Source organism: Hypanus sabinus, chromosome 20, assembly GCF_030144855.1.
Source record: "Hypanus sabinus isolate sHypSab1 chromosome 20, sHypSab1.hap1, whole genome shotgun sequence".
Taxonomy (NCBI): domain Eukaryota; kingdom Metazoa; phylum Chordata; class Chondrichthyes; order Myliobatiformes; family Dasyatidae; genus Hypanus; species Hypanus sabinus.
In genome coordinates, this window is record NC_082725.1 from 25023437 (window position 1) to 25095525 (window position 72089).

Here is a 72089-nt window from a genome sequence, read left to right on the forward strand (position 1 = left end):
CCCTTCGGCCCACAATGTTATGCCAACCATAGAAACCACCTAGAATTTCCCTACTGCATAGCATTTTTATTTTTCTAAGCTGCATGTAACTATCTAATAGTCTCTAAAAAGACCCTATTGCATCTGGCTCTAATATCATCATTGGCAGTGCACCCACCACTCTGTGTGTGAAAAACTGACGTTCCCATTGTACCTACTTCCAAGCACCTTAAAACTATGCCCCCTCGCGATAGCCATTTCAGCCCTGGGAAAAAGCCTTTAGCTATCCACACAATCAATGCCTAAAACATCTTATATACTTCTATCAGATCACCTCTCATCCTCCGTCGCTCCAAGGAGAAAAGGCAAAGTTCATTCAACCTATTCTCATAAGGCTTGCTCTCCAATCCAGGTAACATCCTTGTAAGTGTCCTCTGCACTCTCTTTAGAGTATCACATTCTTCCTGCAGTAAGGTGACCAGAACTGAACACAGTACTCCAAGTGGAGTCTAACTAAGGTCTTATATATAGCCATATATAACAATTACAGCATGGAAACAAGCCATCTCGGCCCTTCTAGTCTGTGCTGACTCTTACAGTCACCTAGTCCCACTGGCCCACACTCAGCCCATAACCCTCCATTCCTTTCCTGTCCATATACCTATCCAATTTTACTTTCCAATTTTTTATCTGAACCTGCCTCTACCATTTCAACTGGAAGCTCATTCCACACACCTATCACTCTCTGATTAAAGAAATTCCCCCTCGTTTTACCCTTAAACTTTTGCCCCCTAACTCTCAAATCATGTCCTCTTGTTTCAATCTTCAGTAATCTCAATGGAGACAGCCTATCCACATCAACTCGATCTATCCCCCTCATTATTTTAAATGCCTCTATCAAGTCCCCCCTCAACCTTCTATGCTCCAAAGAATAAAGACCTAACTTGTTCACCCTTTCCCTGTAACTTAGGTGCTGAAACCCAGGTAACATTCTAGTAAATCTTCTCTGTACTCTCTCTATTTTGTTGATATCTTTTCTATAATTCGGTGACTAGAAATGTACACAATACTCTAAATTCGGCCTTTCCAATGCCTTGTATAATTTTAGTATTACATACCAACTCCTATACTCAATGCTTTGATTTATAAAGGCCAGCATACCAAAAGCTTTCTTCACCACCCTTGAGTATATAGCTTTAGCATTACCTCACTTACATAGATTTCAAGCCTATTTTCTCCCCACACTGTGCTTGTGTATGCTGTATCAATAACAGAAGATCCTAGATACTCTGTCTTCAAAATGTCTGCCTCAGATGTCTCTCCATTAGTATGTGATTCTTTCTCAAACAATGTGATAGGGTACGCATCTACATCTTCAGATTTGTTATTTTCTTTAGTTAGGCTAATTTGTTCAGTTCTGTGCGGACAGTTGTTTGCCTAATGGTAAATACTTAGACATACTGCACATTTCAGTCTCCTACTGTACCTGTTTATTGGACTTTGCCATGTAATAGTGTCCTTGTCTGATCCCTCCAGGCCCTACACTTGCTATACTCTTGCTTCTGCTCAGTGAAGAATGCTGTTTCCTGACTTAAACTAATTCCAACTGTTGTCTTAGCAGCCTTTTCTCCAAATATCCTCTTCAGTATTAATTTCTTAGATGCAAAAATAAGTTCTGTGAATGCAGTTAATGCTAGCTGTCTATGTCTGGACACACAGTATCCAGCAATTTAAAAGCTAATAATGCAGCTGAAAATTCCATTTTGTATTTACGCATCTAACTGTACTTTTGCTCAAAATCAATAATATCAGCCATATTTTTAGAATTGTCTCTATAAATATTGTCAAAGTTTATATGCCTCATAAATTCAATCCTTTGCTTTCTTCAAAAAAAGTCAAGTGTATTTATTAGCGTATTCATACTGTCAACTTTGTTCAAGTCTTCCACCAAAATTCCCATCGCAGTTCAAGTTCAAACTGCTTTTATTGACATTTCAACAATAAACTGCTGGTACAATACACAGTAAAGATGAAACAATGTTCCTCCAGGACCCTGGTGCTACATGAAACAACACAAAACTGCAATAGACTATATGAGGCAGCACAAGGCTACACCAGACTATGAAAAACAACATGAAAACTGCACTAGACTACAGACCTGCATAGGACTGCAAAAAGTGCATAAAACAGTGCAGGGCAGTACAATAATTAATAAACAAGACAATAGGCACAGTACAGGACAAATTACAATGTCAGTCTAGACTTTGAGTATTGAGGAGTCTGATGGCTTGGGGGAAGAAACTGTTGCACTGTCTGGTCGTGAGAGCCCAAATGCTTCATTACCTTTTGCCAGATGGCAGGAGGGAGAAGAGTTTGTGTGAGGGGTGCGTGGGGTCCTTCAGAATGCTGTTAGATTTGAGGGTGCCGCATGTGGTGTAAATGTCTGTAATGGCAGGAAGTGAGACCCCGATGATCTTCTCAGCTGACCTCACTATCCGCTGCAGAGTCTTGCAATCTGAGACGGTGCAATTCCCGAACCAGGCAGTGATGCAGCTGCTCAGGATGCTCTCGATATATCCTCTGTAGAACGTGGCGAGGATGTATCGAGAGCATCCCCAAAGTGACTACGCAACAGTCAAGGCTTGTTTCATCTTCTCCAGTTCCGTAACACGAGTCCATATTCCAATTTTATTTTTCCAGCTTTTGTAAGGCTTGCTGTCATCAAATGTTGGTGGGATCCTATGAATTGGAAACCATCTTCTGCTACTGGTGTTAACACCCCAACAACAAGGATAAGTTTTCCTTTTGTTTAACCAATCTTACTTCAAAAACCTCCATTCAATACCTGAGAGCCACTACCTTTACATCCCAAGATCTCCCTTCACCTTCCAGCATGCACACGCATAACAGGGAGACTGTGCATATGTACTAAGTAATTACATAGTCCAAATGAACAGAACTCAACACGACAGTGCAACTCACCTCCTTCACATCTGCAGACAGTGCATTCCAGCTTCCAAACAAAAGGTTTACTCTCCTCTTTTTTTCTAAATTTTATTTCTCTGATATTTAGTCTTTGACCCTTCCACCAGCTGGAACAGTCCTAAAATTCTCTCTGTTCAGCCCTTCATCAATTTATATCCTTCCATTAAAATCTTGTCTCAGCCTTTTCTTTTCTGAAGAAAACAGTCCTAACCTCCTTAACTGTAGTCACAAATCACAAGAACTATTCTTATCAATCTTTTATGGGCTCTGATCAAGAATACTCACATCATTCTGATAATGAGGTGACCAGAATCAAACACATACTCCATTTGAGGCCAATGTTTTGCAAAGATTCTGCATGGCTTCCCTACTTTTAAATCTCATGTCTCTATTAATAAACTTCAGAAAAATGTGTGCCTTATTAACTGTTATCTCAACCTATCCTGCCACATTCAATGACTTGTGAACCCTTAGCCCCAGATCCTTCTGCTCATGAACCCCTTTTTAGAACAGTTCTGTAGCACCTTTCCTCATTCTTCCTGCCAAAATTCATCACCTCATTTCTCTCCATGTTAAGCTTCATCTGTCATGCATTTGCCTATTCCCTGCAGCCTGTTTATATCCTGCTGCAATTTATCATAATCCTCTTTGCAGTTTGCTGTGTTGCCAAGTTCTGTGTCATCCATATTTATAAATTGTGGTTTGCATCCCCAAGTCTAGGTCATTAATATAGATCAATGGCTGTAACATCATTTGCTGGGGAATGCCAATTTTCACCTCCTCTCAGTCCAACAGTAACCATTTATCATGACCTTAGCCAACCTCATATTCATGCTGTTGATCTTTTTACTTCATGTGTTTTAACTTCGATGATATATTTGTTATGTGACACCTTATCAAAAACAACCTTCTGAAAGTATATGTACATTACATTAGCCTTATCAACTCCAATTGTTACCTCATCAAAGTAGTCAATCAAGTTGCTTAGTTATGTTTTTGCCTTTAACAAGTATATGTAGGCTTTTGTTCACTAATCCATATTCTACCAGGTGACTAATAATGCTACAGTATGTTAGATTATTATTTCTGAAAGGTATCCCACTTCTGAGATTACACTGGCTGACCTGTGGTTAATGCATTGTTTGAATCACTTTCAAGGACTCCGCAACTCATGTTCTCATTTGCTCATTTGCTCATTATTATTTTTTAAATTTATTATTGGTACAATTTGTCCTCTTTTGCACAATGGATGTTTGTCAGTCTTTGTCACATAGAGTTTTTTATTCCTAACCTCTATTGTACTTCTTTATTTTCCTGTAACTGCAAGAAAATGAATCTCGAGGTAGTATATGGTGACATATATGCACTCAGATAATAAGTTTATTTTGATCTTTGAAATTTGAATTAAGGAGTAACATTTACTAATGCTCAGTCCTCTGGTACCAACCTGTATCCAAGATTATGGTCAGTATTCCATGGTTTCAGTACTTCCTCAAAATCTTAGGAGGCATCCCAGCTGGTTCTCTTGACTAAATTCAAGCAACTTTTCTAATACCTCCATTTTATCAACTTTTTAAATAGGTAATGACTTATTGCTTGTAGATGAAGATTTCCTAGTAGCAATCGCTTAGTCAACTCCGCTATGTGAACCATTAAACAGGTCATGAACATACTTTTAGAGGATGACTAGCCTGGACAAGCATCCAAATGAGCCCTTGCTGCAATTAATTAAACACAGGTTTGAATTATCATCTGACAAAATACGTTTCACATTGGTTCACTGAGTAAGTATTCAGCGTTCTCATCAAGAAGACAGCTGGTATGCGATACTGCAAAGGTCATTATTAAGGTCATCACCAAGAGTTTTGTTGACTGGCTAATAGAACCATGAGCCCCTAAATCCACGAACACTACATTGAGATACATCTTTTGTACTATTTATTTATTTATCATAGCTTATAGTAATTTTTATTTCTTATACTGGACTGCTGCAGCCGCAAAACAAATCATTTCACGACATGTCAGTGGTAATAAACCTGATTCTGATTATGATGCTGAACAAATAACATACAGTACTGGGCTAGACATTTGATCTGCAGTGTTGTGCTGATATTCTTTCTAATGTATGCTAAATGACCTCTTCATATGTATCATCTATGATGCACCATTCCAGGATTTCGCAACCTGAGATCCATGGATCCAATGGTTAACGGTAAGGATCCATGGCATAAAAATGGTTAGAAACTCCTGCTTCATTTCCTTCATATTTACGCATCTATCTAAAACTCTCTTAAACGTCATCAAGCTGCCTGCTCCTACTACTACCCCTGGTAACTCATTCCAGGGACGTAGCATTATCAACGTAAAGAACTTGCCCTGATGTCAACTTTAAACTTCTCATCCTCATCCCCTCTAATCTGAAAAACATGTACTCTGGTGTTTGGCATTTCTACTCTAAGGAAAAGATATCTGGAAAAAACATTCATAAATAGTTAGGGGAAACTGTGTTTGTACAATTTGTCAGAAATGCAGTGTAATCTCACAATGTTACATTCATGGATATAGGAAGCACAGCTCCTTTGGATTGATGTCAATTGTTGTCAAACAGGAACAATCAAGTCCTTGTGCTCATCAATGTGTGCTGATTGAGGTTAGATAAAGAAGCTTGTCGAGTATATAGTTGAAGATTTAAGATGGATCTCTATTTTGTAAGGAATACTGGAAGAATTATTGTCCATCAGCAGGCCACATTATGCTTTACATTTATTTGAGAGATTTTATGCATTATAACAGGATCAAATATCTATTGATTTTTCCATAAGATCCTTTTTCCAAAGGGGTAGCAGAGAAAATCTGTACTTGTGTTGAAGGAAGTCTTGGAGAAGCAAATCCTTCACAGCTCCCTTGCTCTCAAAAGGAATCACTGATTGGCAAACAGATTGTTTAAATGCCACACAGCTCCGCACTTCAGCAGTGTTGTTAATGCATCATCATTCTCACACACAATTGAGCTTTGTACACACTAACTTAGAAAAGACAGCGGAGAAGCAGTAACTGAAACAGAATGTTATATTTCAAAAAAAAGCAGTTTTGCTCAAAGTAGAGAGTTGAGGCGGCACCACAAGTGCAGTGTGCATGGTCGCAATGGCCTCTCCAGCTCCAATCAAAGGTGAAATTTCATGTCCTAATCATCTTTTCTACAATTGAAGAACACTGTTGATCAAAAAGAGCACTAAAGTCTGCCAGACTAGCAAGGAAGATAATGGAGATGCTGTGCAGTGTCGCACTAACACGTGGAGCATGCCCTCTCTCTGCACCACGGTCTGCTACAGCTACTTGGGGAAGCAGTCTTCAGAAGCGAGGATGCAGAAGCATGCTAAGCATTCTGGTATTTGAGTGAGGCTTAAAGCAGATCCCTACAGGCTTGCACTCCCAACAATTCTGCTATCTAATGACTGATCACTAGAGAATAAGATGGATTACACACGTCTGTGTCTGAGCCAAAGGGAGATGAGGAACTGCTGCACACTCATCATTGTTCCAGGATACCACTCCAAACTCGGCCATCTGGCTAGAAGGCCTAATTTCCTTTTGGGCTGACAGAAATGCTGCGACTTCCGGCAAGACCTGCAGAGGAAGTCTGTGTGTCCACATCATTAAGAACTGGTGTGTAAGCTCCTTGGTAGTAATGGCCCACTGCTCACCACAGCGATACTTGTTAATGGTGAAGTGCAGACCCTTCTACTAACTGATGGAGTTCACAGCCATTGTGATTGTTGCTGTTTACCTCCCTCCGTTGCTAGTGCTGAAGAAGTAATCTGCAGCTTTGAAGTAACTCAACCCACTGGTGTCTTCTGTCATGTATTTATTATTTCTCTTTCGAATTACTTTCATTGCTGTGTGTATCATATAATTTCCCAATAATCAATGTAATTGTAAATCAAGTTAATGGTCTACAGATCTCGGTATCATCCGAAAAACTCGGCGGACCGGACAGGTACGGCACTTTTATGTGGATGAAGTTTCATCACAATGGCCGGAAACATGGCAGGAGTAGGGGCCTACAAGCTAGGCTGAAGCACAGAGGGATGAGGCTTCCTCTACCCAGGCAAATGTGCAGTTTCTAGAGAACAAAACTGAAGACCTGAGGCCAAGATTGCTGTATCAAAGAGAAATGAGAGCCTGGTGTATTCTAAGGTAGGCTGAGGGGTAACATGCTCTGCTGGTAAAGAATGGCATCAAATCATTAGAATGATGTGACATAGAATCAGAAGATGTTGAATCCTTGTGGTTGAGGTAAGAATCAGCAAGGATAAAAGGACCCTGATGGCAGTTATATTCAGGCCTCCGAACAGTAGCTGGGATATGGACTACAGATTACAATGGGAAATAGAAAAGTTGTATCAACAGGGTAACGTTATGATTGTCATGGAAAATTTTAAATGCAGGTTGATTGGGAAAATCAGGTTGGTAATGGATCTAAAGAGAGTTAATTTGTAGAACACCTATAAGATGGGTTTTTACGGCAGTCTGACATTGAGCTTACACTGGATTGGGTGTGTTACGTATCCCGTAACTGGATAACTTATCAGCAAAGATAGAGAGGTCCGTTGAAGTCTGATGTCACTATTTTCAAATGTTTTTATTTATAAAGGGGCACAAAAGTAAGGTTAATACAAACATTCAGATAATGCACGTCGTCAATACTCAAACTAAAACGTGGGTATAGTAATGTTCATCATTAAGAAGTAATCTCGACTGTTGTCTAGGGGATAATATATTGTCCGTTGGAATTATAAAAGTCACTCAGAAGCCTGCAGACTTTAGCCTTTCGGGGAATCGCTGGGTTTCACGTGTTTTAGAGGGATCGACAGGTGTTATGTAACAAACCAGAGGCAATTAGGGAGCTTAAGGTAAAGGAACACTTAGGAAGTAGTAATCACAATATGATTGAGTTCAACTTGAAATTTGATAGAGAGAAAGTAAAGTCTGACACAGCAGTATTTCAGTAGAGTAAGGGAAATTACAATGGTATGAGAGAAGAGTTGGCCAAAGTAGTTTGGAAGGAGATGCTGGCAGGGAAACAGCAGAGCAGCAATGGCTTGAGTTTCTAGGAAAAATGAGAAAGGGGTAGGATAGATATCTTCCAAAAATAAAGAAATACTCAAATGGCAAAGAAGTGCAACCATGACTGACAAGTGAAGTCAAAGCTAAAGTAAAAACTAAAGAAAGCGCATACAACAAAGCAAAAATTAGCATTAAAATATAGGATTGAGAGGCCTTTAAAACCCTACAGAGAAGAACAAAAAGAATCATTAGAATCATTAGCAACTAAAAGATAAAATATGAAAGCAAGCTAACAAACAATATCAAGGTGAACAGAAAAAGCTGTTTCAAGTATATAAAAAGTTAAAGAGAGATGAAAGTGGATATAGGACTATTAGAAAATGAGGCCAGAGAAATAATAATCGAGTATGAGGCAATGGCAGATGAACTGAATGTGTATTTTCATCAGTTTTGGCTGTGAATACACCAGCAGTGTGCCAGGTGTTGAAGAGTTTGAGGGAAGAGGTGAGTGCAGTCATTATTATAAGGGAGAAAGTGCTCAAAAAGCTGGAAGAAATAAAGGTAGAAAAGTCACCCAGACCAGATGAACTGCACTCTAAGGTTCTGAAGGAGATAGTGGTAGAGATTGTGGAAGCATTAGTAAAGAACCATTGGACTCTGTCATGGTTTCTGAGGACTGGAAAATTGCAAATGTCAGTCCACTCTTTAAGAAGAAAGGATGGAAGAAGCAGAAAGGTAACTATAGACCAGTTAGCCTGTCTTCAGTGCTTGGGAAGATGTTGGAGTCAATTGTTAAGGATGAGATTAGGGAGTACTTGGTGACACAGGATAAGATAGGGCAAAGTCAGCATGGTTTTCTTAAGGGAAAATCCTGCCTGATGAACCTTTTGGAATTCTTAGAGGATATTACAAGTCGGATAGAAAAAGTGGATGCAGTGGATGTTGTATACTTGGGTTTTTAGACAAGGTGCCACAAATGAGGCTGCTTAATAATCTAAGAGCCCATGGTATTACAGGAAAGTTACTAGCATGGTTAGAGCATTGGCTGATCAGTAGGAGGCCGAGAGTGGGAATAAAAGAATCCTTTCCTGGTTGGCTGCCAGTGACTAGTGGTGTTCCACAAGGGTCGAATGTTGGGACTGCTTCTTTTTATTCTGTATATCAATGAATAGATGGCTTTGTTGCCAAGTTTGTAGATAATACAAAGATTGGTGGAGTGGCAGGAAGCATTGAGAAAACAGGAAAGCTGCCAAAGGACTTAGATAGATTAGGAGAATGTGAAAGAAAGTGGAAAATGAAACACAATGTTGGAAAATGCATGGACACACTGGTAGCAGAAATAAATGTGCAGGCTATTTTCTAAACAGGGAGAAAGTCCAAAAATTTGAGATGCAAATAAACTTGGGAGCCCTTGTGCAGAACACCCTGAAGGTTAACTTGCAGATTGAATTGGTGGTGAGAAAGGCAAATGCAGTGTTATCACTCGTTTCAAGAGGTCTAGAATATAAGAGCAGGGATGTGATGCTGAGGTTTTATAAGGCATTAGTGAGGCCTCACCTTGAGCAACAATTTTGAACTCCTTATCTAAGAAAAGATGTGCTAGCATTGGAGAGGGCTTTGAGGTTCACAGGGATGATTCCAGGAGTGAAAGAGTTCCATATGAGGAACGTTTAATGGGTCTGGGTCTGTACTCACTAGACGTTAGAAGGACGAGTGGGAATCGTATTGAAACCTTTCAAATGTTGAAAGGCCTAGACAGAGTAGATGTGGAAAGGATGTTTCGCATGGTGGCGGGGTCTAGCACAGGAAGGCACAGCTTCAGGATAGAGGGGCATCCATTTAAAACAAAGATGTAGGGAAATTTATTTCAAAGGTTATGGGGAGAAGGCAGGGGAGTGGGGCTGAGGAGGGGGTAAGGATCAGCCATGATTGAATGGTGGAGCAGACTCGGGCCAAATGGCTTAATTCTGCTTCTGTGTCCTATGGTCTATGGTCTCATGGTTTCAGTCCCTCTTTGTGCAATTGGATTCTGGATTTCCTCACTTGCAGACCCCAGTCATTTGGATTGGCAACAAAATCCTCTCCATGATCTCTATCAGCACAGGTGCATCACAAGGCTGAGTGCTTAGCACCCTCCTCTACTCAGTTTACGCTGATGACTGTATGGCAAAGCACAGCTGTAGTGCCATATTCAAATCTGCTGATGACACCACTGTAGTGGGCCAAATCAAAGGTGGTGATGAATCACAATTTTGGGGAAAGGTTGAAAACCTGGCTGACTGGAGTCATAACAACCTCTTACTCAATGTCAGCAAGACCAAAGAACTGATTCTAGACTTCAGAAGAAGGAAACCAGAGGTCCAAGAGCCAGTCCTCATCAAAGGATCAGAGGTGGAGAAGGTTAGCAACTTTAAGTTGTTTCAATGTAATTGTTTTGGAGAATCTGTTGTGGGCCAGCATGTAATTGCAATTATGAAAAAAGCAATGCAGTTCCTCTACTTCCTCAGGAGTTTATGGAGATTCAGTATGACATCTAAAACTTTAACAAACTTCTATAGATGTGTAATAGAGGGTATATTAACTGGCTGTGTCCAGCCTGGTATGGAAACATTATTGTCCTTGAATGAAAAATCCAATAAAAAGTAATAGATACAGCTTAGAACATCATGGATAAAGCTCTCCTAACTACTGAGCACATCTACATGAAACATTACCATAGGAAAGCAGCATCCATCATAGAGGATTCCCACCAACCAGACAATGCTACTATCACCACGAAGAAGGTACAAGTGCTTCAGCACTTACACTGCAGGGTAACATAATGGGGAGAAATGTGCACAATTCACAACTATCGACATTGAGTTAGGCTTTCAATTTAAGAGGCTAGCCTGATGAGATGATGTAATTACGTAAAGCGGTTTAGTGTGCTTTTGTGTTTAGGTTTTGGAGTTCAAAAAATGTGCTGCAGGTTTCATCAGGCATAAAATGCCTCACGTCATTTCATTTACTGAAGCCTACAACACCACCAGGTTCAGGAACAGTTACTAGCCCTCAACCATTAGGCTCTTGAACCAAAGGAGATAACGTCACACAACTTCACTTTCCCCATCATTGAACTGTTCCCCCAACCAATGAATTCACTCTCAAGGACTCTTCATTGCATGTTCTCAATATTTATTGTTTACTTATTTTTATTATTATTTATTATTTTTGTATTTGTATAGTTTGTTGGCTACTGCACCCTGGTGGAACACCATAGTTGGGTGGTTTTACAATAATTCTGTTATGGTTATTATTCTATTGAGTATGCCCACAAGAATATGAATCTCAGTTGTGACATATATGTATTTTGATTATAAATCTAATTTGAACTTTGAACTTTAATATTTCAGTAATATATTTGCAGTATATATTCTTTGCTTACATAATTAAGGATTATAAGTAAGAAGTACGTAAATAGCATACATCATTACTCCACCACATTGTAGGTGACTGCCTCACTAAAGAAAAATTAAGTAGACAAATTATTCTGGGCTCCTGTTTTTTTGTTTGATTACTTTCTGGAGTTCCAAAACATAACTATGATGATGAGGAAGTTTTAAAATGAACCCGAGATGACTATCTACCTGGTTAAATGCAGTGAGTTTTTTTCAACACAGAATACTTTAGGTTTCATAAGTGGAATCAAAAGAAGGGATGCCGTTTTCAGGTTATGTGGCTGAACTGAAGAAATTTTCTGAACATTGTCATATCAGTAATGGCTGTAATAATGCATTAGAGATTGTTTATTTTCTGGAATTTTACAAGAAAGTATTCAAAAATGACCCCCAACTGAAGCACAACTTACATTTAGAAAAAGCAGTAGAATTCAGTGCATCAATAAAAACAGCAGCCAGAGACACAAGTCAGTTGCAATCAGGAATGAAAATGAGCATTCACAAAAATTGAAATGTCTAAACAGAAAACTGCCTGGCCAAACAAAATCATCTTAGCATTGTGACAAGGGCTCACATAAACCAGATCAATACAGGTTTAAAGGCAAAACTTACAGAAAATGCAACGAAGTAGGACACATATAAAGAGCATGCAAGGCAGACAAAAAATAAATGAACTGGACAGGGAAGAGAAACAGATATAAATTAAAGTTGCAGTTTCAAAAAGGGCACTAATGTACATACTATTGATGCAAAATCTGATACTGATGAGAATAACACAGAATTGTATGAAGGGTGATTGACAAGTTCATAGCCTAAGGTAGAAGGATTCAGTTTTAGAAAACCTAGCACATTTATTTTTCAACATAGTCCCCTCCTACATTTACACACTTAGTCCAGCGGTCATGGAGCATACGGATCTTGGACCTTGGATCTTGGAAAGTGTTCACAGATGGGTGATTGATAAGTTTGTGGCCTAACGTAGGAGATGAATTATACAGCTCTTGTTACATGCACATGCAAGTCAACTCTTTGATTATGAAAAAAAGTTTGAAGTTAATAACTCATCTCCTTCTACCTTAGACCACAAACTTATCAATCACCCCGATGAGTTATTAACTCCATGAACACGGGACTAAGTGTGTAAATGTAGGAGGGGAATATGTTGAAGAATAAATGTGCTAGGTTTTCTAAAATTGACTCCTTCTACCTTAGGCCACAAACTTATCAATCACTTCTCATACAACTTTGACATTTACAATGTGATAACTAACAACAGAGTTGCAATATGGCTTACATCAGAAGTGAACAGTAAATTAACTAAACTGGAATTGGACATTGGCTTCACTGTTTCAGGCATTCCACAAAATGAGATTGAACAGCATTTCAGAGTTACTAACTGATGCCTGCAGATATCCAATTAAAAACTTGTATGGGAGTAAAGATAACCCCTAATAATCATAACAGTGAAACACAACAACCAACAAGCCAGCTTGTTTGTGGTAAAAACATGAAGACCAGCAAGTGGGGCCATGATTGGCTGAGACAACTACAGCTTGATTGGAGATTCTCCACCATTTGCAAGCCACATCTCCTGCAGTAGAGTCAACTGAATGCAAATTGGGAAAGTACTGGATAATGTTCAAGGATACATTGGAAAACGCAAGCATAGCAAAAGCATAAAATAGAGTTAAATGAAAACACCACATCCAAGTTTTATAAAAAGTGCAGTTCCTTATACCATCTGTGTCAAAGTGGCCAGTAAGCTAGATAATCTATAGGTTGAAGGAATTCTTTCTAAGGTTGAGTGGAGCCCATGGGCAACACCAGTGGTCCTGGTAACCAAGAGGGATATGTCTGACAGAATATGTAGTGATATTAAGGTCAATATCAACCAAGTACTGAAAGAAGATCAATACCCTTTGCGCAAGATAGAGGGTATCTTTGCAACAATTTCTTGAAGGAAGTACTTAGGCAGAGTGGACATAACTGGGGCTTACTTACAGATAGAGATGGAAGAAGAGTCTAAAGTGCTTCTCACCATAACTATACACAAAAGCTTTATTGGTGTAATAGTCTTATTTTTGGAATCGCTTTTGTGCCTGCATTCTGGCAGTCAACTATCAACCAGGTGCTGTAAGGCTGCCCAGGCAGTCTATGCTACCTGGATGACATCATTGTTACTGATGAGGATGACAAGGAGCATCTCCAAAATCTCAAGACAAGCTAAGTTTGGAAGATTATGGGCTCAGAGTGCATCACAATAAGTGTGAATTCTTTAAACCAAGCCTCATTTACTGTGATCACACCATTGGTACACAAGAACTACACAGGTTTGCTGAGAAAATTCAAGCAAGCACCCAAGGGCAAAGGGTGTGTTACAGTGCAGCGGTTTTTATGATTTTGTCAAATACTATATCAGATTTCTACCAAAGAATGCTACTATGCTCCAGCCCTTGAACTCTTTACTACAGATTTGGAAGAAATATCAATGGACAAGGCAGCATCAAATGGCTCACCAAAAGACAAAGGAAATGGTAACACAAGACACTGTATGCACACATTATAATCCACATCATCCAGTGATGTTTGCCTGTGTTACCTCACCTTATTGTACAAATGCCACCATGTCCAATGTTATGAGTGATGGAAGTCAATACCCCATAGCTTTTAACTGCTGCAGAGAAAGATTCTGCATAGATTGGTAGAAAGTCCTTGAGCCTGATTTGGGATGTAAAATGTTTCAACCAGCCCTTGTATGGGAGAGAGTTTATCCTCATTACAGCTCATCAACCACTAGTGTCCATTTTCATACCATAGAAGGCTGTTTCACTAACGGCAACAGCATGATTGCAGAGATGGGCTGTTTCTTGGAGGACACAATTACAAGATCAAATTCAGGAAGACAGCCAAACATGGAAATTCTGACACATTTCCCTGTTTACCCTTTAAAAAGAAAGTAACTAAAAATTTGATAAAAGAGGACACTCCTCTTGATGTATCCTCCTTAATACTAATCAATATCTGCTATTAAGGCAGAGATTATCCAAAGGGAAACCAGAAAAAGACCCTAGACTGTCTTGGGTCTATGTGGCAACAAAAATGGCTGGAATATGTAGCTGGAATTCCAGTTCCTGTATCTTTAACAGCACTGGGATAAGCTTACCATTGACCTGAGTTGCCCTGCTTGGGGATGGAGAGTTGTTATACCATCCAAGCTGAGAGCTAATGTGTTGGAGGAGCTACATGCTGGTTACCTAGACATGGTCAAAGCTTTGGCTTGAAGCTTTGTTTGGAGACCTGGGATAAATCAGTAGATTGAGCAGCTTGTCATGCACTGTGTGGGATGCTGATGTTGCAATGAGCGGCGGGAGCAAACTCAAGTGCAGGACACAGGCATGGATACGGACTTGGACATTGAACTAGGAGATGGAGACAGACTTGGACATGAATTGGACTCAGAACCTGGACTTGGACATGAAGCCTGGACTGGACACAAAGCTTGGACTGGACACGGAGCCTAGACTGGGACTTGGAGCCTTGACTGGAACATAGAACCTGGAGTTGGACTTGGGAGCCTTGAACTGAAACACGGAGACAACAACACCAAACAAAGACAGATGATTCATATCTTGGCTTGGAGCAGTGGCAAAATGGCCAGCAACACTCAGCTGGACATAAGGGTCTAGACTCCACCCAGGAACTGCTGACATCAGGCTCTCAGCTCGACACAGGAACTGCGAAATGCAGGCTCTTGATTCGACCCAAGAACTGCAGACAACTGGCTCTTAGCTAGACACAGGAACTGCGAATGGCAGGCTCCTGACTCGACCCAAGCACTGCGGAGAACAGACTCTTGACTCGACCCAGGAACAACGGCTCGGAACAAGCATAGCCATACTGCTGAGGTGACAAAACAGCAGCGAGTAGAAGTAAGCTGGAGTTTTTATGCTGCCGGTTCGAATGAGGATCAGGTGCATCATTCAAGGAGCCCAGTGGAACACGGGGAAAGGAAATAAATTGAAATGAGTAGTTAACGGACCGAACCATGACAGCTGACAGGTCCAGAAGATGCCAAGAAAAGCATATCTCCGTCCCTGGGAATGTCCAGTATTGCCCTGGCAGTGGATTCATGTGGATTTTTCCTGATTATTCATGGGAACAAATTACTTGGTAGTAGTGGATGCTGCTACAAAGCGGCCAGAAGTGTTGCCAACAGCCTCTACTGATGCATCGCCCAGTGTTGACGTGTTGGGAAGCCTTTTATTATGACTGGTGTTCCAGGACACGTGGTCAGTGACAATGGACAACAATTTGTTATAGAACAGTTTCAGTCATTTAGAAACATAGAAACAGTGAAAAACTATAGCACAATATAAGCCCTTCAGCCCACAATGCCATGCTGAACATGTACTTACTTTAGAAATTATCTAGGGTTACACATAGCCCTCTATTTCTCTAAGCTCTATGTACCTGTCCTAGAGTCTCTTAAAAGACTCTATTGTATCCACCTACACCATCATCACTGGCAGCCCATTCCAGTCACTTACCACTCTCTGTATAAAAAAACTTACCCCTGACATCTCCTCTGTACCTACTTCCAAGCACCTTAAAACTGCACCCTGTCATGATAGACATTTCACCCCTGGGAAAAATCCTCTGACTATCCACACGATCAATGCCTCTCATCATCTTATACACCTCCATCAAGTCACCTCTCCTCCTCCGTTGCTCTAAGGAGAAAAGGCTGAGTTCACTCAATCTATTCTCATAAGGCATGCTCCTCAATCCTGGCAACATTCTTGCCAATCTCCTCTGCACCCTTTCTATAGTTTCCACATCCTTCCTGTAGTGAGGTGACCAGAACTGAGCACAGTACTCCAAGTGGGTTCTGACCAGGGACCTATATAGCTGTAACATTACCTCCTGGCTCTTAAACTCAACCCCATGGTTGATGAAGGCCAATGCACCATATGTCTTCTTAACCATAGTGTCAACCTGCTCAACAGCTTTGAATGTTCTATGGACTCAGACCACTCAATTTCTCTGACCCTCCACACTGCCAAGAACCTTACCATTAATACTATATTCTGCCATCATCTTTGACCTACCAAAATGAACTACCTCACACCTATCTGGGTTGGATTCCATCTGCCACTTCTCAGCCCAGTTTTGCATCCTATCAATGTCCCGCTGTAACATTTGACAGCCCACCACACTATCCACAACACCTCAAACCTTTGTGTCATCAGCAAATCCACTAACCCATCCCTCCACTTCCTCATCCAGGTCATTTATAAAAATCAGGAAGAGAAGGGGTCCCAGAACAGATCCCTGAGACGCACCACTGTTCACTGACCTCCATGCATTATATAATCCATCTACAATCACTCTTTGCCTTCTGTGGACCAGCCGATTCTGGATCCACAGAGCAAGGTCCCCTTGTATCCCATGCCTCCTTACTTTCTCAATAAGCCTTGCATGGGGTACGTTATCAAATGGCTTGCTGAAATCCATATACACTACATCTACTGCTTTATATTCATCATCGTGTTTAGCCACATCCTCAAAACATTCAGTCAGGCTCGTAAGGGATGATATGCCTTGGACAAACCATGATGACTATTCCTAATCATAATATGCCTCTCCAAATGTTCATAAGTCCTGCCTATCAAGTTCTTTTCCATCAACTTACAAACCACTGAAATAAGATTCACTGGTCTATAATTGCCTGGGCTACCTTTACTCCATCTCTTGAATAAGGGAACAACATCTGCAACCCTTCAATCCTCCAGAACCTCCCCCACCCCCATTGATGATGCAACGATCATTGCCAGAGGCTAAGCAATCTCCTCCCTTGCCTCCCACAGTAGCCTGGGGTACATCTCGTCCTGTCCCAGAGACTTATCTAACCTGATGCTTTCCAAAATCTCCAGCACATCCTCTTTCTTAATGTCTACATGCTCAAGCTTTTCAGTCTGCTGTAAGTCATCCCTACAATCACCAAGATCCATTTTAGTAGTGAATACTGAGGCAAAGTATTCATTAAGTTCCTCAGCTATCTCTTCTGGTTCCATACACACTTTTCCATTGTCACACTTGTTTGGTACTATTCTCTCACATCTTATTCTCCTGCTCTTCACATGCTTGTAGAATGCCTTGGGGATTTCTTCAATCTTGCTCACCAAGGCCTTCTCATGGTATGGCCTCTTCAGGCTCTCCTAATTTCATTCTTATGCTCCTTTCTGCTAGCTTTATAATTTTCCAGGTTCCTAACATTACCTAGTTTTTTGAACCTTTTGTAAGCTTTTCTTTCCTTCTTGACTAGATTTACAACAGCCTTCACACACCACGGATCTTGTACCTACCATCCTTTCCATGTCTCATTGGAACATACCTATGCAGAACAACACGCAATTTTTCCCTGGACATTTGCCACATTTCTTCCAAACATTTCCCTGAGAACATCTGTTTCCAATTTATGCTTCCAAGTTCCTGCCTGATAGCCTCATATTTCCCCTTACTCCAATTAAACGCTGTCTTAACTTGTCTGTTCCTATCCCTCTCCAATGCTACGGTAAAGGCGATAGAATTGTGATCACTATCTCCAAAATGGTCTCCTACTGAGAAACATGACACTTGACCAGGTACATTTCCCAATACCAGATCAAGTACAGCTTCTCCTCTTGCAGGCTTATCTACATATTGCATCAAGAAACCTTCCTGAACACATCTAACAAACGCTACCCCATCTAAACCCCTCACTTTAGGGAGATGCCAATCAATATTTGGGAAATTAAAATCTCCCACCACAACAACCCTTCTTTTTACTCCTTTCCAGAATCGGTCTCCCTATTTGCTCCTCGATGTCCCTGTTACTCATGTGTGGTCATTAAAACACCCAGTAGAGTTGTTTCTAGCTTCCACCCACAGAGACTCAGTGGACAATCCCTCCATGACTTTCTCCTTTTCTGAAGCCATGACACTATCTCTGATAAACAGAATCATATCCCCACCTCTTTTGCCTCCCTCCCTGTTATTTCTGAAACATCTGAAGACTGACACTCGAAGTAACCATTCCTGCCCCTGAGCCATCCAAGTCTCTGTAATGGCCACAACATCATAGCTCCCAGTACTGATCCATGCTCTATGCTCATCCACTTTGTTCATAATATTTCTTGCATTAAAATAGACACACCTCAAACCATTGGTCTAAGCGTATTCCTTCTCTATCAGCTGCCTATCCTTCCTCTTGCACTGTCTCCAAGCTGTCTCTATTTGTGAGCCAACTGCCCCTACCTCCTCCTCTTCAGTTCAGTTCCCATCCTCTAGCAATTCTAGCTTAAACTCTCCCAAATAGCCTTATCAAACCTCCCTGCCAGGATATTGGTCCCCTTCAGATTCAACCCAACCTTTTTTGTATAGGTCATGCCTACCCAAAAGAGGTCCCATTGATCCAGAAATCTGAATCCCTGCCCCCTGCTTCAATCTTTCACCTCCCTCTATTCCTATACTCACTAGCGCGTGGCACTGGCAGTAATCTCAAGATTACTATCTCTGAGGTCCTGCTTCTCAACTTCTTTCCTAACTCCCTGTAGTCTGTTTTCAGGACCTCCTCCCTTTTGCTACCTATGCCATTTGTACCAATATGTACCTCAACTTTTGGCTGTTCACCTTCTCACTTCAGGATATCATGGATGCAATCAGAAACATCCCAGACCCTGGCACTTGGGAGGCAAACCACCATCTGTCTTTCTTTCCTCCGTTCACAGAATGACCTGTCTGAACCCCTGAACTATAGAGTCCACTATTACTGCTGCCTTCTTCTTTTCCCTACACTTTTGAACCACACGGCCAGACTCTGTGCCAGAGGCACGGCCACCGTTGCTTCCCCCAGGTCGGCAGTCCGCCCTCAGTAGTACTCAAAAAGGAGTATTTGTTGTTAAGGGGGACAGCACAGGGTTACTCTCTAGTATCTGACTCCTGCCCTTCCCTCTCCTGACTGTTATCCACTCATCTGTCTCCCGAGGCCCCAGTGTGACTATTTACCTATAACTCCTCTCTATCACCTCCTCACTTTCCCTGACCAGATGAAAGTCATCGAGCTGCATCTCCAATTGCCTAACACGGTCCCTAAGGAGCTGCAGATCGACACACCTAGTGCAGTTGTGGCCATCCTGGAAGCTGGGAATCTCCTGGACTTCCCACATCTGACATGCAGTACAGAACACCAGCCTCACAGACATACTTCCTGTTTCTATTACTCACAGGTAACTTACCTCGCCTTGACCCATTATTGCTGAAGCCCGAATGAGCCAAAGCACCTACCACTCTGCCTTAGATCACTCCATCGATGACCGCTCCACTGGACAGTTTCTCCCTTTTATGCCTGAACCTTCACTGCTATTTAACTCACAACAGGTGCTCTGGTTATATCTGCTGATAGGCCACGTACAATGGAGTAATGCTCTTGAAGCTCCCTTTTTAAATAACCGCCTCTGACCTGTGAGAAACCCCTCTTGGCAAAGCTCTCTTGAAGCCCGTGATAGGCCACTTACTGAAAATGAATGGAATAAGATATATTACATCTTCACCATACCATCCAGCTACAAATGGCTCGGTGGAAAGATTTGTCTGGAGTCTAAAGGATTCACTTCAAGCAATGTTAGCAAAACACACTACACTAATACTGAATCAGAAGCTTACCAATTTGCTTCTTGCGTATCATAATACAGCAAACTCATCAGCTATGCTTTTCCTGGGTCATCACTTGCAGTCACACTTGCTTCTCCTCAAACCCAATCTCAGAAAGAACACGCAGGACTGACAGCTGAGGCAAACTAAGGGCTCATCAACAAGAAGGTTGGTTCAATGTTTCAATCCTGGACAAGCAGTCCTGGCGAGGGACTACAGAGCTGAGCTATAGTGGGCATTGGAAAAGTTTAAGGACAGAACTGGACCATTCTCCTACACAGTGGAGATTGTGAGAATGTGTCAGATGTCATCCGGGGACAACATGACTATCGGTCGAGGAGATAAAGTCAACTGTTGGAGAAGAAGCATTTCCAGAGCTGTTAGAATCACTTGCTGCAGCCCCAGAGTCAACTACCACAACCACGATGGAGGAGGCCGCCACCTGCCAAGCAGTGTGACTACACCCCACCCCCCACCCCGCCACCTTGTAAGGAAAGACATTATCATTTATTATCGGCATTGTCACTTAAAGTAAAATTGGATAGGTATATGGACAGGAAAGGAATGGAGGGTTATGAGCTGAGTGCGGGCCAGTGGGACTAGGTGCGGGCATGGACTAGAAGGGCCGAGATGGCCTGTTTCTGTGCAGTAATTGTTATATGGCTATATGGTTATCCCACAAGATTAATAACTTTTCCACAATGATTACATGTTTAGGCCTCATGGGTCAATTTAAAATTGACTATGCTGTGGATGTCTATATGGTAGTTGTATTATATACTATACCATGTATATATGACTAGAGAGTAATATGTTACATACTTGAGTTGAGATGCAACCTATATTGAGTTGCAGTTTATAGCTAAGCAGGGAGGTGAGTAGTGTATGTAATATTTCAGTAATATCTGAGTAATATTGTAAATATATCATTTGATTAAATATTATTTGTTTGTTTACATATTTTATTTCAGGTTATACATAAGAAGTACGAGAATGTCATTACGCCACTACATCATAAGCGAGCAGCTCACTAAAAGGAAACTAATTAGACAAGTTTTCCTGGCCTCCCGCATTTTCTTTTGATTAGGTTCTGGAGTTGCAAAACAAAACACCTTCATTGTTGCTGGTGACTTAAATCATGCCAACTTAAAAACAGTCCTGCCAAAGTTCTACCAGTAGGTCAACTTCAAAACCACAGAAGAGAATACATTAGTACTGGTTCATACCAACGTTTGTGGGGCCTACAAAGCCTCCCTCTGCCCTTACTTTGGATACTCAGACCACATATCCATTTTGCTAACTCCTGCCTACCGACCACTGATTAAACAAGTCAAATCAGGGAGCAGTAAGACCAGGACCTGGCCAGAAGGTACCTCCTCAGCACTGCAGAACTGCTTCGTAGTGCGGACTGGAAAATATTCAGGGATGTGGATGCCTATGATCATCGCATCAACATTGATGAATATGTGTGTTTGGTAACTGGCTACATAGGAAACTGCTTTGAGAACAGTATCGTGATTAAACACTTCACTGCCAAGGCAAACCTGAAACCATGGATACCTGCCGACGTAGGTGCACTCCTCAGAGATCGTGTTGCTTCCTTTAGATTGGGTGACAGGGTGACTCTAAGGTCAACAATAGACCTTCACTACTGTGCCATCTCCAGGAAGGAAAGTGTGATTACTCACAGAAAATTCACATTCGCCTTGGTGACACCAGGGACATGCAGCGTATATGGCAAGCTATACAAACCATAACAGATTAAGAGTCTACCCTGTGCATCTACGACGGCAACACCTTGCTGATATGTGCGATTTGGTGCTAATGAATGATGTGACCTCTCTCTATAACTGGATCTTAGACTTCTTGACCTCAGTCAGTCGGAGTTGGTAGCAACATCTTGAGCTCCTTCACACTGAGCACTGGTGTCCTCGGGGCTATGTGCTCAGTCCACTGGGATTCACGCTGCTGACTCACAACTGTACTGCCAGATCCAGCTCAAACCACATGAAGTTCACTCATGATACAACAGTGGTTGGGCTCATCAGCAACAATGATAAACCAGCATACACAGAGGAGGAAGAAAGGCTTTTCAAATGGTGCAAAAACAACAAGACAGAAGAGATGATTGTGAGCTTCAGGAAGGCACATGTAAACTTTTCTCCATTGCACAACACTGGCTCTGCCATAGAAAGGGTGAAGAGCACAAAGTTCCTCAGAGAGCATATAATGGATGATCTAACCTGGACCCACAAAACCTCCTCATTAGTCAAGAAAGCACAGCAGTGTCTAAACTTTCTGAGAAGATTGAGAGGTGTAAGACTCCCTGCCTCCATTCCAACAGCTTTGTATAGGAGCATCAAGGAGAGTGCACTGTTTGAGTTAGACTCACTTGATCACTTAATCACTACATTTCAAGAACAACTAATTGGTCAGGAATCAAGTCAAGTGATTGCCATTTACTCAGTGAGGAAGAACAAGAGAACTATGGAGAGTTGGGAAGGCTAAACAAAGGGGCAGGGATTTGGAGGGGAAGGATGTTGGAGAGGGAGGAAGGGAAAAAGAGGAAAGGAGAAGGCCAAGGAAGCTGGAAAGGGAAACGGAGAGTTGAGAATGTAGTCAAAGGGAAAGGATAAAAGAACAGGAGAGAACTGCAAAGAGAAAAGAAAGGAGGAGGTTTGGAGTGAGTAAGGGATAAAATAGTGTGGATGGAGTTGGAAGAAAATGAAGGGTGAATATAGTTTGTTGTGATTGGAATTGGCTAAAGAATAGACCATCGGAAGAAATGAGAATTATCTGTTTCTTCCTGATAGTGAAATTAAGCGTGGTGCATGTGAGAAATGGTTATGTGGCAATATGCCAACTATATGTTCCAATTATTTGTCAGTCACTTTTCAATTGGTTAAGATCTTGTTCTTTCAAGTTCATGGGGTAGCTGTTGTGCAACAGCCATTTATTGTATAAAGAAATCACAGAATGGCATTTTACACATACACTAACTTTGCAGGACCTTAATACCAACTTAATATCATAATTACCCATCTGACTTCCTCATCTCCAGATATCTTCTGGACTATCGTGGAGCTGGATCAGCACCAGTATCTCTGCCCTTTCTGGTTCTACGTTCTAGTTCAGTAACATCAAGTGCTGTCCACTTAAGGATCACTGCTTAGGCCATACTGTAATCCACATTCTTCTGAATGACTCCAGCCTGGTGCCTGCTGTGCTCAATACAACATTACTAAGTGACTTCAACAAAGTAGTCAGCCCTTATTTGTCCATACACATAATGAATAAAGTCTAGACTCTATATATTCCTATAACTGCCTTCAATAATGCATGTTGGTGCTCCACTGGCATTTTGTTCACTGTACTTAGATACCACCTTCACATTTTATGCTATTCACTTTAGAGCAATAGCTTTTAGACATAAAGGAACTGATTTTGGTCACAGTGCAAGTGTTTCTTTTGTTAATTTAGTGGGTGTGAGGGTGTGTGTGTGTGTTGAGTGGTAGGGTGGAGATATGTCCCTACTAAAGGAGGTGTAAGGTGCTCCTTCTGTCCGCTAGCCTGCAGGTCACCCTTGTACAAGGTGTAGAACCAGGTTAATTCTCTACTCAGAGTCACATGAAGACATGGCATTAGGTAGTGGATGGCTGTATGAGCAGCTGCTGTATATCTCAAGTCCTGGTTACGTGACCATTAGCACCAGGTGGACAATCTCTGAAGAGTATTGAATGATGGCTGGTGTGGTAAATTCTCCTTTACCAAAAGACCACTCGACAACTTGATGGCCAAAAGAGCATCTTTATCTGGGAGGGCAAATGATATTTACAATACAGAGGTTTCCAAGGACCTCGTGCGGCCTGGGTTTAGGAATGATATTCAATGCATACTGGGAGTAAAAAGAGCGGAAGTAAAGACCCCGCCAACCCCGGATCCCGCCTCTTGTTACCAACAGCTTCCCGACTAGTATTAACTTACTTTTAATAATACTCACATTACAACTCTTCTCCCCCTTTTAAAATCCAATCTTCCCCAAATATAGAAGAACTGGGAAATAAAAACAGTGGTATCATTAGCAACAGGTTACCAATACAAAAACACCTAAATAAAACAATGGCAAATTCAACATTCAATCTAACAACAAAAGAAGCTATTCAATCAAAGATTCAGTCTGTCAGGAGGTTTGCGAGGGCGCTGCGATCTATGCACTACCCCCGGTGACCCAGCAGGCACCGCTGGTGAGGATGTTTTGGGTGGATCTAGTGTTGGGGACATGAGAGGGGTCTGTGTGTCCGCGTGAGAATGTCCATCCTCTTCAGGGAACTCTGTCCCCTCTGCCGGTGTGTCTCCCTCTAGCAAAGTCACTGGTGGACATGCTTTCCTGGTATGCATTAAGTGGTCATTGCTCCTTAACTGTTTTGGACTCCTGAGCTTCTTTGAAATCGGTGGCAAGCTATTCTCAGTATTATTGAGATAAATGGCATCTGCAGGTTTGCCACTTAGCTTGGAACGCACTGAAAAAGGAACTTTGGTATTTGAACCATTGTCACGACCGTGAATCAGAATAGACCCAATTGCAAATTTTTTCATAGAGTTCCTTGTTATACCTTGGAACTATCTGGAGTTCAACAGCAGGATATCACAATGTGTTTCAGAAAACCTCTTGTGCTTGAACAAAGCTCTTGTCTGTTAAATTACAGTCATTGATTTTGATGATACATTCATTCCCCTGGAGCAGGTTCTCTTTTCTTGAACGGCTGTTCTCTTCAATACCATGAATACTCAGGCCAAGGAATCTTCCACTCAGCATAGAGTTAAAAGGTAGCACATGGATTCCCGGGGGGCCACCGCCTCCAGAAAATTATACTTTCTTTGTCAAATCACTTAGAGTGCTTTCTGAATGCTTGTCCGGTGGTCCTGGAGGCTCTGTTCTTACATCGTCCGCGGGTGCCCCGTTTGCTACAGTTACGATTGGCTTCACATGCAGGTTCCTGTTAGCAGGATCATCAGACTGAGATGCACCTTGCTGTAACTGGGCAGGTGGTACAAGTGCTGAGTCACTGCTTTGCCGTACTGGAAGTGGCTTGCTGGCTTTCAGTGCCGAGGGGGTAACTTCAATTGCTCCTGTAATAGGCTGAAGAGCCACAAGCTGCGCTGCGAGCTCACTCTCAAACGAGTCCGGACTATGTCTGTCACTCACATTGCCATCGGTGACTTCATCTGCACGCTGCACCTCATGCTCTTCCGTCATGTGTGCATATTTAAATTCATGCCAGTTGAGCCAGATTTTGCGAAGCCATTCACAGCCCAGAAGACTGGGCCCACTGCCCTTAGCCATCACCAGCCTGGCTTCAGCCTTCTAGCCCCTGGCCAAAATATCCACATATAACACCCCCAAAATAGGTCCTGAGCTGGAGCTCAGATGGTCTGATGGGAGGCAGGTTGGATCCCCATGTCCTCCTGTAGGTCTCCTCACTAATGACCGATGCAGTAGCCCCTGAACCAATCTCGAACTTAATGTCCTCTCCCTTGACAGTGACTGTGGCATAATATGGTTCAGGTGGTCCCTCATCCGTTTCCACCCCAAACATGTTGTAGGCACACGCTGCCTCCTCGTCTGCTTCTCCTAGGTGGTGTGTGGCTGCCTGAGCCTGTTGAGCTTTCCCCTGCCCAGGCTTAACCTTACCCTCTATGCTCCTACACTTTTTAACTAAATGTCCTTTCTTGCTACAAGCATGACAGACAGTATCTTTGAATTTACAAACATTTGCATAATGTGTTCCTCCAGACCGAAAACATTCCACCCGCTTTTCCTGTCTACCAGTCTCCCTCCTGACTTGGAGCACTTCCGTCGACCGCGACCCCCCATATCCTTTCTGTATATCCCTGGCATTATTAGCAGCCATCTCCATGCCTTGGGCAATCTCTAGGGCTGTCTTGAAAGTCAACAGTGGGGTTTTCCCCAACAAGTGGTGTTGTACTTGTCATTATTAATGCTGCATTCTAATCTATCACGAAGCATGTCATTCAACACGGCTCCGAAATAGCAATGCTCCGACAGCTGCCAGAGCTCTGCCACAAAATCGCCCACAGACTGACCTGACTTCCAGACATGGCTGTGAAACTTGAACCGTTGAACTATCACCAAAGGCTTAGGATTGTGGTGGTTCCCCACGAGCTTGACCAGTTTGTCGTATGGAATTTCTCCTGGTTTCCATGGCGTAGCTAAGTTCCATATCAGCTTGTACGTCCTTGCCCCACACACACTCAGGAGAACAGAGTGCTTCATAGCCTCCTCAGTAATTCCATTAGTACAGAAAAAGTGGCCCAACCTTTCCTCATACCCTGGCCACTCATTGATTTGCTTGTCGAACACACTGAGCGTTCCGATCACAGCCATCCGTACACAGGGCTCCTCGCCCGCTCATCGAAAATGGGACCGACCCGTCCACAAAACCAGTTTACCTCGTCGCCAAAAATATGTGGTAACTTCTACTTTACAAAAAGACCACTTGACAACTTGATGGCCAAAAGAGCATCTTTACCTGGGACGGCAAATGATATTTACAATACCAAGGCTTCCAGGTACCTCGTGCGGCATGGGTGGAGGAACTATATACAATGCATACTGGGAGTAAAAATAGCGGAAGTAAAGACCCCGCCAACCCTGGATCCTGCCTCCTGCTACCAACAGCTTCCCAATTAGTACTAACTTACTTTTAATAATACTCACATTACAACAGCTGGGGTCACCCATTTTGTAAAGACCTTGCTTAGAAGAAGACAACAGCAAACTTTTGTAGAAAAAAAAAATCACCAAGAACAATTACGGTCATGGAAAGACCACGGTCGCTCATATCATATGACATGGCACATTACAAACGAACGATGAGTATTTTACCAGTAAGGCCAGATCTTCTTGTCCTTAAATTGAGCTGCTTTCTTACTGATGTGAACCTATGGCGAAGATGCCTTCAAAATTCTGTTCAGTAAGAAATTCCAGGACATTCAGTAAACTCCATAACAACAGAACAATAGGAATCTATTTTCAAATCACAATGGTATGCGTTACTCAGAGGGGAATCTGCAGGTAGAGGTGCTTCCATCTGACTACTCCCCTTGTCTTCTTGAATGGCAGAGGTCATGGGTTTGTATGTTGCTGTTGAAATAGACAAGATGACTAAATGCTGTGTTTTTTTGTAGATAGTGGATAGATATTACAATTTAGAGGTGGAAACGTTCAATGATGTCTGTGAAAATATTATGGCCACATCGCTGATTAATCTCATTTAGCAACATTCCAGTTTCTTGGACGGGTGAGTTAGAATCTCTGCCATGTCACTGAACTCCCATTTCAAGAGGGAGCCACTGGTTTCTCACTACAGTGCAATTAACTGGTTTGAATGCTTCATTTTAGAACAAAGGATATGACATTTAGACTCAGGCTCTGCATTTTCTGGCACTTAATTTAAAAAATAATCCACTGATGAAAGCATCCACATCTGTGATGATGAAGCTGCCTGTTTCACACTTGATTAATGAAATAATTGCTGGCCATAAATGAAGACCTGATACAGAAATAGTAGACTGAGCATCCAAGATATTTCTGATGTAGAGCAGTAACTCTTTGAAGGATGAAATTGCTTAGTGGCTACAGGCTGACTTTCTTCCAATGTAATTTCCTTTGAACTGATTATATTATGTATCGTGTACCTAAACTATTATTCATGAAATTGCTATGAACCCAGGAAGATGAATCTGATTTAAAAAAAAATATAGCCCTCATTATAATGGCAATAATTTCAACTTCAAAGCATTAGTGAAACCTTTTGTGTGCTGTAAATCTCTTTGGACCACTTAGTACCATCCATCTAATTATAGCTGCAATTTAACAAAGGGCTCAAAAGCTTTCCAGTTTACAGCAAAGGATACTGAGGATGAACCCATCCATTTAACATGTCACTTTTAAGGGATTACCAATGTATTTTTCCATCTGGGATACTCATAGAACTCAAGACAGGAATGCTATGCTAACAGAGATTTTTACTCTACTCTGCCTATTGCCAACAGTAAAAAAAAACAATTTATAACTTAGCTTTCTCGAACTTAAAACTTTCAAACTGCTTCTCAGCCAATGAGGTATCACGATATTTGTAATTTAGGGAACCTGCTGGCTAATTTCTTTGCAGGAAGGATCAATAAGAGATCAATACCATAATGACAAAATTATCTGAAGGTAGCATATTAGTTTAGGAATAAATATTAGGAAAGAACGCTGGGGAAAGCTTGACTTATTTTATGACATATTTGCATGTGATCTTATGCATCCACCTGAGAACAGACTAGACTTTGGCACAATCATGATTTGAGATATTTCAAAAAAATAGTTGTCAAACAATCACGGTGGATTTGTTGAATGTTTCCATTGAATAAACGTTCCCTGTTTCCAACCTCTGTCTTTCCCCCAAACTATACACTTCCTATTCTACAGTGGGTTTTTTTGGGAAACTCATTGCATATGTACAAAATTTCTAGATGTTGCCAAAAAGTGCAATTTAGCACATTGAATAATGATCCTTTAAGAAATAAATTTCAGCAACAAAAAGGCAGACACAAAATTTTTAAAACATTCAGATAATCTTATTTTTGATAGTTCCCTGTGTAATAATTCAATTCTAAGGATATATAGAGAAAATGATGAGTCACTCTAGAGAACAATGTTCTTTTCTTGCTTTTGCCAGTGCTGGTTGGAAAACCATGTTTTTAATCCCCTAAAGTTGACATGTTAGATGGACAGTTTCATCTGCCATACCCTTCACTATAAACCAGAAAGCTTTTGAGTCCTTTGTTAAATTGCAACTATAATTAGATGAAAGTGCCTAAGTGGTCCGGGGAGATTTGCAGCTCACAAAAGGTTTTATTAATGCTTTGAAGTTAAAATGATTACCATTGTAACGAGGGGTTTTCTTTCTCAATCAAATATTCATCTTCCTGCTTTCATAGCAATTTCCTGAATAATACTTTATACTAAGTAGCTTGTACCCAATCAGTTCAAATGAAAATATGCTGGAAGGAAATGAGCGTGTAACTCCTTAGTAATTATATTCTTCAAAAAGAACTGATGGAGTTCATAAGTGACTTCCATGCTTAGTTTACTCTTTTGACGCTAAGTCTGTTTTATGGGAAGCAATTATTTAATTAATCTTTTGCATGAGAACAGATCCAGTCTGCACAGATGTGGAGACATAATCAGCACAATTTTTTTGATTGTGTGGCAGAAACCATAACTCAAATAAAAGTCTATAAACATCATCCTTGGTGTTGCACAGAACATTCAAATGACTTAACTAATCTGTAGCTTCTTAATTAATTCCTTTACTCATCATTGAGTTGGGTAAAATATATTTGCTTGAGAGCATTTTTAGTATGAAAAATAAAAGTGAATCCACACACCAGTTTACCTCCAACACTACAAAAGTTCAGTTAAAGAATAAAAATAATTTCTAAGGTAGGAACCCAAACGTCACAAGTGAAAAATGGAATTTTAGAGGCAATCTGGATTTTCATGCTTTGAGAATTTGGGGATAAATGATTGCCATTCCAATGGTTGCTAGGCCAATGTCATTCTGTTGGGCAGGAAGTTAGAAGTGAAAAGGGATGATTGAGAAGATTGTACTTCATGATATCATGCAGAGCAGACTCAATGGGCTGAATGGTCTAATTCTGGTCCAATGTCTTATGCTTCATGGATCAGAACAAGACTTTGATAGTCATAATGACATAATGAAAAAAATATGTCTTAATCATTCCTGAGCTCAGTGTAGGAGTGAATTGATGAAGATGTTATAAATCCGATAATGCTGTTATCTTTGATGGCGAAATCACATTAATCTAGAAGCTGAGAAACAGAAACAGTGAAGAGAGTTTCTGGCCTGCAAAGGCAGTTAGCAACTAACTCTGGTTTGCTGTGAGTGAACAGGATTGGAAATGCACTGTTCTGTGGCAATGCTCAGTAACTCTTACAGGTTAGGAGGGAAGCCCAGTCAATTTTTAAATAACTATCAAAATAACAAACGAGCACAGTCATATGCTTGTACCACAAAAGAAGCAAGATTTTTTTGGCCAACTGGCATGTGAACACTTCAGCACAAATCCAGATCTATGTCCTTAAATCTCTGATCAAATATATCAAAATTCTGTGATAAGTTGCATGTATCTAGGAAAAATGAAATTTAAAAAGCTCATTTAACACCTTGTGAAAGAATGGTGAGAGAATAAGTAACTTCCATGGTAGTAATTTATCAGTGTGAATTTTCTTAGGAAATCACAAGTAGAAATGAGCTACCAACAGAAAGTGGTGGAAAATGCAATGCAAGGCAGGCAGCATCTGTGGAGTGAGAAGCAAAGGAAATATCTCAGTTCGATTTTTGTTCCAGTATTTTGTGTAAAACTTAACCTTTAGACCATAAAACCATAAGATATAGGAGCATAAGTAGGGCATTCAGCCCATCGAGTCTGCTCCATCATTCAGCCCTGGGCGGATCCAATTATTCCAGTCATCCCCACTCCCCTGCCTTTGCCCAATACACCTTGATGTCCTGGCTAATCAAGAACCTATCTATCTCTGCCTTAAATGCACCCAATGACTTGGCCTCCACAGCTGCTCATGGCAACAAATTCCACAGATTTACCTCCCTCTGACTAAAGTAATTTCTCTGCATCTCTGTTCTAATGGATATCCTTCAATCTTAAGTCATGCCCTCTTGTCCTAGACTCCCCTACCATGGGAAATAATCTTGTCATATCTAATCTATTCAGGTCTTTTAACATTTGGAATGTTTCTATGAGATCCCCCCTCATTCTCCTGAACTCCAGGGAATACAGCACAAGACATTCCTCACTCGGTAACCCTTTCATTAAATTAATGTTCACTGCAGGTTGTCTTGTGCATTGGGATTTGTATTGGTATTGTTGTTGGATAATTATTGTTACGGTATCAAAAACAGTGAAAAGCTTGTCTTGCATACTGTTCATACAGATCAAATGATTATATGGTGCATTGAGCTAGGGTAAGGTAAAACAATAAAAATGCAGAATAGTGTGAAAGCTATCAAAAAGTGCTGTGCAGTAAACAATAAAGTGTATTATAACAAGACAGTTTGTGAGGTCAGGAGTCCATCTTATCGCACAAGAGGTCCATTCAAGAGTGGGATAGAAGCTGTCCTTGATTCTGCTGGTCTCTTCTGCTCAATGGGAGAGAAAGGAGTGAACTTCAGGGCTGAGTGGGGTCTCTGATTATTCTGGCTGCTTTACTGAGGCAGCAAGTAGCATAGACAAAGTCTATAGAGGGGAGGCTGGGTTCCTGTGATGTGCTGATCCGTGCCCACAACTCTGCAGTTTCTTGTAGTCACCGTGATGCTCCAGAGAATATATCTTACATGGCGTATTGATAATTGGGGTCTCAAATGTACCATCCTTGGAAGTGAGGTAATATACAACATATGTTCTTCATGAAGTCTCAGTATTCTTCAATGTGTAAAGTCAGATAACCTCATGCAATTAATGAATTTAAAATGGAAGCTTGGAAGTTCCATTAGCTGCCTTTCTAAGAAGCAGATATAATAATATTTCAAGTATTGTTGACATTCTTGCCAAATATAAATAGATCATGTAATAAAAAGATATGGAGAAAGAGAACATTGGAAACAAGGAAGAGACTCAAGAGTGACTACATTTGCTGGAAATTGGGATCAACGTACACACCATGTTGTAAAAACTCAGCAGGTCAGCCAGCAGCTATAGAGAAAAGTGAGTAGTCTATGTTTCAGGCCAAGATACTTCATCAAGATTCAAAACAAAAATACAGAAGAGAATAAAATAAGGAAGAGACCCAAGTCTAAATTCAGGGCAGGATATGAAAGAAACAGGAGAAGACAGTTGTTTCATCAAATGTGAATATTTTGACAGGATCAGCTTATGTAAGTTACAGTGCATTTAATAAGGATGAAATATGAAGGATCATAACAGCCAAAAATATGACCATTCTTCATAAATTGCCTCCTTATACTTTAACCACTAAAATTAAAGCACTCCCAAATGAAAATATTAGGGATGATTTTAAAAATGACTGAAAACATTGACAGTACATCATTGCAATACGCATAGGAGGTTTCTGGGTGTGTTCTATCCATCTTTTATTTGCCTGTTGATTACGTTGGCCCTCACAGGTTAATACTGACGAGGATCCCGAACTTCAGCTTTGTCAGCAACTGCAATGTCATTTCTTTTATATATTCAAATCATTCACTTGATTGTCATCAGGGTCAAAGGGATAGATCACAGTATATTTTTCTCATGGCAGTGCTACCCTTGGGAGATTAAATAAATTGATTGAAGACCATGAGGCTGCACAAATTATGTGTGGCTGTCAGAGGGAGAAAGCTCAGTAGGGCAAATGACCTTTTCTCATTTCGTGGTTGTTTTTCTTCCCTGAAAAATTGAGAGGTTTGAGTGTTTTTCTGTTTTTTTTTACTGGAAGTAAGAAGAAAGGATTACTTGTTTTTATTGTCTCTTTCAGGATCTCAGGAAGTCCTGAAGAATTTTAAAGACAACAAAACATTTTTGATCTATGGATATATTAGTACTGCAGCTAATATGGTAATCAATTTATATACAACTCCCTCCTAAATTCCAATTCAGTAATAATCGGGTCTATCTGCTGTTGATTAAGGGGTAAATATACCACAGAACATCAGGAAGGAGATGTGATCATATTTAAACAGGTGCCATGGAATCTTTTGTGCCCACTGGTTGGGCAGATGCAGCTCTGCTTTAATGTTACATTCCAAAAGTAGCAACTCTAAGAGAGGAAAATATATATTAGTACATCAAAGGGCAAGGCAAGAGTTCATACTAACTTCAGATAAGTTAACATTCAGTATGAATTTGAGGCTGTCAGCTCTGACAAATCTAGACAAATGTTACATTTTAGCCACCTTACATTTATACTTCTTAAATTTAAATTTTTATTCCTTCAGAAGCACAAATGGGGAATAATATTTCTGAGCATTGATATTATACACTTAAATAAAATTTGCTCATGAGTATAAATATTTACATAGATATTCACTGAAACAATGCAAGCTATTCAGTAGTCATGTTATTAAAGCAGAAATTACCACAGATTATTCTTTGCAGCCAGCTTTGTTGCATCCTTACAGCCCTGCTATGAGAAAATTGTTAGGAGTTTTCTAAACTTCTAAACTGTTTTATTAAAAGAAAGAACTTTATATTAGGGCTTCACTTTGCAAATCTCACAGAAGTATTTTGTCATCTTGCAGAACAAAGCCATTAAGTAACAATGCATGAACGTTCAAAATCTGTATTGTAAGTTTAGTTTAGCACTGGAGAACAGTTGAAGTACCAGAAGCAATTAGTAGTGTGGAAGTTAAGAACTCCCATGTTCATGCACAAATGCATGAATCCCAAATTTCTCATAGTTATGAAGGTGACTGCTAGAAATTTTGTATAAACTGTAGGCTTTTTATTAACTCTAGAAATTTCAAAACAAAATCTTCATCGAGTTAATATTCTTATCTCACAGATATTGTTTGCTTTACAAGTTGTTTAAGCATCATTTGTTCTGCAATTTCATTCTGGAAATAATTCTCACATTTTGGACCATTAGTAATAGCAAATGGTTGTTTTCTCACCTAAACCTAGATTGGTGTAAATGTACACTTGATTGTTAAACAGAACAAGAGGTCAATATGTTCAACTGTAGGGTAAATAGAAGGATTTATAAAGGAAATATTGCAGGTAAATCTCTTTAAAAAGGCTGAATTCTACTCCTAAAACTATTTGTGTGGAGCAATTATATGGAAAAATTGATGCTGATATTATAGAGATTTTCTGATTTGATCAAGTACTTATTTCTATAGTTAGATGGAAAACAGCAACATGATATAACAATGCAGAAACCCCAAAATAATAGTTTATGTTTTAGTAATAATAAAGTGAGAAACTGAAAAGTAAATGAAATTATTGTATATGTAGAAATTAAATACTTCCTTTATTTTATTTTGCTCATAGAACCAGATAATCCTCAAGACTCTTTAACTAATATCTTAAGTTTGATTCAATATTTATTCCAAACTTGATACATTGACAACTGAACAAAAGATATCAAGAAAACAATTCCAGTAGATATTTCAGTAGATCTCTAGGGGACTAACCTGCCAATCAACCAGGCATAAAAGGAGTTCACTGGAATGACTAGAAAGAAGGGAGCTGCATGTTATCTGCTTACTCCAGACCTGTTAACATTTTAAATTCAGAAATGTGATTTTTGAAATTCTTTCCAAATGAAGTCCTCTTATTTGACTGATTATGAGGCAATCAGTCAATCAATCTGTTCATTATTCAGGGGAAGATGGCATTTTAATATTGCTCTTTTTTTGTTTCCATCTTACTAAACAGACAATCTGTTTCTAGCTTTTGTTTGGAAATGTAGTAATAAACAATATTCACCAACTGGCTGGATTTTGCAGTTGGTTTCAAAAGGGTGGCATTCACTGGTGACTTAGAAAATGCTGCCTGAAGAGAACTAGCAGGGTTTCAAAAAGCTATCTACCACTAATTTTCTTATTCAACTATTAATTTGGTGCTATTGAGGGGATGTGGCGACACTGAAGGCTTCAAGAGACTGCTCAGCCCAATCACCGGGATCTTTAGTCAGAAAACTAGAAAGTAAAAGGAAATATTAGGACATGGTGAAGTGAAGTAAAAATTGAGAAATGTACAAGTAATTTGAAGATTAATATACAGAATTTTTAAATGTGTTCAGCAGGTGTGGAATGTACGGCTATTTTGTAAGATTGAGACTTAGACTTGACAGTAAAAGAACATATTATCAAAGTGGTTATTGAGAGTAATAATGAGATTATGCCATGCAAACCAATTACATCTCGTTTAACAAGGCTGAAGGTTTCAGGTTTTTTTTCAACAGTGAGAATAACGTGTCAAATGTTGAAGTTCTTATACTATATTACTATGATATCATATTTCTTTGTGATACAGAAGGAGCCCATAAGTTAATGCTGGCTCTCAAAGCATTCGCACCCCCACTATATGTTATTGTAACCAAGTTCTTCTCATATACTCCTCAATACCTCCTCTCTACACTCTGAGTTTTAAATCTCACCAACATATTTATGGCAGTTTAGCGCCCATCCACTCAGTCTTTGGCATGTGGGAGGAATCTGGAGAGTCTATGCGATCACAGAGAGAATTTGCGAGCTTCACACAGACAATATCAGAGATAATTGGATCAGGAAGGCAGCTGTTCTGCTAGTGGTGGCATCCTCTATATAGGCTAAAAGAAAAAGACTGCATCCGTGTACTTTATGAAAGAGTGGGGATATTAATAGCAATTTCTATGCGCTTGCTATTACTTTTGCAATCAGTTTAATTCAGGAACAGCAAGAAACAAGGATCAAATTTCAAAGTAAATTTATTATCAAAGTACGTATATGTTACAATATACTATTTGAGATTCATTTTTGCAGGCATTTACAGGGAAAAAAATACAATAGGATATTCTGAAAATGCTATACTAAACAAAGACTGACAAACACCAAGTTGCAAATTAAGACAAACTGGGCAAATAAGAGTGATAATGAGAACATAAGTTATAAAGAGTCCTTTAAAATGAGTCTGTAGGTTGTAGAATCAGTTCAGAGAAGTGCTGAATGAAGTTATCAATGCCAATTCAGGAGCCTGATGATTGTAAAGTCATTTCAATATTACTAAATTTTCAAATGCTAATTGCATTTTTGATATAAGGTGCTATAATCTATTTTCGTGCACCAAGATCTAATACCTGCTTTTAGGATTATTATCTGTGTTTGATGGAATCGGTTGAAAGCAGAACATTGTTCAGCAAACCCTGGAGAGAACTCTATATTCTTTTTCAAATCAACTTACAGAGGCCCAGAGTTTGCAAGTGCATTACAAGCTTAACACATACAAGGTGTGATTGATAAGTTTGTGGCCTAAGGTAGAAGTAGTCAATTTTAGAAAACCTAGTACATTTATTTTTCAACATAGTCCCCTCCTACATTTACACACTTTGTCCAGCAGTCCTGGAGCATACGGAACTTGGACCTCCAGAAAGTGTCCACAGATGGGTGATTGATCAGTTTGTGGCCTAAGGTAGAAGGAGATGAGTTATTAACTTCAAACTTTCTGCGTAATCACTGAAGGAGTTGACCTGCATGTGCATGTAACAAGATCAGTATAACTCATCTCCTTCTACCTTAGGCCACGAACTGATCAATCACCCACCTGTGGACACTTTCTGGAGGTCCAAGATCCGTATGCTCCAGGACTGCTGGACAAAGTGTGTGAATGTAGGAGGGAACTTTGTTGAAAAATAAATGTGCTAGGTTATCTAAAGTTGACTCCTTCTACCTTAAGCCATGAACTTATCAATCACCCCTTGTACTATATCTGCTCAGTGAAAGTGGCAGGCATTTTGGGGGTTTGCAAATCTGTCATTAAATACAAAAATGCAGATGCTACAATCAGTGATTCTCTTCTCCTCCATAGTTTGCTCTGTTTTACAGAATTTCCCTGAAATCTTTGAACAAGCAAGAATTGAAACTATTTGCAATTTATTGTCCAGAAATGTGCCCTGAATTGTTAATCATTATCCCATAAAAGGCAGTGGGGCTACAATGTAAATTTGTTAAATGGCTTAGATAATAAAGTCATAATTGTTATCCAGAAACTTCTCTGGCCTAATAATAAATATGATTTCATAACAGTAAATGTTAATCCCCAGTGATACATATATAAAAACTTCTGGACTTCAAAGGTTAGAACAGGTATCCTGCCTTTGTTGTTTGTAGTGATCCCATACTATGGAATATCATCCCATGGCATAGAAAGAAAGTGTTCAAAAATTAGCAGCTGCTCCATCCACTCCTTGTAATTTTCCCTCTTATTATAGTTAAGGAGGGAACTTACAAGATGTAAGAAACAGAAAGCTTTAATAGCAGGGGATTTTTACTTTCCACATATTGACTGGGACTCACACATTGTGAAAGGGCAAAGATGGCTTGGAGTTTGTCAAATGTGTTCAGGAAAGTTTTCTAAATCAATATATAGAGGTACCTATGAAAAAGGATCTCTTATTAAGGAACCAGACAGGTCAGGTGACAGAAGTATGTATAGGCGAACATTTTGGGTCCAGTGATCATAATGTCATTAGTTTCAAGCTAACTATGGATAAGGATAGGTCTGGTCCTCGAGTTAAGGTTCTAAATTGGAGAAGGACCAATTTTGTGGAAATGAGAAAGGATCTAGGAAAAGTGGATTGGGATAAGTCGTTTTCTGGCAAGGATGTGCTCAGTAAGTGGAAGGCCTTCAAAGGCGAAATTTTGAGAGTGCAGAGTTTGCATGTTCCAGCCAGGATTAAAGGCAAAGTTAACAGGCATAAGGAACCTTGGTTTTCAAGGGATATTAGCGATCTGGTTAAGAAAAAGAAAGAGGTGAATAGCAGGTATAGGCAACAAGGAACAAATGAGGTACTTGAAGAGAATAGAAAATGTAAGAAGATACTAAAGAAGGAAATCAGGAAGACAAAAAGAAGACATGAGGTTGCTTTGGCAGATAATGTGAAGGTAAAGCCAAAGGGTTTCTACAAGTATATTAAAAGGATAGTAAGGGACAAAATTGGTCCTCTAGAAGACCAGAGTGGTGGTCTATGTGTGGAGCCTCAGGAGATATTAAACAATTTTTTTTGCATCAGTATTTACTCAGGAAACTGGCATAGTATATATAGAAGGAAGGGAAACAAGCAGTAGTATCATGGAACATATAGAGATTAAAGAGGAAGAGGTGCTTGCTGCCTTACAGCAAATAAAGGTAGACAAATCCCCCAGGCCTGACATGAGATTTCCTTGGATCTTGAGAGAGACTAGTGTAGAAATTGCAGGGGCCCTGGAAGAAATATTTAAAATGTCCTTAGCCATGGGTGCGGTGCCGGAGCATTGGACAGTAGTTCATGTTGTTCTGTTGTTTAAAAAAGGCTCCAAGAGTAAATCAGGTAATTACAGGCTGGTGAGCCTGACATCAGTAATAGGTAAATTATTGGAAGGTGTTCTGAGAGATTGGATATATAAGTATTTGGACAGCCAAGCACTGATTAAGAATGGTCAGCGTGGCTTTGTGCATGGTAGATTGTGTTTAACGAATCTTGTAGAGTTTTTTGAGGAGGTTACCAAGAAAGTAGATGAAGGAAAGGCTGTTGATGTTGTCTACATGGACTTTAATAAGGCCTTTGACAAGGTCCCATATGGGAGGTTAGTTCAGAAGGTTCAGACACTAGGTATCCATGAAGAGGTTATAAACTGGATTCGAAATTGGCTGTGTGGGAGAAGACAGAGAGTGGTAGAGGATGATTGCTTCTCAGGCTGGAGGCTTGTGACTAGTGGTGTGCCTCAGGGATCTGTGCTGGGACCATTGATGTTTGTTGTCTATATCAATGATCTAGATGATAATGTGGTAAATTGAATCAGCAAGTTTGCTGATGATTCTAAGATTGGAGGCATTGCGGACAGTGAGGAAGGCTTTCAAAGCTTGCAGAGGGAACCGGACCAACTGGAAAAATGGGTCAGAAAATGGCAGATGAAATTTAATACAGACAAGTGGGAGGTGTTGCATTTTGGAAGGACAAATCAAGGCAGGACATACACAGTAAATGGCAGGGCAGTGAGGAGTGTGGAGGAACAAAGGGATCTGGGAGTTCAGATACTTAATTCCCTGTAAGTGGTGTCATAGGTAGACAGGGTTGTAAAGAAGGCTTTTGGCATCCTGGCATTCATAAATCAAGTTATTGAGTATAGGAGTTGGGATGTTATGGTGAGGTTGTATAAGACATTAGTGAAGCCAAATTTGGAGTTTTGTGTGCAGTTCTGGTCACCTATAGGAAGGATATCAGTAAGATTGAAAGAGTGCAGAAAAGATTTACTAGGATGTTGCCGGATCTTCAGGAGTTGAGTTACAAGGAAAGATTGAACAGGTTAGGACTTCATTCTTTGGAGCATAGAATATGAGGGGGGATTTGATAAAGGTTTACAGAATTATGAGGGGTATAGACAAAGCAAATGCAAGTAGGCTCTTTCCACTTAGATTAGGAGAGATAAATATGAGAGGTCAGGACTTTAGGGTGAAAGTGGAAAGGTTTAGGGGGAACATTAGTAGGAACTTCTTCACTCAGAGAGTGCTGGGAGTGTGGAACAAGCTGCCATCTTATGTGGTAAATGCGGGCTCACCCTTAAGTTTTAAGAATAAATTTGATAGATACATGGATGGGAGAGGTCTGGAGGTTTATGGACTGGGTGCAAGTCCATGAGGCTAGCAGAATAAAGTTTTGGCACAAACTAGAAGGGCCAAATGGCCTGCTTTCTGTGCTGTAGTGTTCTATGGTTCTAGTGTTCTAATAGACTCTTTAATGCAACTAATTGAGAATTTTTGTCCTATGAAGTGATCTAGGCCAAGGAGGAAGAGAAATTGTAAATTGTTTAAATAGAGCATTTGATCTCCACATAAACCCTTCCATCATAATTCTTTTCTATGTTTCATTTTCTCCCTCCTCTGTTTGTCTATATTCTCTATAGGTGCTTTGAACTATTTACTGCCATTATTCTCTGTGGGCACAAGTCCCAAATTCTTACAATTCGTTGCGTGAGGAAGTTTCTTCGGAATCCTCTGTTGGATATATTTGATAACGGACATTGGAATATCATCTGAATGCCTTTGGTTAAATAATGTACAAAAAATGTGAATTTGCTCAGCTTAACATTAAAGTCTTTGTTGCCAATCACTTTTCAAGAAATTTCAGAGGTCACATTATAGATGAATCTTTTTTTCAAGGGACTGATCCACAACAAATCCTGGTTCATTGTGTTCAATAAGCTCTAAAAGGAATCCCATAATGCAGTTTCACAATCCCCTCAGAATTTTCACAAAAGGAATTATAAATGCCAAACCTACTTATAATAAAATAAAGCCTAGAGCACACAAATATATTCGACTCAAAATGCAAGCAATCTTTCAGAAGTGTTTGACCCTGGTCATTATATCCTAAAAGGAATCTGAAAAAAAATGGTTGCTATGGATACTCTGACTTCAGCTCAAGCTCTCTACAACATACATTTTAATGTGCTAAGAGTTGAGAGTAGCATTTTCTGTCAAAGACCCATTACTAAGTGGATAGTGAGATCACCAAAGCAGTGCTCAGAGATATTACTAAATTATAATTGCTCAGCATTATGTGCATGTCATATTTATCTATAGTTCATGCAATTTATATTGCTGGAAGGATTGATTTTAAGCAATATAATTTATGGACTAATGGAAACAGCTTGGGATTAAGACTGTGGTTACATATTTCATATTTAAGGAATTGAGGACAGTGAGAGACGACATTCCTAAGGAGCAGAGAAAAGAAATTTCAATGCAGAGGCATAGATCAATTTTCACGTTAAAAGCTTTTTACTTCCTGACCCAATATATTGAATTGAAATAAAAATTGAGATAAGAGGAGAATTGTAAAAGGTCAACACTATGCACTCTCACCCCAGATATCCCTTGTATAATCCTTGCAAACTTTTCACTATTGCAAGTATTTTTTGAAATAACTTTCTCTTCTCTACAGATTCTTGTCTTCCAAATACTCTATTAAAATTAAAGGTGCTGAAAACTTCTCTTCCTTAAAATGGCTCAGAGGTGGAATGACCAAAATAACCTGCATGGGATGATTTGTTTTAACAGAATTAGATCAGACAGAGCATGTCAACATCCTAATAACAATTAAGTGGCAGAGTGCTCTTAGAAAACACCATTTATTTACTTTGTGCTAAAACTACAGATTCACTTGAAGCATCAAGCTATTTTGAGAATTACTGAGCTATCCTCATCAATATTCTACATTATTTTACTGTTGTTACTCGTCTTTAAGTTCAGCTCAAGTCCACTCCCATCGTCCAGTCAGAAACTTATGGGTTTAAGTCACATTCCCATGATTTAAGCAGCAATCTAGGAAAACACGGTTGTGCAGTGGAAACTGTGAAATGCAGTTATAGAAGAGGAGCCAGTGTTATATCCCAAATACTCTTTCATGTGAGTATGTAAAGCTCAATTTCAAAAGAAAGAAAATCAATCCTTAACTATCATCATAAAATCAAGTCACCTGGCCTTTTCAGGTTGTGATTTGTACGGCATTGCAGAGAACATAAATACTTGACATGTTTTCTAAATTGCAATTGGCTGTACACTAAAATTGTAAAATTTTCTGTAAACCATTGTAATCATCACAGGCTATGGAAATGAAAGCCTTTCTTCCTTCCATTTATCCCACAATTTCTATCATACAAAGCAATCTTCTGTCTTGGAACAGGCCTCTCTGTGAGATATTGGTCAAAGGAATGTTCACAAATCTGATAAGTGTTTCATTCCGTTTCAACAGCTTTCTATCTCTATTGTGGAATGACACAACCTGTAAGAGGTGCTTTGACCATTTTAGTAACTCAACTAACCCAGAGTGAACGCAGACCTTAAGCTTATATGGTCACTGCTTTGATTGGCAAATGTTTTTTCAGCTGTGGGCAAAATATTAAAATATATGCTAACTTAATGTTGTTATTGCTTCTGACATAATAAGGTCACTTACAAGTCCAGGACTACACCATAACTAACTAGATATATCATGTACAAGATTAACTACAGTTGCTTGTCAAAGTACTTGGAAGGCACATCCGAAACCAATGTTCTCTACTACCAAGAAGAACGGGCTAAAGATGCATAGGAATACCACTAGTTTTAGCTTCAATATCTACCTACAACAGGCAGCTTAAAGTGCTAAACAGATGCACTCAATGTGGGCTCTGCAACATCTTTCAAATGTGCTACAAGTATAAGTGAACTGACATTAGGCATATTTGTCAGCTTTGAGATTTTGTTTCTCAAACACATTTTCCACAAGTGGCCAAAAGTTGTCCTACTGCATGAAAGACAGAGGTGAATTTCATTATTGATACTTGCCTCCATTAATGCGTGGCTCCCATGATTTTAAAAAAAAAGCAACTCATGATTTACTGGGTCTTTTGGTGGAACTTAATTTTCAGAGTGCCATGTATTGTAGTGAGAGTGATAGGGGACCTTAGCTTTTTGGTTGCTTGGTGACAGATCCAGGTTTGTTTTACATATCAGTGAATTAATTGATGGTGACGTGAATCTCATCATCCAACCATATCCTTGTCCCACTCCAATCTGGGAAAAGATTGTCCACACCAGGACCATCAGACTTAAAAGCAATTATTTCACCCAAGCCATCAGGCTATCAACACCTCCACCCACTAACTCACCCCACCACTAATTTATCATTCCCTATCAGAGGCACCTTATGCCCAGGTACTCCTGTACCTAGCATCACTTTATGTACATACATTCAGTCTATGCACTGTGTATAAACTAATCTGATGTATTTATATTTACTGTGCTCCTTATGCTTGATGTGCTTTTTTTTGCTGCATCTGACTATCTGCATCAGATGCAAATATAAAGTATTCTCCTTTACACTTGTATCTGATGAATGACAATAAATAATCTTGAGTCTGGAAACAAATGCTGGACTTGTTACTGATTTTACAAATCACTATTAGATAGCCACCCAGAATGAAAAATATTGCAACTTAACGTAAGGGCTGAGGCTCAGATCGAACCACTAAAATCTCTGCAAAATGAGTCCAGGACCATTTAATTGCTAAAATTGATGTTGACAAAATATACCAATGAAAGCAGTCATTCAGATAATCACTTTTTAAAGCCTGTAGCAGTTAAGTAAATAGTTAAGAGCTACATTAAGACCAGGTGACCACAATACCATAAGACATAGGAGCAGATTAGACTATTTAATCAATTAAGTCTGTTACAACATTTCATTTCAAGACTGATTTATTTTACCTCTCCACCCCATTCTCCTGTCTTCTCCCTTACCAATCAAGAACCTATTAACCTCCACTTTAAATATACCCAATGAATTGGCCTCCACAGCCATCTGTGGTAATGATTTCCACAAATTCACAATCCTCTGGCTAAAGATATTCCTCCTCTTATCTGTTCTGGAGGGAAGAAGACATTCAGGTCATGCTAAGGAACAGGGAGAAAGCTCAGAGCAAGAGAGACTGTGGATTCCTTTTGGGGCCCAGAGGACTATTCCTGTTTCTTCACCACTAGAATATAGTATGTACTCAACCTACTGGAGTTCTTAGAAGGCTAGACTTGTGGGGAGCATTTGAGCAGTCTTACTGCTCAAGTGTTGGATTAACATAGTACATAGAACACAGAACATAGAATAGTACAACACAGTACAGGTCCTTCAGCCCACAATGTTGTGCCGACAGTCAAACTCTGCCTCACATATATCCCCCCACCTTAAATTCCTCCATTAAATTAATGTTCCTCTTGGTCCTCTGGTGAAATTCAGCATGTTAAAAAAAAGGACCTCTGCCCTTCGTTGGACATACTACCCACTTAAAAGGTCAATATTGCAATCTGAAAGAATGGTCAATTCAGACATTTTTTTTTCACCTGGCTGATTGAAGTCGATCTTCTCTACAATGGAGACCAGGAGGATTCCTCTTTCTGCTTTCAGAGCAATTTTTGCAGGACCTCCTTCCTATTCTGTGTATTTTCTTAACAAGCAAGACAAGCATTTGTCCATGCCATCACATGTAAAAGTGGTTATTTTCTGTTTCTTGTATCCTTTCTTAACCAGACATAATTTCATCACAGTCCATTGTCAATGACAAGGCAAAGTCAAAACTGGAAAAGATGTTTTGTCTGCGTCAAGCAGGAGTTAAATTTGTGAAGGGATTTATTGTTAATATAAATAATAGCTGGCCGATGGTATATTTTTTTACCTATTTCAGAAAGACTGCTCCATAATTAGTTCATAACGTGGAAGGGAACTTTGTTAGGGGCTTCTGATCTGCAGCATAATTTAAAAAGAGGCTGAAGCCAATATCTTCAGGTAAACAAATTTCACCCTACACTACCAGTGTTGGTATAGTGGCAGGCTAGAAGCCCTGGCTTTGCAAGTCCAGGCATTTTTTTTTTACCTTGAACTGAAGTAAAATTGTTGCCACAACTCGCTGAATTCTGTGCTTGAATTTCCAATTTTAATACCAAGCAAAGAAGTTTGGAAACCCAAAATGATCTTGCTCACTTAAGTATGCAATCCTCTCTCAACAATTGAGAAACAACTTCTTAACCTCTGCCATCAGGTTTCTGAATAAGTCCATGAACTCATGAACAGTAGCTCACTCTTCCTTTTGTTTTACACTTCTTTTATAATTTGTGGTAATTTTATGTCTTTGTACAGTACTACTGCCACAAAACAACAGATTTCATTTCATGTATGTTGGTGGTAATAAATCCGACTAGCTTTGGATGCTAGTTTTGGATACAGTTTAACCACTTCAATAACTAACAACTATTATCTGGTCCTGCATGAGAGCATTGTCTTTTTTTCAACAAATTATTGTCTTCAAACCATACAGATACTCTATATAGCACACACAATATAAAATAAACCAAATTGTTGGCTAACTGGGGGAGAATACCGACTGTATTTACACATATCCCATATATGTAGCTTATATGCTTATCTGAAGTACAGTATATCCTGATAGATGTACACACACACACACACACACACACTCTCACGAGCACACTCATAAATTCACACACATACAAATGTACAGAAATGTACATTAATACAATAAAAATATTTTACAATACTTTAAAGAAAGTGATGCTGTCTCAAAGTCAAGAATTTGGAAGATGTTTGAAGTTCCCTCAGGAAATGAGGCCTCACCTTTCAGCGTTGGATATAAATGTACAGCTATTTGTGTTGTTAGCTGATCAGAGACAAATTATGGCTGTTGTGTCTGCGTACAACTACAAATATATTAAGTAAAAGCACACACATGGGAGATGGCTTTATCTGGTGTATTCTCATTGCAACGAGAGAGAGAGCAATGCACATACATAGACAACAGTGCATACACAAAGAACAGGTCAAAAAATAGTGCCAAAAGTGGGGGGCGGGGGTCACTGCTCTAGAAGAAATAGATCTGTACATTACACTTCCTCCCCCTTTAGATTAATGCAACATGAAACTGTGTGTACAAAACTTTCAATTTCCCTTTCATAAACCCATATTCCAAATAAATATGCTTTCACAATAACAGTCCATAACTAATTTTACAGTTCCAAAGGTTCAGTCTTTTGGGTGGTGCTCTGTTTCTTTCAGGAAGAGCCTCTGGACCTGCAGAGTGGCATCAGGTTTGGCAGGTGTCTTGTCAACAATAATGCTCTTGTTGCTTCTCTGGACCTGTGAGTGGGATTAGGTTTAGTAGGCTTCTTGTCTAAGACAACTTTCTCGGCTTCCAGTGTCATGTTGCTGTCAGTGAGTTAAGTCCATTGACAGTAATGCGTTCATCTTGTTGGAAGCAGTTGACTCAGGTTTGTTCTTCGGTTGAGCATCCACTATCTGGTCCATATGATGTTCCCATGTCTGATCTCCAACATCTGATGTGTACATCAGTGGTCCAGTTCTTGTATTTATCCTACTGGTGTCCACCTGTGCTCTCGGTAACAACACACTAGGACTTCCTGTCCAATCTCCTTGCTCCTTGACTTGGCAACTGGTTGAACTGTTTATTCCGTACTTCCCTCCAGAGGTCTGATTTCAGAAGGTATTTGCGAGATCTCAGACTCCTGCTCACGAACAACATTGCAGGGAAAGTTTATACATCTTCTTCTGATCTCCACCAAGCTGAGTTATACATAACATAAGTAGAGAAGAATATTTCTCACGACATGGTGAATAAGTGAGATATCCATCCAATCACTCTTTACATCTTTACTCTTTACAGGAGCTGGCATCAATCTTGCAAACTGTGGGATTGAAGTAAAAGATCTGTGCTAGGAAGATAGCTCTGCATTGATGCAGGCAGTGTGGAGGTTAGGATTGGAGGAGATGTGATGCTGCATGCATATCCTAGCAAATGACATTAATCTTGGCTGATGTCACCACATGGCAGAGTAAACTTTAGTGATAAGGAGTTCCAGAGAAACCTATGATCACTCCAAAGTTTCACCTTCTTTTATTCAGATGGTGGGTATTTCTGAAAGGGTCAGAATTTATTCTCCATCCTTAATAATGATGGTTATGAGCTATCTTCTTCAATCACTGAGTCTCCCAGTAAAAAGTATTCACAAAGATGGGCAGAGTGGTGAATGACTTGGAGGGAAACAATAAATGGTGATATCCATGTGCTTTTCTCATTTCCTTCTTAGTTACTAAAGAACAAGTCTAGGAGATGCCATCATTGTAGTCAGGGCATTGCATTTACTATATGGTGAAGACTGCCACTACAATCTGCCTGTGATGGAGAAGGTGAATTGATAATGTCTGGACCATGTGCTCCTTGGAGTCATTGGATACAAACAGAGAGCATTCCATTATCCTCCTGACTTGTGCCTTGTGGATGGTGAAAAGGTTTTTGAGTATCAAAAGATGGGTCTCCTCAATAGTGAAGGGTGGTCCTCCCCTCTTCTGACAACAACCCGCCACCCCTCTCAGATAAGTTGATGGTGGGGGTAATCAGCAATTGCAATGCTCGTTATCACCATTACGTGGTAATACTCTCCCTTGCTGCAAATGATTGATCTTTTCCATTTGCTGGATGTCACTCGTCACCCATGCTGGAAAGGTTTGCAGGTTTTGATACAAGCAGACTGGACAGCTTCATAATCTGAGCAGCTGCAGATGGAAATGTACATTGTAAACTTCAGGCTAGGCAATGCTCATGACTTCTGAAATGACAGATGGCCCTCTGTCTGGCAGCCATTTTAGATCCAGAGCGGGCATCTCAGACATTCTGCAAGATACTAAAGAAGGACTGGGTGTGTCATAATAGATAAGTTTTGTAGATATACTGAGATGTCTGTAACATCAAGTCATCCCAAATGCTTAAAAGGCAATTAATTTCTTCTGAATTACCGTTGCATAGAACAAAAACAATCAATTTTTGCACAGTGAAATCTCACAAACTATCATGAATCAATGAAATAAGTTATTTTCTTTAAACTGGGTGATAAATGCCAGCCACTGCACCTGGCAAATTCTCCTGCCTCCAATCATGCCCAGAGGTCTTTTACATCCTGCATGGATGCAAGAAAACCTCATCCTAATATCTCTGAAGCATGGAAACCACAGCACCCCTCAGTACAATAATCCTCCATTACCCAATTGATTAAATGTGCAGACATCTGGAATGGGACCTGAAAGCACAACTCTCTGATTCAGAATAGTTGTGCTATCAGTAAATCAAAGCTGGTGCTTCAGATTTTCAGCGGCTACATTTTATTTGATTATTGTTTGTTGCTGATTTCTCATCCATGAGTGGTAAGTGGAGACAGATGCATCATCCATTGGTAGAAAACCAGTACCACATTCAGAATCAGGTTTATTTTCACTGATGTATATCATGGAATTTGAAGTTTTGTGCAATACATCAAAAGTTACCACAAGTTATAATAAGAAATACATGAGAAATTATTGGAGAAAAAAGAGAGAAGTAGTGAGATGGATCATTTAGGAATCTGATGGCAGAGGGCATAGGGTGTTGTAATCATCTTATCTTAGTGTTATTTATGTTGTACATGGGTCTTAAAAACATCATGTATTACCCTTTTAAGAATAACATGTGCATTTCCCTTTTAAGATGTCTGTGCCTAGACCCCAATGATCCTCTCAGCAGTCCTCGCAATCTTCTATAAGAACTTGCAGTCAGATGCCTTGCCATTCCCGTACCATACAGTGATACAGCTAGTCAGGACATTCGCAGTGGTGCTTCTGTTAAAATCGGTTAGAATGGGGTGGACCCTCATTTGTCTCAGTCTCCTCAGGAAGTGGAGAGAATGCTGTGGTTTCTGGACCAAAGGGGTGGTGTTGAGGGATCAGCAGAGATCATGCATTCTGTGCACTCCTAGAAACTTGGTGCTCCTAACTCTCTCCACAGAGGAGCCATTTCTGTGCCATAGGGAGCGGTCAGTCTGCACCTTCCTAAAGGCCACAATGATCTCTTTGGTCTTGTTCACATTGAGACTTAAGCTGTTATGCTCGCACCTTTCTATTAGCCACTCTACCTCCTCTCTGAATGTTGTCTTATTGTTATTGTTGTTGAGTCGAACCACTGTAGTGTTATCAGCTAACTTTATAATTTGGATTTAGCAGTACAGGCATGCATCAGCAGTACGAAAGGCTGGGCATGCAGCCCTCAGAGTGGCTGGTGCTCAGTGTGATGGAGTTAGATAACTTACTGCCAAGACAGGTGACTGTGCCCTTTCTGTCAAGGAGTCCAAGATCCAGTTACAGAGAGAAGTGTTGAGGACAGTTTACCCACTAGCCTCTGAGGAATAATTGTATTAAATGCCAAGCTGAAATCGATAAACAGCACTCTGGTGTGTGAGGCACCATTTTCCAGGTGGGACAGGACAGAATGGAATGCAGAAGTGATAGTATCATTAGTCAAGCAATTTGAGTGATAAGCAAACTGGAAAGGGGTCAATATAGCAGGGAGTTGGAAGTCAATGCAATCAATAACCAACGCTTATTGTTGAAGTCAGTAGCACTGGTTGGTGGCTACTGAGGCAGGTTACTATCGTCCTCTTGGGCACTGGGATGATGGCTGCCTTGAAGCCAGTGAGGACAGTGGACTGTTCCAGAGCGAAGTTAGAACTTAATCTGAATGCTTGTTTCTTCAAGCACTGTCTCTAAATATCTCTCATGACTAGAAACACTTATTTTTTTCTCTATTAGTAGGTAAAAGTTTTATAAGAAACTGATTAATACAAAAGCATTAAAAATTAATAAACATATTTTGAACACTGCCAACTTACACTGTATAAATTAGTCAAAAACAGTAATATTAGTTAAAATAATGCTGTAGTAAATCCATTTACATTCATCTGCCTTTTCAGTGAAGTTTAGTGTGTCCATTCAAATGACCCGATACTTTGGCTGATGAACTAGATACAAAGAAGGTCAGGGCTCTCATCTCTAGTGGGACACAAAACTACTGCTGTATTCAGTGCTGACCCCTACAACTGAGCATGGGGTCTGCTTCAGAACTCCAAGCTACTTTGGAGTTAGAATCAGGCTTATTATCACTGAATTAATATGATATGAAATTTGTTGTTTTGTGGCAGCAGTACAGAACAAAGATAAAATTGCTGTAAATTACAAAATAAATAAAGAATGCAAAAAACAAGGAAATGAGGTAATGCTCATGGCTTCAGGATCTGCTCGAAAATCTGATGGCAGGGGGTAAGCAGGTTTTCCTGATCTGTTGAGTGTGGGTCTTCAGGTGGTCAGGGTACCTCCTCCCTGATGGTAGTAATGATTCCCTTGTTGCAGAGCGAGATGAGAAAATCCAAAGCTTGTTGACCCATCCACAACAACTCGTCTAAGGATCCATCAGTTTCCAGTCAGCATCATCCAGTTTAACAATGGGCAAAATAGAAGGAAGTTAAGCAGAGTTTTTTTTGCCCAAGAAATCTTGCTTGAGTGAGGAAGAAACTTCTACAATTATTCTACAGTATAAATGAACACCCTAAATTTAAGTAACGATCAGACTTTCGTAAATACTACAGTTATGAATGGAGTTATGGAGGATGAACTCACAGATGGCATTACATGTAAAATGTGAGCTATCAGTTAACCTTAAAGGATTCGGGCTGGCTACTGTTATCCAGATTTGCAATTAATTGTATCCCTTGAGAAATGATTGCTTGGCTTAGCAACCAATTAGTTGCACTGTGCACGATATGTGAAGAGGAGAATCATTTGGAATGTATTTTCCAGTAATTCTTCTGGCTTCAGGTATAGGAAGATAGTGCAGCAAGAAGGAAAACCAGTGAATGGAAAATCCTGAGATCTGTGAAAAGAGAAACAAGCAAAAGAAGGGAATCTTTGGAGTTGGAGATTTTCAGTGTTGGTGCAGGCACTAAGTAATGGCAGGACATAATAGGAAGAATAAAGACAATTGAATATTAAAGATCATATTGTGTGAAGAAGAAAAAAAAAGCCCTTGGGTTTATATAGCATTATTTGGGAGATCCCAAAGAGTTTAATCGTGATTTCAAATTGAATATACAGTAGCCAATTTGCACACAACAGAATCACAAGGGGATAATGTTCATATAGCACTTCAGTGTCATTGATAATTAATTAGAAATAATTGATAAACACTCTTATAAACCAAGATAATTTTTGCATCAACAGACAGTTTATTTGATGTGAAATATAATCCGAAGCTTGTCCTTTTTTTGGAAAATGATCGTAGCATGTATTTTGAAAAGCATGGCTCACACAAATAAAAATAATCATCAGCCTGAATCTGAACACATTTGTCCAACTACTTGTATCTGGAATAAAGACCACCTTCTTTGTTCCAGTGTGGCTGAGACCCAAACTGAAAAATAACCCCAAATCACAGATAGTTCATTTAATGGACATTAACACATAAAAATGTGCGTTCTTGCAATTGTGGAGAAATTTTAAATAACAAATTGTGCATAAAAATGTATTTTGGTACAACTAAACCAGGCATAAATCTACTAGTGGTCATCCAAAAGAAATTTGTGCTGCTTTTATTACAATTTACAGCAGTCTCTCATATGAATTTATACAAAGCCTTCTCTTTCCATATATGCAGGAACATTTATAAGCTGCTATTACTAAATGCACCACTGTATTTATGAGAAAAATAATAATGGAGCAAAAATAATAATGGAGCAGCTTAATTTTGCAATAAAGTCTTTGCACCAGTCTTTTATCCCATGTTCTTCATTAACAATTGATCTTTTCTGCTCAGGACTATTAACATCTCTCCAGTAGTAGAACTACTTTACAACATATCTTGCTCACAGCACTCTTGTGTCAAAGCTGATACTCAGATGCATTGCAGGAAATGTAAGTGAAATGTTTGCCTTTATCTGACATATACTTTGGCTGCAACTTCAATAATTACATGAATAATTGAATCCTGCAAATGGACAGGCAGCCAATCACTTTAAACTGCAAATGGAAAAGATGTATGCTTCCAAGCGAACAAATTTTTCTTTGAGAATTTCTGAATCAGCATTCTGGCGTATTTGTCTCAAGCAACATTGACTTGGAAATTTAATTTCTGTAATTTACTGTATGCTTTCATTGTTGGAGCAGTCACTGTGATGAGAGGGCAGTTCTTAAAATGATTTTCTTTCCATTTTGCCCTCTTTCTTGCCCTTGTGTTACCTCCTCAGTGAAATGATCTGTTTGGATGATGCGGCTGCAAAAACTAATCCAAAATCAAAACAATTGCCTCTAGCTAGTGACCGTCACAGGGTTGTTATACTTGCATATCATACCCTTGGCTCCAACGAAATGATTGTTCCAAAAAGTCAAATACTTTATTTCAATCCTTTATATGCAATTAGCAAATATATAATCTTGAATCGATAGTGTTATCTCAGCAATCAGCAAGGATATGACTTCTGCTGGTCCCAAGCCAGAAACTGCCATGGAGTAAGCAACAATACTTAACTTACACCCTTCGCTTTTACCACACCCCGCTAATGAGACTAGTTACCATAATAAACACACAACACAGAGTTCAAAGCAATTAGAGAACAGGTACAATGCCTGTAAAAAGTTTTCAACCCCCCCCCCCCCAGAAGTTTGCATGTTTTATTGTTTTACAACATTGAATCACAGAGGATTTGCTTCGTCTTTTCTAACATGACCAAAAGAAAAACGACTCATATCCAAGTGAAAACAGATCTCTACAAAGTGATCTAAATTAATTACAAATATAAAACACAAAATAATTGATTGTATAAGTATTAATATGCTTCAAGTCAGTATTTAGTAGATGTACTTTTGGCAGTAATTATGGCCTTGAGTCTGTGTGGATCGGTCTCTATCAAATTTGCACATCTGGAAGCTACAATTTTTCCCTAATTCTTCTTTGCAAAAAATGCTCAATCTTTGTCAGATTGCACGAGGATTGTGAGTGAACAGCCCCTTTCAAGTCTAGCCACAAATTCTCAATTGGATTGAGATCTGAACTTCCAACTTGGCCATTCTAGGGCATTAACTTTGTTGTTTTTAAGCCATTCCTGCGTAGCTTTGGCTTTATGCTTGGGGTCATTGTCTTGCTAGAAAGCAAATCTGCTCCCAATTCACAGTTCCCTTGCAGACTGCATCAGGTTTTCCTCCAGGATTTCCCTGAATCTTGCTGCATTCACTTTACCCTATACTTTCACAAGTCTTCCAGAGCCTGCTATAGTAAAGCATCCCCACAGCATGATGCAGCCATCACCATGCTTCATGATAGTGATGGTGTGTTTTTGATGATAAGCGGTGTCTGGCTTACCCCAAACATAATGTTTACTCCGATGGCCAAAAAGCTCAATTTTAGTTTCATCAGACCATAGAACATTCTTCCAGCTGATTTCAGAATTTCTCAGGTGCCTTCTGGTAAACTCTAGCGAAGACTTCATGTGAGTTTCAAAACTAACTTACTCTTTGCCATTCCGCCAAAAAGCTGCAACTGGAGAAGCACCCGGGTAACAGGTGTATGTGCAATCCCTCCCAGAAGCTTGTAACTCCTGCAGAGGTGTCATAGTTCTCTTGGTAGCCTCCCTTACTAGTCCTCTTCTTGCACCATCACTCAGTGTTTGAGGACGGTCAGCTATTGGCGGATTTATAACTGAGCCATATTCTTTCCATTTCATGATGATTGACTTAGCTGTACTCCAAAGGATATTCAGCAACTTGGAAATTGTCCTGTGTTCATCTCCTGACTTACGTTTTTCGATAATCTTTGCACAGAGTTGCTTGGAGTGTTTCTTTCTCTTCATGGTGTAGGTTTTTGCCAGGGTACTGACACTCTGGCAGTTGGATCTTCCAGATACAGGTGGATTTTTACTAGAATCAATTGAAACACCTTGACTGCACACAGGTCTCCAAAATCAGATCTCTGTTTAACTAATTATGTGACTTCTCAGACCAATTGACTGCACCTGTGATGATTTGGTGTGTCATTTTAAAGGGGTTGGATGGTGAATACTTATGCAATTAATTATTTTGTGTTATATTTTTGTAATTAATTTAAATCACTTTGTAGAGATCTGTTTACATTTTGACAAGTAAGAGTCTTTTTCTGCTGATCAGTGTCAAAAAAGCCTAATTTAATCACTGTAAATCAATGCTGTAAAACAATAAAGCATGAAAACTTCCAAGGGTAGGGGGTGTGGATACTTTTTATACGCACTGTTCATGGCTCCTAGAGATGGCATGAAAACCAAAGGTTTTCACTGTATCTTGGTACATCTGATAATAATAAATTAATTTACCAATTTTGCCTTTATTTCTTCCCTCTACTAGTATGATTATCTTTATCAATACTCTGATCAGTAGATTATCAATCTCATCCAAGGGAGTTGGTGATTAAGGAAGTTGTTCAAATCAACTAAGAAAATCCAGAAAACTACAGATTCTGGAAACCTAAAATAAAGGAGAAAATGATGGAAACTCTCAGCAGATTCAAAGCTCAAAAGTTCAAAGAACATTTATTTTCAGAGTATACATACAGCATACCACCTTGAGATTTGTATTCTTGCAGGCAGCCTCAAAACAAAGGAACATTATAGAAACCATTCAAAGAAAATCCCCACACAACAAGACCATCAAACTTGAGAAGAAGAGAACAAGTCATGCATACAATGAAAAGTGAACATTTTGTCAGTCAGAACATTAAACATCAAATAGCAGAATCTCCAAAAGTGAGTCCACAGCCACAAATCATCAAGGTCACTCAGCATCCAAGGGAACAATTACGTTCAGCTGCAAGTTCCTTCAATTCTGACTTGTTGAATGTCTCTGAGTATTTTCTGTTTTGTTTTAAACTGAAAATAATTATGATTTAATTTCAGGACAAGGTTTAACACCAGAACCAGTTATTTCCACTTTCTTTGGGTATCTATTGTGCAGAAATATATATATATATAGATATATATATATATATATATATAGATATATATATATATATATATATACACACACACTCACACATATATATACCCTCTGAATCCAAGTGTTGTGACATGTATAATTCACAAACCCATGTCATGCCTAGTTCATAAATTGCCAGTGAACACAGTTGAATTTAAATTAAAATCATTGTTCTAGTTTTGTAAATTAAAGATTGTGTCATTACATAAATGTCAATAGGTGATGAATCATTCTCCTGTATGGGTGCTTCTAATGTAGTGGTCTTGGTGGCATACAGTAAATATTTAAAATGGGCATCTCAAAAAGTCAAAATAATTAATCAAACTGAAAACAAATTTTACAAATTTAACTATAAAGCTAATGACAACTGACAGGTGGAGAAATAATTGCAAAGAATACTTACTGGTGATTAACATTCCCTGTGGGCCAGGGGGACTGGTAAACTTGCATCATTTCAGAACACATTTGAGCTGAAAAGAAAATTCATTTCAGCTGCTTGTTTAGATAGCATTTTGACCAATGTTATTCAGAATATAGCTGATACTAATGGCATTTATTTTTGACATGGAAATGCTGACAGAATCAAAACAGCATCTCAACAATGACAAGGAATTATAGCTGTCACAATGGAGCCCCCGAGGCAAGCTTGATTTACACAATAGTACATATCTGTGCCAAGATAATATGCTTGCTGCTTTTGTGACAGAATGTTATCACACCTCCTTTGGAATATGAAAGGACCCAAATGAAAACATTGAATTGTTGCAGGAACTTTGCATTTTCAATATATAATGAAAGTTTTGATTGTCAAAGTCTCCCAATGGAGTCCGGTATAAAGGCCAGAAATGTCTGCCAAACCGCGCACAACTTCCATGATCCAGTAGGTTAGTTTGTATCTGACAGTTTGCTTGCAGAAGAAAGAGCAGGGATATGGGAAGAAACTGGAGAATAGGATAATTGAAATTCATTGTTGTCAGAGTTTTTATAGAGCTTTTGAGAATTCACATGTAACTGGAAAATTTGTTTCCCCGACACTCATTATCATAATGCCACATTGAGGCTGAGTTGCTATTTTATGTTATTCCTGCCATACGTCAAGTCACTTTTTATTGTCATTTCGACCATAAACTGCTGATACAGTACACAGTAAAAATGAAACAACATTCCTCCAGGACCATGGTGCTACATGAAACAACACTAGACTATGTGAGACAACTCAAGGCTACACTATACTACGTAAAACAACACAAAAACTGCACTAGACTACAGACCTATACAGGACTACATAAAGTGCACAGAACAGTACAGGGCAGTACAATAATAAATAAACAAACAAACAAGACAATAAACACAGTAGAGGTCAAATTTCAATATAATAATAAATGATGTAGATGTCAGTCTAGGTTCTGTGTATTGAGGAGTCTGATGGCTTGGGGGAAGAAAATGTTGCACAGTCTGGTTGTGAGAGCCTGAATGCTTTGGTACCTTTTGCCAGATGATAGGAGTTTGTATGCGGGGTGCATGGGGTCCTTCACAATGCTATTAGCTTTGTGGGTGCACTGTGTGGTGTAAATGTCTGTAATGGCAGAGAGACCCAGATTATCTTCTCAGCTAATGTCACTATTCGCTGCAGGGTCTTGCGATCAGAGATGGTGCAATTTCCAAAACAGGCAATAATTCAGCTGCTCAGGATCCTCTCAATACAACCCCTGTAGAACGTGATGAGGATAGGGGGTGGGAGATGGACTTTTCTCAGCCTTCGCTGAAAGTAGAGATGCTGCTAGGCTTTCCTGGCTATGGAGCTGGTGTTGAGAGACCAGGTGAGATCTTCTGCCAGGTGAACACCAAGAAATTTGGTGCTCTTTACGATCCCAATGGAGGAGTTGTCAATGCTCAGCTGAGAGTGGTCACTCCATGCTCTCCTTAATTCAACAACGATCTCTTTTGTTTTGTTCACTTCAAAGCCAGGTTGTTGGCTCTGTGCCAGTCCATTAGCTGCTGCACCTCCTCTCTGTATGCTGACTCATCATTCTTGCTGTTGAGACCCATCATGTTCGTGTCATCGGCGAACTTGATGATGTGGTTCGAGCTGTGTGTTGCTGCACAGTCGTGGGTCAGCAGAGTGAACAGCAGTGTACTGAGCACACAGACCTGGGGGGCCCCTGTGCTCAGTGTGATGGTGTTGGAGATGCTGCTCCCGATCTGGACTGACTGAGGTCTCCCAGTCAGGAAGTCTAGGATCCAGTTGCAGAGGGAGCTGTTCAGGCCCGGCTGTTCCAGCTTTCCAATCAGGTGCTGAGGAATGATTGTGTTGAATGCTGAACTGAAGTCTATGAACAGCTTTCGAACATACATGTTACAAGTCTCATACTTGGCAATCAGCAGGCATTATCTTTTACTCTTGGAGTGTCCAAATTTGAGGTTAGATCCCATTGCTTCAAGTCCATCATAAGTTTTCAGATTCACTTCACCAAATCTGGTCAGTGGACAGTGCAACTATTTTATTAATTTTGGCAGTATCCATTCTTTTCCATCCTATTCTCATCACCATTGAGGTTTGCCTATTACAGCCCTCTCTACATTGGTGAGACTCATTGTAAATTTGTCGAGCACCTCCGCTCCATCTTCCAAGAGCAGAATTTCCTGATGGTTAACCATTTTAATTCCTATTCCCATTCCCGTTCTGACATGTTAGTCCATTGCCTCATGTTGAACTACAATGAGGACACTTCCAGCATGGAGCACAAGTCATATTCCGCTGGGTTAGCCCAACCTGATGGCCTGAATATTGATATATCTCCCCCTTCTTCCCCTTCCCTATTCTTCTATTCCCTGTTCTAACCTCTTACTTTTTCTCACCTGCATATCACCTCCACTTGTTGCCCCTCCTCCTTCCCTTCCTACCATGGTCCACCCTCCACTCCTTTCAGATTCCTTCATCTCTAGCCCTTTATCTTTCTCACCTGCCTGGCTTTACCTATTGCTTTCAAGCTATCCAATTTCCCCTTCCCCCACTTTTTTATTCTGGTATCTTCCTCTTCCCTTTCCCAGTCTGAAGAAGGCTCTTGGCCCAAAAAGTCAACTGTTAGTTAATTTCCCTAGATTGTGCCTGACTTGCTGAGTTCCTCTAGCATTTTGTGTGTGTTGCTTTAGATTTCCAGCATCCACAGAATTTCTTGTGTTTATAGTATTCATGTATCTTGTGGGTTCCTGGTCCATGTAGAGTGTGCAGGGTAATAAGTGAGAGGTACAGCAAGATCTAAGAGATTTGCCTGTTTCTTCTCCAACAGCACACAGTGATACTATTACTTGCTGTGTTTAAAATTATAAAATGCATAATTCGCAGGTAAACGAGTGCTGCTTTTCCAAAGAAGTTCTGTTTGTAATTGCATGATGATCATATGATATCATTTCATAACAAGGGGAGTTGAGTATAGGAGCAAAGAGGTCCTTCTGCAGTTGTGCAAGGCACTGGTGAGACCACACCTGGAATATTGTGTTCAGTTTTGGTCTCCAAATTTGAGGAAGGACGTTCTTGCTATTGAGGGAATGCAGCATAGGTTTTCGAGGTTAATTCCCAGGATGGCGGGACTGTCATATGTTGAAAGATTGGAGTGACTGGGCTTGTATACACTGGAATTTAGAAGGATGGGAGGGGATCTGATTGAAACATATAAGATTATTAAGGGATTGGACATGCTCGAGGTATGAAACATGTTCCTGATGTTGGGGAGTCCAGAACCAGAGGCCACAGTTTAAGAATAAGGCGTAGGCCATTTAGAACGGAGTTCAGCAAAAACTTTTTCACCCAGAGAGCTGTGATTCTATGGAATGCTCTGCTTCAGAAGGCAGTGGAGGCCAATTCTCTGGACGCTTTCAAGAAAGAGTTAGATAGAGCTCTTAAAGATAGCGGAGTCAAGGGATATGGGAATAAGGCAGGAAAGGGGTACTGATTGTGGATGATCAGCCATGATCACATTGATTGGCGGTGCTGGCTCGAGGGTCCAAATGGCCTACTCCTGCACCTATTGTCTATTGTCTAGTGATGCATATTTCCAGTCCTTTTGAATCCATGGAATAGTCCAGTCACAAATGATTGATAGCTGGAATTTGTGGTCAATTATATTTGGGAAAATGGAAAATCTCCAGTAAATTTTGTTTTGCTGCAGATTGCTTCATTTATTTTTTTTATCACCCTTGGGAAATACATTACAGTAGTTAATAGTTACTGATAGTTGGAATATACATGATCTGTTAAGATTAAGCTAAATAATTTTTTCTTTGTCCATAATTTACGTAGTCTCTGTAACAGCCAGTTCATTTCATGTCAACTTCAAATATTTCAGTAAACTAAGCAATTGTGTCACTAAGTCTAAACCCGTACTCTGAAAATATTTGCTCCCTCATGGCACAGCTCTGGGACTGCCCAGCATGGAACCTCCACTGCCCATACAGGGTTATTCAGAGATTCTGCAATCTTCTCCTAGAAGATCAGGCTTTACCTGTGCAACACTTTCTGACTTCATGGACAGAAATTATCATGCAGGTACCTAGAGAGTTCAAGATCACATGTTTCACTATGAAAGGAAATTAAGTTACATTATTTTATTCTTTAAAGTTTTAACATCCATCTGCTTTCTCAAACAAACTTTGTGTTGGAGGAATATTTAACACTTGGTGTTTAGCTGAACTATCACCATTAATAATTCTGCTAACTGGGTTCTTCAGGTAGATACTTGGTGCTATATCTAAAACAGAAAATGGCTATCTTAATAGTTCATTGAGGAGATCACTATTGTAACCCAATTGAGTAACAGTGACACATATCGCACTGATGATTAAAGATGGATTGCATTAACAACTAATATTTGATACTAATTTGAATAAAGAAATTCTAGGTAGGTGACCAATAGCTTGACCAATGAGGGAAATATATCTTAAAAGATAATAAAAAACATGTGAGATGGGGAAATACAGAAAGACAGTAATGGAAAATTTAAATATAGCAATAATCATAAAGCAGATTTAAAAGAGAGATGATTTCCAGGAAGATTGTAAGGCCAAAGGATGGTAAAAATATAGGGAGTGACAAGGCATTTGGAGAAATTTGGAGTTTGGAAGCTGGTGTGAAAACTTTAAAATTCAGACTTTATGTAATGGTAACATATTGAACTCAGGAAGTACAGGGATGCTTGGCAAAGAGAATCAGAAACAAATTTGTTCTTGGGTAGTCAGGAAATGGATGAATTCATATTTTTGTAGTATGCCAGAATGTGAAGTTGACCAGGAATACACTGGATTAGTGAAATGTAAAATAACAAATGCATGGTACTTGAACCTAGAGCCTTGCATATGGCTAAGAGATTCAAAAGCAAATGTTTGACGTAGAGTAGTTTGTGAAGAATTTACAAACCGATGATCATAAACAAGATCAAAAACAAGACATGGGCTAAAACATTTCCTTATATTTATGACTGTTCTTTTTCAATAATTTAATACCAGTTTTCTCACAGGGAAATAATTGACATTATGATTTACAATGTTTACTTTCAGCAACAAATCCACTTTTAATTGGATTAATCAAACTTTTACCAATCTTGATCTAAAACCTTTCAGGGCATATTAAATTATATTTTAATCTGTCATTCTAATATGCTGGATCATGACAGGATTTGCATATAGCACATGGATATTAATTTGAGCAGTTCTTTGTGATTGAACTTTTCAAACACAGCTCCTTTTTAAGCCCAATCCCTGAGAGCACTGAAGTAAAAACTGTGCTCTGGAGTATCAAGGCCAAGGCTTTCATCCAGAGTCAGGTTGGTCATTAATTTCGGATTAAATTTCCATATTAGTTACACCGCTGATGATGATAATGTTGAACTGACATACTATTGTGTTTGGTGATATACTGTAGTTTTCTAAGCTAATGATGATGTTGCAGCATTAGAAAAATTATGTACTTAACTATCAGTTAGCTGAACTCTCAGAAAATATCTAACCTCTACCTTCAAAATGCCTCATGATGTAAAACATCTCACTTTCATTTATAAATTTATCCATAGCCTTGCTTGTTCCAACACCTGTGACCTTCTAACCTCTTTTAATCACTGACAGTTGCTGTATGTAGCTTATGTAATATTGGCTGTTTATCTGTTTTGGATTTGTTTAATTTAATCTGCATGAATACAGATCCTATCCACACCCTACTTATGAGTAGCTTATACATTTGAGCAAACACTTGGGAGACAGGGGGCATTGATTTGCTGGCAGCTGTGGGCAGCAGGCACATTTGTCTGTACAGAAATTAGATTTACCATCATACTTCTGAATTGCAAACCAACTAAGTTATGAACTGTGCACAGGACCAGAACCCTGTCATAACCTGGGGAGGACCTCTACTCTGTAATCATGTTAGAGATGAATGTGCAAGTAGCACATTTCTTGGCTGGTGGTAAATATACAACAAGTAATCTCAGTCAGTCTCTTCATGTTTCTATCTGTTTTTTTTGCGCTTTCTCGCCTTTTAATTTAAAATTTAATAAGGGAAAAAAGATAGAGAACATAGAGATAGTTAGATGGAAAGAAAGAAAGAGAGAATATTTTTAAATACATTGTTGGTTTAAGATACTGGCTCTCTTGATACTGGTATATTATCAACTTTAATTAGTCGAATGCAACAATTTCAAATAAATGTCCAAATGAAGAGCACTCTAAGAAAGAGAAACAGAAAAAGCTAGAAATACTCAGTAGACCAGGCAGTGGTACCAAAGAAAGGAGAATTGACATATACTTCAAGGACACAATAAGTGATTGACATGAAACCTGAATATTTCACAGAAGATGGAACAATATCTCGCATTTTCTTTCGCTTTCCCAGACTTTTGGCATATATATTAATCCCCTTTTGGACTTTCTAAATTATTTCCACTTTGGTAATTGGTAAATGTCACAGTTTTTAAAGAAGAAATTAAAACATTAAACTATGGGAGGAGAGGCTTTTAATAACACTTCATTTCATAATAAATAAATGACACACACAAAAACTCATCTCTTAATGATTGATTTAGAATTTACTGTGCTTAATTTAATAGTCTGCTAAAGTAATTGTTCATTTTCACTTCCCGTGACATCTTTCATTTTCTGTGCAGAGATGATATTGAATCCAGTAGTGAACATCAAAAGCAGCACTGCTCCCTGCAGCCCAGAGCAGTTTGTCAGACTGGTAGCATGTCACCACAAGCCGCGGATTAGATTAGAATTTATAAACACAAAGCCCAGTCCGTAGTTGAGAATTACTTTTGGGGCAGAGATATACAACAGAGATTTCCAAAATGAGTTTCAGACTGCTAACAACAGCACATTTGGAAAGCTGTGATTGAAATAAATGCCCCACATACAGGACTGACTGATATAAGAAGAGCAAATAGCAAATTGCTTAGAGGCATACAACAGCACTTTTGCCTGTAAAAAGTTAGAGCAATTGAGTTTATGACACTGGAGCCAATCTTCTTCCAGCAATATGATTTCCCTGATTCACTTCCAGTGCTGCAAGTAAGCTAATTTTTTACATTAAAAGATGTAAACCCTGAAATTATCCTGTAAGATAATAGGATGCAAGTGTTTAACATGTTAATTTAAATTTCCTCCCTGTGTGATTGCTGTATAAATAAGTTAATGATTCAGCCTGCCAGCTGGACTCACTCCCAACATCTATACCCCACCATCCAAATACTCTACATTCTTGTTCTTATTTCAAAATCCAGTAGCTCTAATGGTCCTGGGCTTCCAAATCTCCACAATCAGACAGTGGGGTATGGGTATTAAGGCCTCAGAAAATGCATTGGTGTGGTCCTGTCTACAAGAATCTGCTGAAACCTTTGACAGACTTGGGACAAAGGTTTGTCTTTTGTGGAAGTTTTATGCTATGCAATGACATTTAAAAACTATTTTCAGCAACTAAACATTTGAAATAAAGTAATTCTGTATTCTAATCAATAATTAAAACATTAAAATAAAGTGAAATATGTTACTAGGTGACAGGGTCTCTCTCAAAGGAGGTTTAAGGAACTCCGTCCCTCTGCTAGCCTGCAGGTCACCCTTGGACAAGATGTAACACCTGCTATAACCCCCCAGTCTGGGTCACGTGAAGCCGCGGGAGCAGGTAGTGGATGGTCTTATGAGAAGCTGATGCATATCTCAGCTCTTGTTTATGTGACACTGACGCCAAGTGGGCAAATTCTGAAGACTTTTGATAATGGCTGAGGTCATCAGTCTTATAAAGACACTGCCCAGAAGAAGGCAATGGCAAACATTTCTCATGGAAAAAATTGGCAAGGACGACCATGCTGGCTTCCATCAAATGACATGGCATATAGGGATGATGATAATAAAATATGTAAAAATAAAACTGAACTTAATATTCTTTTCTACTCTCCAGCTGGATTGACAACTGTTTATCTCTCTGCTATTCATTTTATGGTTGAGTGCCATAGGTCTTCAAGTTGATTGGGAGTAGTTAATTGCCAGTATAACTTTGAGGTATCCCAGTAAGATTGAGCTTTGTTGCTGAACTTCAACCAGATTAACCGATTTGCTAGCATGTATCACTCATTTCATTCTGGACTTATCATGGGGCTGAACAAGACTGGAATGTAGTTCATCTGCAAGGATTTGAATGTTGTTACTTCCTTTTGGACGGATAAAGGAAGATCTTCTATTCATCACATTTCTGCAGCTTCAATAATTCTATTTTTCACTTGATGCTGATGCCTATGTGCACCTCTAGTTGCCTTTGAAATTAATATCTTGCTTGGTCAAGGCAGAGCTCAGTTAGGAGTCAACCACATCCATGTATCAGAAGTTAACAGAAACCCAGGCCAGATCAGAAATGCCAAAGTTGTTTTCTTTTTGTGAACAGGTTGGGTGCTTATCAACAGTTCAGTCACAGTTACTAATGCTTGATTTTATTTCAGATTTGTTTAATTAATTGATTTTAATTTCCCCCCACCCCAGCCATCATGGTGGAGCTTCAAACTCCAGTTTTGAATCAATACTTTATAGATCTGAATACTCATCCAGCAACTTGATTCACGACAATTAGGATATTTTTGTTTATTTCTGGTTGCATGGCACTTGTTAAAATAAAAATTTGTCAAGCTAACTTTGAAAAACATGATGGAAAACTGCTATGTGTTAAGCGATGAGCTCCCGATCTCCGATGCTAAATCAGGAATGGCCTCCCTTTTACATTCCATGCGTCAATTTCTTCACACACAAGTTCAGATGCACCAAACAACTCTTGTACCCCCATTCAATTCTTGTAAAAATGTGTTAATATAGACATATTTAGCATTTTTATATGATATATTGATTTAGTATAAAAACAAGATAAACTTTACTTACCTTAATGAGACTTTTAACAAATATATTTTGTCTTCTTTTGATTTCTTCCTTTTTCTTAATCACATATTCATTCTGTAACTCAAACCCAAGCACTAGCTTCAGTTTTCCTTCTATTTCAGTCTGATGTTGTGTTTTATACTGTCTATTAAGATCATGTCTTCCATTATGTGAGAAAGTGTTTTCACAAACAATGCATAACGGTTTTCCCGATGGACCCGCTGGAACTCATTTTCCCACTGTTCATTGAATTCATGCTTACTATCACTTTCTGCTTTCCTTTTGCTCATTTTCTTTTGCACTGTGATGGGTACCTGAATGTAAAAACAAGGCTTAATTTTTGAAAAAGTACAAAACTGCAAATGTTCACGAAGGACGAACAAAGGACAACTCTGTAGAGCGCGAGTGTCAATTGTAAACTGACTGGCAAAAACCTGCGACACACAACTGGTGCAGACGCCTGACACCTCAGGATCAAACATGTATCAAACTTGTATTGAACAGTTATAGAATGACTACAGAACAAAAGTCCTTCTTTCTTAGTTTGACTCATTGAACTTTTTTTTAATTGAAAACAGATTAACGTGAAGGAAGAAAACATTCGCCAAAAGATGAGCACAAGATAATAAAATCACTAAAAGTAATTGCTAAGTTTTAGATTTATTCTCAGTAAAACCCATTTTTAGCTCTAAGCTACTTGAATTCCTGTTCAGAATTTTTTTTCTACAAATTGGTTTTTGGTTAATACTTTTTGCATGAGTAGATTTACTTCTATATTATTATCACTGGGGTGCAATGCACCACTTTTGTCGCATGCGCCATAGTTTGGCCATCCCTGTGCTAAATCATCAGTGCACATTTCCATGTTTCTATTACTTTTAAAGGTTCAAAGGTTCACTTATTTCAAAGTACTTATGCCGTATGCAACTCAGAGATTTGTCTTCTTCAGATAGCCATGAAACAAAGAAAGCCATGAATGTCAGTCCAAAGAGAGACAGCAAACTCATCCCCCAACACAAAAAAAAGTACAGCCGCATAATACGAAAGTTAGGTATAAAAGAGACGAAAGAGGTGAAGTAGACAATTTCATGATCTATCTCATAGATGTCAACCCAGGGAGCATTGTATGCAGTTGCCATCTTGTCCGATTTAGAGACTTTACAAATAAATTTGGAACATTAAACTTTGAAAACATTTTACAACAATACCTATATTCTTTGACAAATGTATTGTACATGGAACAGTACAGCACAGGAACAAGCCCTTCAGTCAACTATGTAGAACTTCCTGTTTGCTTCTCACTCGACTTTCTTCTTTACAATAAAAAAAATTGATATCTACTCTATTGGAAGAAATATTGCCTGGAGGTTATCATCTTCAGGTTGTTTTTCCCATTGAACTCTATATCCAAGGCAGATCTTGGCCTCCTCCAATGACCAGCACTAAGATGTCAGGTAATAACAGAATTGCAGAATCAGTTGGATACACACTCTCAAATACACACCTCCCATCATTCCAATTTAATGAGAATGACAATTTCCAATTAGCTAATTGTCATAAAGTTCTCCAAGGTATTTCATGGTGTCATTACGCAAAAAGCATAGACATCACAATTCATTTGGTGTTATTAAACTTTGGTCAAAGATACAGATTTTGAAGATACCTTCTTCAATGTAGAACATTTTAAAGAGTTTCAACTCTGTGGTTTCAGATTATGTCATCTGCAGTTTGTGGGCTTTGTTAAGAAAGGGAGCTTCAGTATCACAGGTTAACATCGGCTTCAGCTAAAAAGTGTGATGCTGTTGTAACAGGGTATCTGTTGAGTCTCTTGTGCTTCAAGTCTATCCAGTGTTTCCTTATACTTGAAGCCTTCCAGTCCCATTAACATTCCTATGAAGCTTTCCTGCACCCTTTCCAGCTTTATAACGTCCTTCCTATAGCTAGGTGACACAAACTTCATGTGTGGTCTGGTTAACAAATTGTTCAGCTGTGGCATGATGGACCAACCCCTGTGCTCGATGCCCTGACCAAAGAAGGCAAATGTGAGAAGTGCTCCTTCACCACTGTATCTACCCATGTCACCACATTCAGAAAACAATGTGCGTGTAATGCTCTGCTGCCTACATTCTCAGTGTGAGTTGTTAGGCACAGAATTAAGAATAAGAGCCTTTAGTTTTTCACCTCCGTCCTGTACAAATTATGCAAATAAGTGTATACAAAAATGACTGTGCAGCTCGTGGATTAGTTTGGTGGAAGTGTGCTACCATTTAAGAGATCCCGTCACCAGTAGTGGAGAAAGTGATGGCTAGGTGATTGGGGTGGACACCATCCAAATTTTGCAGAAGCCACTTCCTCAGTGAGCCACCTAACTGGGAAGTAGAGGGAATTTAAAACTATACAGTGGTTTGGGGCAAAAATTCAAAGTTGCAAAGATGTGGTAAATCAAAGAGTAGAGATGAGGCTAGAGAAAAATGCATTGATACGGAAAACAATAAGCGGACTGTGACGTGATGGGACAGAGAGTAGAAATCTTGGAGTTATTCAACATATATGGCTTAAGGTTACAAAAATAATAAAAAGGTAAAACAAAAAGCTCTGCATCTGAAATAAAAGAGTTAACTGAGTGCATAAATAGCCATGATTTTATTTATTTAGTTACTTATTGAGGTACAGCACAGAATATGTCCTTCCAACCCTTCGAGCTATGCCACTCAGCAACCCTCGATTTAACCCAAGCCCAAGCACAGGACAATTTACAATGACCATTAAACTACCAATCAGTATGTCTTTGGACTGTGGCAGGATATGGGAGTACCCAGAGAAAACCCATGTGGTCATGGGGAGAACATACAAATTCTTTACAAGCAGCAGCACAAGTTGAACCTGGGTCACCTGCACTATAAAGTATTATGCTATCCTCTATGCTACCATACTACCGTGATCTGGTAGCCTTTACAAAAGTATAACAGCAGGATGACATAGATTGCGACATGATATTCAGGAACATGAAGAAGTAAGTAAAGGTAGAGGAGTGGCTTTGTTAGTTAATGATTGATTTCACTCATTAGATAGTGATGGAAGAATTTGCTTGTGTGAGAGGTACTCAGACATAAAGGAAGAAATATTAGGAGCTTATAAGAAAGGTAGAAAATAAATTGTCCACTGGAAAAGTGTGGCCATGTTGATGAGTTCTTTTTTATAGAGAATTCAGGGTCAGACAAATACCTAGCAATACTGAGCATGGCATTGTGGAAAGAGAGAGGATTAAATAATGACAATACTGAAGATCCTTCCTCAGTGGCTGGGTCATGAATTTTACATTCAGTTTGATGGAAAGAAGAAAGGGTCCATGGTTGGTAATGTAAACTTAATTATGGACTGCTCTGTGTGCCTGAAATCAGTGCAGGCTAAAGTAAACTGGAAAAGCTGATTATCGGATCATTCATTCGAGATTTGGTAGCAGAACTTTAAGTGATTGCTCAAAATAGACAGAGCAGTTACATTGAAGCAAGAAGGAAAGATTCCAAGAGGAACGTTCACCCTCTGTAGTTAACTTAAAAAGTTAAAGATACTGTCAAATTAAAAATACATGTAACTTTGCAAAGACATGTACAGAGAAGAAGATTTGGCAGAATATGGGACAAAATATTAAAAAGAACAACAAATAACTAAAATATTAATGAAGAAAAAAATGAAAAATAAGATAAAGCAAGCAAGACATATAAAAACATATCAAGTATTTCCATAGATGTATGAACACAAAGGATATTACAAGTTTGGTGGATATCTAAAAAGAAAAGAGTTCACAAAGTGAGCATTGCTCCTATAGAAAATCAGTCTGGGGAATTAATAATAGAAACCAAGGACTTGGCAGATGAAGTAAACAAGTGTTTTGCATCAGTAGTCACTATAGGGGGTACAAGTAACATTTCAGAAATAGCTATAAATTGGGAATTGGGAGGCAGTAGCCCTAAGCAAATTGTTGAGGTTTTAGCTGACAAACTTTCAAGTTCTGGTGGATTTCATCTTTAGGTCTTAAAACATCGGCAAGTTATAGAATTGTAGAGGGATATAACATAGACCCTTCAGCTCATTGAATATACACTGACCACCAACCACAGATTTATATTAATTCTATATCAATCCATTTTGATTTTCCTTTCATTTTCATTAAGTTGTTTCAAAGTCATAATAATGAAGGAAAGTCAAAATAGTTTATGGAATGTAACTCATGTTTCATTGGAGTTCATAGATGCAGTGACATATGTTGTGGATTAATAGGGACAAATGGCTGCACAATTGATAACATGCTACATCAAAAGTTATTGCAGAAAATAAAAAGACACTGTTGTAGGAGACAACACACTGGCATGCATCTGAAGGTGCATACAACAGGATGCTCTTCATTGACTACATCTCAACATTCAACACTATCATCCCTTTGAAACTAATCAACAAGCTCCAAGATCTTGGCCTTGATACCTCCTTGTGCAACTGGATCCTCAATTTCCTCATTTGCAGAGCCTAGTTAATTCAGATTGCCAACAACACCTCCTCCACACTCAGCACCAGCACTGGTGCACCACAAGGCCATGTGCTTAGCCCCCTTCTGTACGCAATATAACATGACTGTGAGGCTATGTGCAGCTCAAATGACACAAGTAAAGAGCATCCATCATCAAGGAGCTGCACCATCCAGGACATAATCTCTTCTTGCTGCTGCAATTGCAAAGGAGGTACAGGAAGCTTAAGTTCCACACCATCAGGTTCAGGAGCAGTCTTTCAACTATCAGGTACCTGAATCAGTGTGGATAATTTCACTCACCTCAAAGCTGAATTGATTCCACAACCTGTGGACTAACTTTCAAGAACTCTGTAACTCATGTTCTCGTTATTACTGTTATTATTATTATTATTATTATTATTATTATTATTATTATTATTATTATTATTATTATTATTATTATTATTATTATTATTATTATTATTATTATTATTTTATATTTATTTTTTTCTCAGCTCAGGATGGTAAAACCTGAGGTACAAGCATAGATGAGCACACTCAGTTCTCAGTCGCTGGTGGTGTTTAGTATTGTGGTTTTCTAGATAGTACCTTTATTATTGTTGTTGTTCCTACTGTTGGACTTGCACAGTTTGTCTTCTTTTGCATTTTAAATTTTGTCAGTCTTTATTTGTGTGTAGCTTTTCATTGATTCTATAGTATTTCTTTGTTCTACCAGCAAGAATCCCTGTAAGAAAATGAACCTTAGGGTAGAAAATCATGGCATACCATATATCTACTTTTAAAATAAATTTGCTTTGAATTTTGAAAGATTTTATGACAACTGGAAATAGAATAGGCAGAGTGAGTCTGTTTTTGGTTGGCATTATATAATGAGAGGTTGTCACAAGGATCACTGCTGAGAATTCAACGATTTACAATTCATATAAACTACTTCATGAAGGCACCAAAGGTTTGGCGCAAAGATAAAAAGAAAGTAAATTGTCAAGAGGGTCTAAGAAGGATACAAATGAATATACTGTAGCGGTGTGCTACACGCAGCGCTAAAATTACGACACGGAGTCGGCAACTGCAGTCGAAGGAAAAAACTTTATTCAAAAACTTCAGCCTCACTTTTAAGCCTCCCTCAACCGGCCCCCCATGGCGCAGAGGCTCCAAAGCTCTGTGCTCGCAAACCCCCGTAGGCTATCTAATTGTGAGTCGGTTCGGATGCGCCAGGAAATGGGTTGCCACATAACCCCCCCCCCCCCAGAACCGGCGATACACCCCCCAATGTCCACAGTCTGGGCCAGAACCTGCTTGGGAGGTCGGCCTCTGCGCCGAGGCGCCGGAAACTCGGCCGGTTGCGCCAGGTCCACATGGGCCGGTTTGAGGCAGTCCACCGTGAAAACCTCCTCTTTCCCCCCAACATCCAGCACGAACGTGGACCCATTGTTCTGGAGCACCATAAACGGCCCCTCGTATGGCCGCTGCAGCGGCGGCCGATGCCCGCCCCTTCGTACAAACACAAACTTACAGTTCTGTAGGTCTTCGGGTACGCAGATCGGGTGCCGCCCGTGCTGTGAAGTGGGTATGGGGGCCAGGTTACCGAGCTTCTCACGTAGTCTGCCCAGGACTGCTGCGGGTTCTTCCTCTTGCCCCCTTGGGGCTGGTAGGAACTCCCCGGGGACGACCAGGGGCGCGCCGTATACCAACTCGGCCGACGAGGCGTACCAACTCGGCCGACGAGGCGTGCAGGTCGTCCTTGGGCGCTGTGCGGATGCCGAGTAGGACCCAGGGAAGCTTGTCCGCCCAGTTGGCTCCTCGCAGGCGGGCCATGAGGGCCGACTTCAGGTGACGGTGGAAACGCTCCACTAGCCCGTTCGACTGTGGGTGGTAGGCAGTTGTGTGGTGGAGCTGAGTCCCCAAAAGGCTGGCCATAGCTGACCACAGGCTGGAGGTGAACTGGGCATCTCTGTCAGAGGTAATGTGGGCTGGTACACCAAAGCGAGATATCCAGGTGGCGATCAGGGCTCGGGCGCAAGATTCGGAGGTGGTGTCGGTGAGCAGGACCGCCTCTGGCCATCTTGTGAACCGGTCCACGATAGTCAGGAGGTGCCGCGCTCCGCGCGACACTGGCAGGGGGCCCACGATATCCACATGAATGTGGTCGAAACGCCGGTGGGCGGGATGGAACTGCTGCGGTGGGGCTTTGGTGTGCCGCTGCACCTTGGCCGTCTGGCAGTGCATGCACGTTTTGGCCCATTCACTGACCTGTTTGCGGAGTCCGTGCCAAACGAACCTGCTGGAAACCATCCGGACAGTTGTCCGGATGGAGGGATGCGCCAAGTTATGAATGGAGTCGAAAACGCGGCGCCGCCATGCTGTCAGGACGACTGGACGGGGCTGGCCGGTGGCGACGTCACAGAGTAGGGTCCTCTCACCTGGGCCTACGGGGAGGTCCTGGAGCTGCAAACCGGAGACTGCGGTTCGGAAACTCGGAATCTCCTCATCCGCCTGCTGCGCCTCTGCCAGTGCCTCAAAGTCTACCCCTTGGGAAAGGGCATGAACGGTAGGGTGAGAGAGCGCATCCGCCATGACATTGTCCTTACCCGAGACGTGCCGGACATCCGTCGTGTATTCAGAGATGTAGGACAGGTGGCGTTGCTGGCGGGACGACCAGGGGTCGGACGCTTTCGTAAACGCAAAGGTAAGCGGTTTGTGGTCCGTGAACGCGGTGAAGGGCCGACCTTCTAGGAAGTACCTGAAATGCCGGATTGCCAGGTAGAGCGCCAACAGTTCCCGGTCAAAAGCACTGTACTTGAGCTCGGGTGGTCGCAGGTGTTTGCTGAAAAACGCCAGGGATTGCCAGCGACCTGCGATGAGTTGCTCCAGCACCCCACCGACTGCCGTGTTTGATGCGTCCACTGTGAGGGCGGTAGGGGCGTCCATTCTGGGATGTACTAGCATTGCGGCGTCCGCCAAAGCTTCCTTCGTTTGAACGAAAGCCGCGGCGGACTCCTCGTCCCAGGTAATGTCCTTGCTCGGACTCGACATCAGGGCGAACAGGGGGCGCATAATCCGGGCAGCGGAAGGGAGGAAGCGGCGGTAGAAATTGACCATACCTACGAATTCCTGAAGGCCTTTGATCGTGGTGGGTCGGGGAAAGAGGCGGACCGCATCTACCTTAGTGGGCAGAGGGGTTGCCCCGTCTTTAGTAATCCTGTGGCCCAGGAAGTCAATGGTATCGTGTCCGAACTGGCATTTGGCGGGGTTGATTGTAAGACCGTACTCACTCAGTCGGGCGCAGAGTTGACGGAGGTGGGACAGATGCTCCTGACGACTGCCGCTGGCTATGAGGATGTCATCCAAATAGATGAACGCGAAGTCCAGGTCCCGTCCCACCGCGTCCATTAGCCGCTGGAACGTCTGTGCGGCATTCTTCAGGCCGAATGGCATGCGGAGGAACTCGAAAAGGCTGAAAGGGGTGATGAGAGCCGTTTTGGGGACGTCGTCAGGATGCATCGGGATTTGATGGTACCCTCGGACGAGGTCTACCTTGGAGAAGATCCGTGCGCCGTGCAGGTTTGCTGCAAAGTCCTGAATGTGCGGCACAGGGTAGCGGTCCGGTGTGGTAGCCTCGTTCAGCCTGCGGTAGTCGCCGCACGGTCTCCAGCCCCCCGACGCTTTGGGCACCATGTGCAGGGGGGAGGCCCATGGGCTGTCGGACCGCCGGATGATCCCCAATTCCTCCATCCTCTGGAACTCCTCCTTCGCTAGTCGGAGCTTGTCCGGGGGAAGCCACCGAGCGCGGGCGTGGAGGGGT